Here is a 70,815-nt window from a genome sequence, read left to right as displayed (position 1 = left end):
TGGGCCGAGAGGCAAGAACTAAAACGCAGGGGAAAGCAGGGATTAGATACAATAAAATGTCGGTAGGGCCTTTTTTAAGCTGAACCTAAGTCGATCACTACATCAGGTTGAACTCTATGTTCACTTCCAAAGACATATGTCTTTTCAAATCCAGACAGCTGGTTTAGAACTTCTGTGTTGCTGTTTAGACATCAAGCTTTGGGGCTGAGGTTTTTTTATTCCCAGGTGCTTGCTGGCAGTAAAAATACACTTCACATCTGCAGTGTGTGCACGTGGCTTGGGCTGTGGATTCTGGGGCAAAAAAAATTCAGGAATCAGGGAAAGAAAGAGATGGAAAAGAGAAAGAGAAAGGGAGTGTGAAGGGAAAGGGAAAGAAAGGTGGAAGAGAGAAAGGGAAAGGAAAGGGAAGGGAAGGGAAAGGAAAAATTAGACACAGAAATAATATTAAACCCAAAAATAAAAATAAATATGATGCCGCTCCCCATCCCGTTCCCCCGTTCCCCATCCCGTTCCCCCATCCCGTTCCCCCGCTCCCCCATCCCGTTCCCCATCCCGTTCCCCGTCCCGTTCCCCGTCCCGCTCTCCCGCTCCTCGCTCACCGCCCGGGCCCGTCCGTGCCCGCCCGCCCCAACCGCTCCCGCCGATTCCAACTGGCCACGCGCAGCCCCGAGCCGCCTCCCCATTGGCCGCTGGGGCCGTCAATCACGCGGGAAACCCCGCCGCCCGCAGGCGCTGTCCCACGGCGGCCGCTGGAATGCGGCCCGGGCACATCCCCAAGGGAAAAGGAGGCACAAAATGAGGAATTGGGAAGTAAAAGGGGAAGGCTGCGCAGCGCCCGCGGCGCCCCGACAACGAGGAGCAGCCCCCACTCCTCTCCCCATCTTCGCTTTGCACCCCCGAGCCCTGCACGTTATCAGGGAGCAGCCCCAACCCTCTCCCATCATTAACTCGGAGATATTCCATGGTTTTTCCAAACTGCTGAATTTATTGTGCTGAAGAGCCGCTTCGTTCAGCACACACCGGTCCATAGAGCTGCATAGAAAAGTGCTGAGATACAATTCCAGGCTTCCCCAGCCCATCTCCAGGTGTCACCCCCAGCCCTCCCAGGGGCTCCCAGTTCCCAGGGCAGAGCAGAACCAGCACCCAGCCAGCAGCTCCTCGGTCCTGCGAGGTGTGTGGCACTTCCAGAAGTACACGATGCCTTGGAGCAAGCTGGCCAAACAATTCCACACCTAAACCCTTCAATCCCTGCAAGTCAAGGCAGACTCACAAATGCCCAAGAATTCGCACCTGCCATGGAAAAGTTAAAAGATCAACGTCTGCCTGAACTGCATTTGCAGAGTCCAATTGCACCCATTTTGCTCTGCCTCACGCTCGCAAATTGCCCGGAACGTGCTGTGTACAACAGCCTGGAAACCATGGAAAACTCCTGACACTGGTATCCCGACTCTGCCTCCTGCAGACACCCAGCTCAGGGAAAGCTTTGCAGCAAAGCACATCCCAAAGGAGCTGTTTTCCCCGAGGAAGCCCAGCAGCGGCAGCGCTGGCCCAGAGCACAAAGCAGCAGCTCTGCTGGGGAAGAGCATCCTTCAGTTCCTCTGCTGCTCACTTGACCAGAGAGCTGTTCCTAGGCCACATTCACTGCCCCACCCTGGATGAAATACCTGCACCCCCCCCTTCCAAGTGCTCACTGCTCCCTGCTGTTCACGTGACCTTTTCTACATCAAACTACCAGGAACAGTACCCAGACAAATGGAGACCTTTCAAAAAAAAAAAAAAAAAAAACCTGGGTTTGCATAAATAAGCACTGAACCTAAAAACTTTTATGTTTCCAGTATTCCAACCATGTCCAGATGGTGAGCAGGTGCTAAAAATAACAACAGAAAAGCACAAAAAGACACAAATCTTCCTTCTCGACCTTCAATATCCTCAATTCAGGAAAATCACCAAACTCAACAGCTCTATATAGAAGGGGAAAAAACCCCACGTGTACTTTGAGCTGGTGAGAAGAACAGGAACCTGCAGCAATTAAGGCTGCACAGTCCACAGCAGCGAGAGCTCAGCACACGTCCAGACAGGCAAGTCCAGCACCTAAATTAAAAAAAGAAGAAAAAGTTGATTACTTTTTTTAAAAGTTACTCTAAGTTAGTAAAACCAAACCAGCCTTTGCTCTTGATTTTGGCTCACTGATGCACACACACACACACAAGAAGCCAATGGTCACACAGGGCCCCCTTGCAGAATTCCTGATCCAAACCCTCGCCTTTCCTGCCCAGCACTGAGGGAAATCTGACAGAGGATTCATAAAGAGCCCTCGCTGAGAGCAGTCATCGCCCCAGGCCTTCAGGCTTGGCAAGATCCTGAAGTGAACGGACCCAAATTCAATTCCTAAATCTGAATCTCTGACAAGTCCTGTTAGAAAAACAGCGGACAGTCCATCAGAACACAGAATTAAAAGGCTGCACAAGGAATAACAGAAGCTTTTCCAGGAATAGCACAAGTTCCTTCTCTCCCTCACCGGTCCGGGACCGTGAGACCGAACCTTGGGCCCCAGGAGACAGGAGAGCTGTTATCAACACCCGAACCTCCCAAGCGTTGTTATTGCTCAGAGAGCTGCGCCGGCACTGAGCTACTCCCATGCGCCTGCAGGGCTCTGGGGAGGGGCAAGACGACCTCCCACTCCTGCCTGGAGAAATTTCAACGCCCTAAAAAGTCATTTCCCTTCTCTCTCTCTGAGCCACGGCCAAAGCAGCTGTGTAGAACAACCCGGGGGATTTATGGGAGGGCTGATTCTCTCAGGAAAGACCCCAGACCCTGAGGAAACAAAACCACCCCAAATTTCCAGCTGAAAACACGCTGCCTCCTGAACGGGAGCGCACAAAACTCTCTAGAGCCAGACAGGAGGTGACAGACCGGAAAAAGCCAAAAGATGTGCTCTGCTTCCATGCACTCTCTGACTGGTAATTCCACAGGAAATTCCCCACGGATCGTCAGCAGTCGCCTACAACTTGTCCTCTGCAATCATGACTGCCTTGGCTTTCTGTGGAAGCGTTTCAAACATCCAGGGAGGGTTCAGGGCCTCGGCTGGCTCGTTTATGGCTCTTCCTGACAGGCCCAGGCCAAACCCAAGCACCCCCCTCACTGCTCCAGCCCCAGGTTCAGGGAAATATTGATACGGCTTAGAAATACTCTCCTTCCCTGAAACTCAGTCCCTCCCTGCGCATCCCCGGAGAGGATTTACTCTGTCCTTTGTTCCCGACAGCACCTCTCCAGCACAAGTCCCACTTCACACAGACACTGACTAAGCAGACCTAAGGCAATGGTTCCAGCAGCAGCTGCAATCCCGAGCTCCCTGTCTCCTGCACAGCTCATCCAAGCACTCCCAGCAATCTCACCTCGGCCCAGACACCCTCTGTCCTCAGAGGGAAACACAACCCGATGGCACGCAGCTCTGGCACCACATTCCCTCTTCCCTTCTCCCTTTTTCCAGCACACCAGGCTGCTGGCAATGGCATTCCCATGGCAGTTCATCCCAGCACAGAGAAGAGGAGCCTGTGACTTACCCACACCATGGGCAGGACAAGGGGGGCCCTAGCTGGCAGGGACGGGTTCTTCTAGCACAGAGGTTTCTGAGCCCAGAAAGGAGCCTTGCTTTGGCTTCCCTGACTTATTCAGCAGCCCTCTGGAAACACGTGGCAGGGAGGGAAGCTGCTTTTCCTGACACCATTCAGCTGCCAAAACCAGTAACCCCTCCACAGTGCTCCTGCAGCCTTGCCTGGCCCTGGGGCCATAGAGCAGGAGCCTTGTGGGCATGAACCTGCCCCTGATTCATCCCCTGAGCAAAACCCGCTAGTGAAAGGTGGTGAGAGCAACCAGGGCAGGGGTGGTAAGCAAATCTGGGACCCCTTAGGAGAGGCCTGTGCCACCAGAAATGTAGAATGGTGTCTTTCAGTTGAAGGGGACATACAGTGTTCATCTAACCCAGTTGCCTCACCAAACACGCTATCTGACATACAAAATAATAAGCAGAAACCTTATTTCTGATATTTCCTCACTTCTAAGTCGCAGAACTTGCAACTAAACCTACTCCATCTGAAAATCTGCGAATGTCATTTATTAGATTATTTGTAATCGTCCTCGCTGCTGAAGGGTTAACATGGTGTCCTTACATCCTGATGCTTATCAATAATTAAGGACACAGCAGAATTCTTCACTAAAATCTACTGTAGTCTTTTCCAGAACTGATTTCTAATCCTTTCCAAGACAGCTGCACAATTTATTATTAAAAAAAAAAGTGCTGAACCATATTTCACAACTTGCCAGCTGCCTGCCAGGGCAGAGGGGTGCATGGCTCTGGCAGGGAGGGCACAGCCTCAGCACCAGCCTGCCTGGAGAACCTAGCTCTGCTCAGTGCCTCAAGCAGCAGTGCCTCAGGAAGGACCCTTTCCCAGCCCATCCAAAAGGACATAGGCACTTACTGGTCTGGCCACAGGGAGGGGGTGAGTGCTGCAACGGGGAGGCTCCTGCACAAGTTTGGAGTGGGCAAAGAAGGCACAACTGAGAAGGAATGGCCACCTCAGCCCCTCTCCTTCATTACAGCTCTGCACCTTCCCCTACCTGTAGGTCATAGGGAGAGGTGACAATGGGCACTGAGGGAATTAGTTGGCTGAGCAAGCTGGTGGGCAGAAGGTCCAAGAAGCTGACTTGCAAAAAAACCCCAAAACCTAGAACAGTTCATCGTGATTAACCACATATCAGAAATGCCTTCCTCTCTAATGGTAAAGCCACTGACACACTTCTTCTTCTCTTGCTTTGTCATTTATCTCGTAAATCAACCCATCTGCTTTCAAACCAAACGTGCCAAGTAAATATGAAGATTATTAGGAAGCCTTTTTATTTCCCTAGAGCAAATTAAACAGCTGGAGGTTACATTTTTTTTAACATTGCCAAGCTGTTACCAGGCGTAACAAAAGGCAGTTGGCTGCACACACAGCCCCGCAATGTTTCACTGGGCTGATGCAGCAAAATCAAGGAACTTGTGCCTTGCACCCAGCTGCAAATGCCAGAGACGCACCGCTGATTTTATGGCAACTGTCACACCAGGAGAGCTGATCCTCCCAGACAGTGGAAGTACACAATTAGGTCACATTAAACATCGAGAAAATGCCACAGCAGTTCCACATGCCAACTACAAGGGAGTGACACTGGAAAACAGTTCCTAGCTGGCAAGAGCCATCCCAGCATCAGTGCATAATAAACTGCTAAAAGTTTACAGATGAAGTCTGAGGGTGCAGAAGCGTGAGCAATCACCCAAACAGAGGGATTCGTAACATTTTCCCACAAGGCAGAGAAGTAAGACAGGCAAGCACCAAAGCCTGGTTTATTCCCCCTGGGAAGCCACCGCTACCTCCTGTTCACAGAAACAGAGGGGCTGGGTACAGCATTCCTTCAGGAGGGTTTCCTTTAGGGCCAGAATAACAAGATGAAGCAGTGGTGCTCACAGCAGAAGCTTCAGACTTGTGTAGGCTTTTTTTCCATGTACAACACCAAGCTCCTAGCCCTACCACAGGAGCAAAAGTGTTTGCAGTGTCCTGACCATTGCACCCACACACTACAAAGTACGTCCTTGGCCAGAGGTGGACTAGCGAGAAAAGCACAGCCCACTCTGCTTACAGAAAGCCTTTTGCATCCTGTCAGCACCACCTACGTTCAGCTTAGTCCAGTCTTGCACACCTGAAATCAAAGGTAGTTATGAAAGGCAGCTGTTGTCACAGATAACAGACATTCTGTTGCACAATTATTTGGTGCTCGCCACAAATTGCACCGAAACAACTTCTATGCCATTGCCACAACAGTGGTAATTCTTTAAAACATGAATAAAAGGGCTCTGTACAGGAGGGCAATGCTGCATGGGGAGAGAACACACCACACCATGTAAACTTCAACACTGTGAGAAGTGTCAGTCTATGTCTTTTTACTCCCATATACTCCCATGTATCTTGAAACTACTTGTGGAGTCTACTGATTACAAAAGCATGCTTAATTTTGCCTGTGATCAAAGACACAGCCATGATGCAGCAGCAAGCAGTGCACCTCAGGGAAACGTCACACAGTTTTTGGGATGGTAAGTGGGCAGCACAGCTTTCTCAGCACATGAATTAACACCTCAATTCTTTAAAAGTTTCCATTTTACCAGTTTCTTCACCAGCACTAGTTGTCGTGATCAGCAGTCCTGTTGCAATATCTCCTCTGCATGCATCCTCACAGAGCATCCCCATGGTTCACTCCCAAACACAAGAGCAAGGCTATTCTTTACACTTTTAGGTCAGCCCTTTAGCACAGGCCAAGAGCAGCAGCTCATCCCAAAAGCAGCTGTCAGAAAGGCACAGGCAGATACGCATGCAGGAAGTAACCTCCTGAGGTACTGCTGCTGCACTGCCCGTGACCAGGTCTGAGAGCAAAGCCACGCACCAGCACATGCTAAGAACCAAGCTGAGGGCTTAGAGGAAACAACCAACCTCCAAGATATTTTGAATTGTGAAACTTAAGTTAAGCTACAGCCCAGAACAAAGAAGTTATGACACCCTCATAAACCAGATTTAGTCTGCTCTGTCATGGCACAAGATTACAATGTCACACTTTCACAGAATGGTTAAAGATTGGAAAGGGACCACTGGAGGTCACCTAGTTCCCAGACATGCAAGGGTCCCCCAAAGCAGCTTATTGAGGATTGTGTCCAGATACCTTCTGAATACCTCCAAAGAGGGAGACTCCACAACTTGTCTAGGCAATCTGTTCCAGTGCTTGGGCATCCACACAGTGAAGTTCTTGCTCGTGTACATCAGTTTCTGCCCGCTGCCTTTTGTACTATCGTTGGGCAAAACCCAACCAGAGCCTGGCTCCATCCTCTTGGCACTCTCCCTTCAGATACTGATAGACTTTGATGAGGTTCCCTCTCTGTCGTCTCTTCTCGAGGCTGACCAGGGCCAGCACCCTCTGCCTTTCCTCACACATGAGATTCTCCTTAATCATCTTTGTCACTCTAAGCCGGACCCTCTCCAGAGGCTCCATGTCTCTCCTGTCCTGAGGAGCCCAGAACTGCACACAGCACTCCAGATGCGGCCTCAGCAGGGCCGAGCGAAGGCGCGGGGTCCGTCCCTCCCGGGGAGGCTCCGGCGGCCTGTGTGAGGGCCGGGCAGGAGCGGGGCGCGCCGGCCGCTCCCTCTCGCGGCCGCGGGGCCGCGCTGGGCTCGCAGCGCTGCGGCTGCCGGGCCCTCGCTCCCGGCAGGGCCCGGCCTGGGCCCCACCGCCCGTGCGGGAGCACCGGCCGCCGGACCCGCCTCCCGGGACACAGCCCCGCTCCCGCCCGACCCCGGCCCCGCTTACAGCACCTCGAGCCCTAAGTGACAGCTGGGCTTCGCAGGACCGAGCGCCATGGAAAAAGGGAATCCAGCCGAAATACGCACGCCTCACACTCCCAAGCTGTAGGGTGGGCTCTGATGAGAGCAAGAGCTCATCAAGACAGGCCCAGCCTAACCTGGGGGAGACCTGCGACAGAGGAGCTTGAATGTCCCATACCTGGGAAAGCAACAAAAAGCCTTAACCCAAAATTATTTAAGTAGTTCATATTCAGCATAAGTTTTCCTCCCTAATTCCCCATGCCCTCCCCACGACCCCAGCCAGCCTGGGTTTTGTAGAGTAATTTTAGGGCTCCGTGTTTCTGACCAGATCTCATCTACCGTGACATGTGACAGAGCCCAGTGAGTGGAAGGCTCCAGCCCACAGATCCCCAAGAAAATCTAAGATTTCCTTGCTGCTCATGCAGTTTTCTCAGACTGTTTGTCAAAAGTTATTGGTGGCTATTTTTTAAATGAAAGGAGTAGAGGGAAAATAGCTTTGAGGCATATTGGGCTAGCATATTGTTCAGACTCTGTACAGGGACAATAAAGCTTTTAGGATCTTTTGATTGACATATATAATGAAGGTAGCTGTCAAACCTTTGTGCAGCAATTTTATTTCGTATTGACAAGCTATTTCACTGGCCAGGGTTTTGCATAAAAGGAATCATTCACATTGTTGTGGTGCTGCTATTTACAGAGCCTAGAGGACAGTGGCATCACTACAATATAAAGATTAATATTCAAATTTCTTTTGAAATACATAACTCTGTATGCAACCTATCCTACGTGCACATCTTCATACAGGGAGAAAGGCATTGTTCTGCAGAGAGAAGGGGGCCTGGAGCTGCTGGGGGTTGTTGTTCATTCACTGAATCATCATGTAGCCTTTGAAAAGCCACTTAGTCACTCTGCAGTTGAATGTTTCTCTCTGGGGAGCAGAGAACAAAGCCTCAACACAAACTGCCATCACTGTTACCAGTCAGTGGCAGAGCTCACAGAGCCAGCATGGGGTCAAGGGGCTGCTCTGAGCAGCCCTCGTGTGCACAAAGCCCAGGACAGCTGTGCTCCTCCCAAAGAAGCTTCTTTCTCCTGCCAAAGCAGTGGCAGGGTCAGCTTGGGCTACCTGAGACAGCAGTTGCTGCTTGCCCACTACCTTTCTTTGATTATGAACAATAACTTGCCAAGAAATCACTAGCCTCAGAGAAAACAGGCAGAAAGCAAACGAGAGGGCAAAGCAAAACATAAAGGAGAGGGGGGAAAAAAAAATACACATAAGCAAGGATGACTCTCACACTATTTGCTATGCAGTCAAGCCCACAAGTGGGTTGTGTATCTGAAGGTGGAAATACAAAGACGTGTCCTGTTCCCTGGGGAAAGGTAAGCAACTTCTCAAATGATCTTTAGAGGCTATTATCAGTCTCGCACTAGCACTGACATACCCTGTGCCCAAAGCCACAGCATGCACACACTGTATCCATAAAAAGAGATATTCATAGCTCTGCAGCTCATAGAAGTGCTGTGCCCGTGCTCTGGTACCAGTATCATTTAAAACAAAACAAAACAAACCAAAAAAAAGTTTGAGTTGCAAGTGAGGGCATGGAAGAACTTGCACGGCAAGAATTTGGAAAGAGCATGGTAATCCAGCTTGGTCAATGGGCACACAATTTTTTAAGAGTGTACCACGTTTGTTTGTTCAGTCATTCCTATATTCATTTTCAAGTCCAGAGACAGCAGCTTCATGTCTAGCCCCAAAATAACAGCACTGTCTGAGACAAAACCAGCTTGGTCAGGGGTACCAGAGCTTTTCCCAGCCCGTTTATGTAATAAAGCATTATATACAACTGTTGGAAAACATACCAGTTTAAAAATCTTTTATCTATGACTTTAGCCAGGTTTGCTCATCTTTGCCCCAGGGGAAGGGAACTGAAGCTTCTTTCCAGGGCATTGTTTCTCTAGGTGAGGCCTGATGGGCTTAGCATTTCAACAGACTGGGAGTAGCCCCAACAAGATAAAGCCATCGATGGAACATCAACAGAACCAACAGAACCTCAGTGGCCATCTAGGAACATCTACCCCAGACTCTGCCTCCGGCAAAGACTGATAAGAAATTCAAGCAATGAAGATCTAATTAACATCAGAAGCGAAGAAATCCGGATCTAATAGGAGAGCAGATACTAGGAACTACACAACTTGAGACCAATGAACACTGACCCAATTCGTTTCTGTGAGTTTTGACTGCAAAAAAGATCTGAAAATTCTAGTAAAGATCATGTGTCATGGAATGATTCTCTGCACACCCGGGCTATGTGCGGATGAGATGATTTCTGTGGTACATCCTGGCCACAGAAGAAAGTAGTGCCTTGACTCTCTAACATTAAAAATGTTGTTGGAGGGCTTTTTGTTTTTCCTGCAGTTTCAGTGACACAACCAGGAAGCAGAACAGGAGCTATATGTCCCTGTTACTTGGGTCCTAAAATACAGAGAAAGAAGACAGGGCAGAGAGCAAAGAAGAAAAACAGAGCTTTGTCCTCATTCACATGATAGCCCTGTAAGGCTCTAACCCAAAAGATGTAACTGTATAGTGAAACATCTATGGGGGACTCTCTTGCCTGGCACAGAGGGGTTCTGCAGATAGACTTCCAGGGTGGGGAAAGAGTACCAAGTCGGCAACACAAATTACTTCAGGCCAAACTCCAATACATAACTAGAGATTCCATAGATACATCCAGCCTTAAGCCCAGGAGCAATACAGGTGGGGAGAACGGAGCCTGGGTGATTAAAACTACCTATTTAAGCAGTTCAAGGCAGCTGGAAGCAGCACTGGTGCCTCTGGGTTTCTCTGTTCATTATTTAAGGTGAACATAAAAACACAGAGTGCAGGAGCCCAAGGATGTTCCTCACTGGCTTCAAGCTGGCAGTTTGCTAAAAGCAGCGCTCCTTGGTTTCCTTGGTTTGCCGACCAGCAGTGCCACCTCCCCTCCCTGCTGCCACGGTGCTCAGCCTTCCCCAGGGTTAACAAAAGGGCACGTTACTCTGCTTCGCCAGATTTCAGCTCTGAGAATTTCATTCTGAACAGTTCAGCATCTGCTTTGGCCAAAACAGTTCCGCTATTTCCAGGAATATTATTAAAGGAAAAATATACTGCTTGGCACACGCTACCTAAATTCAGGCAACCTTTTATATGAGGATCTCTAGCTTCGGAAGGGAAATTTTGAAATCTGGCAGAGAGGTGACCTTTGTGGTAGAAATGTGTCTATCCCTATCAAAACCTACCTACCTTTGGCCAGATTACAGAGCAGGGAAATACTGCAGTTAAGGGCACGGTAACGAGTTCTGAGAACTGCAGTTACTTGCTGTTTCTGCTGTGGGCAAGAGGTCCCTGATCTCCTGCAGAGCTGCAGCTTGTGCTCACCCACTGCCTTGGCCAGTTACGGCTGCACAGGTCCTCCATGGCTGGATGACGAAATTACAGAGCCAAGGGTGAGCGGAGAGACCAGCATTCCATCTGACGCCTACATACATTCCCGTAACTTTCGGATACGGGACAGCCCCATCTGCCACACAGCCCAGGGTCAACGTCAGCATCACGAGTGCTGCGCAGGCACGAGGGCACTGCAGGAAACAAACTGCGACCAAAAAACCCAGGGCCATTACAATACATCGATGCACAGCTGGAAGAATTAATGTCAAGCAGACAACGGCATTGCAGACGTCCCCTAATAACGAAGGCTTGAATCTGCTGTCTCAGTAAAACTCTCTAAACGAGGTTTGTGTGCAGCTTATGGGGAGTTTATGAAAGAAATATAAATATAGGCCATCATTCTGCAAAGCTTCACAAACCCAAACCCTTGCATTCAGGTGCCATCTCTCGGACTTTGCTGCAAAATCAAGGCCATTCACGTTAAAAGCACAGACAAGAACATCTGCTCAAACTGATGTGTTTTAACTGTATTAGTTAATTATCCAGACAACTCTTCTTATGTCATGGAAATGCAGTTTGAACACTGGCAGATAAATGCTCTTGCATTAAAAAGGGAGAAATCAGTATTTGCTGTTGGATGTAAGCAGCCATTAGAAGAAACAGTCCCACCTTTCACCCAAGCATACCTTCTCCCCATCTTCAGCACATTATGCAGTCCTTCTGTGTATCCGTGTGTGGGATCTCAGGACTCATATCCATATACCGAGAACTGGCATGTCATCATCATCCTGGAGAATGATTTCAGTTCATTAAGTGCTGCTAGGAAAAAGATTATAATTCCTCTCACCAAAAGCCTCAACAGGCTACAAAGGAAGAGTACAAGGAAAAGTTAACTTCTTTCTTCATTATATGTATGCCCTTTCCTCATGCATAAAGCAGGAGCAACACAGAACTTCTATACATATAAAGAAGTTCTATAGATAGATAGATTATATACTTCAGTACATATATGTACGTAGATAGATATAGATCTATGTATTATTATGTACATACTTCAGGTCTGGTTAAAGCACAGCGGCGAGCAGAGGGGGTCTGTGGCGCTTTCATTCCGTGAGAGAAGAAAACCGTACCTCCTGCAGAAGGCAAACTGTCCGTGCAGACTGCAGAAGGCACTCAACAAAGTTTTGGTTTGTCACTCAAGTGCTTGGTTAATGATTCACCCTGAACAACCAGGCAAGGAAGAAGCGAGCTTGTCCTCCTTCAGTGCACTGGCTGCATTAAGAAGAAAGAGCTCAATGTGGAGCCAGTGCAAGAGAGAAACTTCCCACCTGCACTGCTGCAGGAAACTCTTCCCAGGAGTATGAACTGGGATTATGTATCACAACAGCAGGTATGGCTGGAACTATGGAACCAACCCAGCCACACACGGACCTTGTGATATATTTTTCATTAGCAGAACCCAGATCCTTTACGCAGTAGTTGCCTCCCAAATGTGGAAACTGCAAGATAAAAAGCACATTTGGGTGACTTCTTGATGGGTGACTGCAGAGCCACAGGCTCATCTCAGATCTCCCACAGACCCAGCCTTGGAGTGCCTGCAAATTCCTTTTTTCCTCTTATGCTTTTGAATGGTTAAAGGCAGCGTGGCGAGCCATTTTACAGGGGATTTCAAGAAAATGACACGCTTGATGTTTACATGTTTTTGCCCATGAGACAACTTTGATATGCCTTGTGAAACACATGCTTTCACAGAAATCTGAGGAGGAAAACGACATCACCAAGAACAGTAAAATCTTGTTCTGTTTGGAACAGACAATTTTAACAAGACTGTTTTAACGGGAATAGCATTTGGTAGATATTTTTAAATGTTGGCAGCAGGTTCTGCTAGACAAAATTTTATGATATCATTCCTTGGATAGATTGCTAATCTGCAAAAACCCATCATTTGAGACCCATTCTAACATTACAGAAGTCCCTTGATTTCCATGTACACAAGGTCAGGCCATTTATGAGTGTAAAGTGTCCCCAGTACTTAATTTTTCCAGGTGACACCCGGTGCCACTTGGCTGTTTGAAAGACAATTTGAGCCAGTACACTTCCACAAAGGACTGCACAGAATGGCCATGTTCTTCTTCCCTTCTAAGAGTTGCATAAGCAGATATAAATGTTTCTGTGTTCAATAACTAAAATTAAGATTCCCTTTGCTTGTAGCCTCCTTCGAGAATGTCACTATTCTGTTTGAGAAACCACATCCTGCTCTGCATCCTATGTGGATTCATTCTGTCAATCCAGGGAGATCAAGTTCAGCAGCCTCCCAGGACTGCTGATAATCTCCTGAAAGTCCACAGTAAACATTTCTTTACACACTGGATCAGATCTGATGAACTATACAACTTCACACCAGCCAGGAAAGTGTGTGGGACTGACTTTTTAACCAATGCAGACGTGGGGGTACACTTACAGGCCAACTATAATTTTCCCTAGAGAATGCTGAGCATATATTTTTTCCACTCAGAGCTATTGTTCCATGTTTTCCCAGGACTTCAGAGTGTGTCCAGCAGTGACTGGAACCCCCATGCAGTAAACCCACTCAGGCTTACCAGGAAGCTTCTGTGGGAGCCTCAATTTTTGGTGCAGCTCAGAAGCTGCACGTGCCCAAAGCATCCCGACGGGAACACGAAGCTTCCCTCGTGCATTTCATTTCTTTATCCGAAATATTCTTCCCACTCAGCCACAACCTAGAAAGGAAAAAAAAGGAAAAGAAGGAAGATCAATTAATTTTGACATAAGGAGTCTTGACTATCGCGGCACACTGCCAGGTGAAAAAACATCCCTGCCCCTCTAACAAATCCCCCTGATACTGTCTCCATCAAGTATCAATTATTTAAACGCTGTATTAAGGAGAGTAAAGACACAATGTTTGGAATTCTCAACAACGGCTCAGCTTGGCTACTCCAAGCACTTTCCCACCCGGGGAGCTGAGCAGTCCCAGATTTAAACACCACATTTAATACAAATCTGACAGCAATTTGATTTGATTTGGCTGCCAGCATCGGAGCTGCTTCCACACAGACACACGAGGCTGCTCCGAGCTGCCATTTCATCGGCGCCTGGGGACAGGAACAGCACCCGCACCGGCCACCTGGCTCAGCCCGGGCTCCATCCAGCACCCACCGAGAGCCGCTGCGAGCTGAAATCCTCCCGGCCCCTCCTGCCGGGGAAAGCCTGCCTCCGGCTCCGGCTGTCCCCAGCTCCCACCTCCCGGGGAAAGCCTGCCTCCGGCTCCGGCTGCCCCCAGCTCTCACCTCCCGGCAAACAGCAGCTCCATCCTTGGTGGCTGCTCCCGGCTGCGGGCAGCCGCCGCCCTTCGGGCAAGCCGATGGCTCGGGCAGCTCCGGTGCCCGCTCTTCCTCGATGCTTTTGCGTTTTCCTGCAGCTCCCCGGGCCGGAGGGAGCGGGGGGCGGCGGCGGCGCGGGGGGGGGGGGAACGAGAGCCCGGCACGGCACCGCGGGGCGCGGGGACCTCTCGTGGGAGAGGCGCGGCGCGCGCGGCACGGAGGTGTCCCCGCCGATGCCTGCTGGCCGGCGCCCACGCGCCTCCCGCCCGCCCCCGACGCCGCTGACCCCACAGCCCGCAGCAGCCCCAGGGGTGAGCGGCCAGGATGAGGAGGGGGCGGCTCCTGCCAGAGGCCGCTCTCCGAGGGTTCCCCGGGCACAGCTGTGCAGGGAGCTGCTGGTCCAGAGGGGCAATGGGGGCATCCCGAGTGTCCCTCCAGGGACAATGGTCGGAGCATCCGGCAGGAGCTGGGGAGCAGCCGGAGGCACCTGGGCACAGAGCACTGCTCCCAGAAAATGCCCAGGGAAAACCCCTCGTGCCAAGGGGCAGCACCTGAGCAGGCAGGGCAGCATGTGGGGTCCCAGGGAAACATTCCACTTTCCCCTTTCATCTTGGCAGCCCTTCCCCAGTGCCCCCCCTCAAAAAGGGGGGTTATGAGGAGAAAAGGGATTTAAACGGAGGGAAAAAAACTTCCATAATTGTCTGTGTTTAAATTGAGGGGGAATCCCCTTCCTCTGCAATTTTAAGGGCATCAGTTGAAGAAAACCCTGCCTTTTCCATGCTCTTAGGGGTATCACTTGACAGGGAATCCCCATTTTCCATTATTCTCCAGTTTAAATAGAAGGGGAAAACCTTGACAATGCTATTTTATTGATTGGAATTGAGCATAACTCCCCCATTTTCATCATCCCAAGGTTTAAATTGAGGGGAAAGCCCGGTTGTCCCTCCTTTATAAGGGTGTGAATTGAGGGAGAAATCCCCCTTTTTCCATCACTGGAGAGACCTGAAGTAAGGAAAACCCCTCTTTTTCCAGTATTTTAGGGGATTCAGAGGAGAGAACCCATTTATTGCTATGGCATCTATTTAAGTAGAGACAAACACTCCCTAGTCTCTCATTTTAAGGGGTTCGATTGAAGGAAGCTCCCCCTTTTTCAGCATTTTAAGAATTTAAATCTGTACTTCAGGGCACTTCTAGCTGGGTACTGGCACCTAATCTCTCACAAGGGAGCGAGCCCAGCACTCACAAAACCCTCCTGCTGCCAGAGAGCCCATTATTTTTTCAGTTTTATTTATAATGAATACATCCCTAATTAGAGACCCCAACAGGAGTTACACCATGTATATTATTACTATTCTTCTCCACCCTCCATAGTCCTGTGACTCAATAGCCACCAATGAACAATTACAGAACTTAACAAGGAATCATGCAACTCATGTGTCTACGCTGCCAAAACAAGAAGCTTTTTTACCCTTTCAGTGGATGCAGCTGTAGTAAAACAGAAGGCATCTACAGAGCCCTTTAGTCACCTGGAATTTAAGGCAGAGCAGCCAAACAGCTGCAGCTCCTCCCAGTGCTTTTATCCCTTCTGGTAAAATTGCCTCCTCCCTTTTCCCGGGCATTGTGGGAACGAGAGGCGGGCCCGGCCAGGGGTATATTAACCCCAGCCCTGGGTAAAAAGAGGCTCATTCTTTCTGTTGGGTTAGGTGGGGTGAGGGTGTCTTCTTATTTCCATGAAGGGGGGGGTGGTCATTCAGGTTTTCTCAGCTTTCTTTCAGCAGGTGCTTTTGGCATCTAAAGCAATAGAGGCTTTGAAGACACTGTGAAGAAGATAGCATTGAGTGCATAGTTCATGATTTTTACATCGAGTGTTCAAGGTTGTTAAGGTGCTTGGTGCTTTTTGTATTTTTTTTTTCTTTGCCTTGTTTTTCTTAGAAGCACTGCAATTTCCTGAAATTCCAGATTGTGTCAGTATTACACTCCAAATGTTTCAGCAGGTTCATTGTGCTGCAAGAGGGAGCTACCCTGGGTCAGAGATGACATCGGAGATGGAGGCTTCTGATAGGTAAGTTAAAGACTGCAAGTATGAGTGGGAGTGGGAGCAGGGTCCCAGTTAGTAGCTGACTTGTTGGGATTTGGCTTGTATGCCACTACACTGGTGGATTGATTTTGGTTTTCTTTGTCATAGCTGACTAAGAGGCCAACCTGGTGATCCCAGTGCCTTTGGAGATGGCTGAGGTGGACTCCTTTGCATCCAGTGTGGATTCACATCACCAGTCATCTGAAAGCTAAGTTGGGGGCCAGGGCCCGGAGAAGGGATGATAGCAGGATAGTGGGTTGGAAATTGCTGGGAGAGATTTAAAAAGTAGTGTAGGGGAAAGGGATGCTCTCCAAGGGCCTTCTTAGGTAAGCTAAAGGGAGTAGCCCTACTTTTGACTGCAACTGTAGGGTGTGCAGCGCAGAGCAGTTCCAGTGTGTGTTGTCTTGTCCGGTGTGTGTTCTGTGTCTTTGGCTTCCCTTGGATCAGATCTCTCTGCCTTTTACCCTTAAGGGGCTCATCATAAGCATTGGCCATCATCTCTAGCTTCTTGAACTTTCGTACTTCTCGGTAGGATGCCAATATCACTTGTTCTTTTACCAGTGGGCTTGGCCACATCTTGGAATCACATCTTGAAAGCATTGAGTCGGATCTCTTTGGAGGCCTTGTTCCCGGCTGTACTGCCATCCATCCTTTCCAGCCTTGAGCTGTAATGTCCTGGAGCTTGTAAGATTGTCAGGATATGGGAGCATTCTAAATGTGGCCTTGTCTCTCACAGCCATCTTGATCATTGTGACTGACAGTTCTTAGAACAGGTCACTGTTCCAGTCTTTTCTTCTGCTCCGTAGAGCCTCTTTCATCCACCATTGCCATACCATCAGTTATCTTTTTTGGCGTCGTCCCTGTCCTTGCCATTGTTCTTCTTGCTGAGAGCTTTTTTTATCATCCTCATGTCACACTGCTTGTAGTATAATGTGTTGTTTGAGTTTGTGTCTAGCCTGGAATTGCTCTGCTCTGTAGAGTAGTCTTGAGGGGGGGGGGGTTAGGTGGAGAAGAAAGGAGACTTTACAGGGAGCCTTTTGCTTTGCTCAGCCACCTGAGCCACGCCTCGGATGGAGTGACTGTGGCCAGTCTGTGTGGTGTTCAGTGGAGATGTGGGAGTGGTGCAGTGGTGTCTTGCAGTTTCATAGTAGTTTGTCCTAAGGCCGACTACTGTGGGATCCTAGGCAGTTTGCTTTGAGGAATGAGAACTTGGGAAAGGCTAAGCTTTCCCTGTCTGTCTGGGTAACTTTGACAAATAATTCTTTTGCAGAGGGAGAGCATGTAAACCTGATATGAATGGAGGAGACCAGAGGAGCACAGCAGCGAGGTGGGTCAGTGCCTGAAGTCCAAGCTACGGCCTGACTTTGGGCTCTATGTTTACCTCACTGTTGGGATTTTCATTTTGAAGATGCGAAGCACTTGGCACAGCAGGGTATTGGCACTGGGGGGACCATGAGCTGGATGAGTATTGATTCCAGCACAGAACTGGATGCTACTGGAGTTGTTGTATTAGTGATGAAACTATAAGTAGCCTTTGATTTTTTTTTTTTTTTTTTTGCATTTTACAGGTGGTCTGCAGCATTCAAATCGCTACTCCAACATGACAGACACCCTTGCAGAAAGAGGTCACAGTCGAGCACTTTCAGGTGGAACCTACCTCAGCAATGCAACCCTTTTGGACACTACATGGGCATGTGCCTTTCCATTTTGTTTTGCCCCTTCTCCCCTGGGAAGGTTGGTCATCATTCAGCTTTTCAGGGGTGGTGTTTCATTTTGGTTATGTTGCAGGGCTGTTCTTTGTCTTTATTTTTAGGAAGTAAACCTGGATATCAGCAGTCAAGGTCAAGTGAGTGAGGTAAGCAGTGACCAGTGGACGCAACCAGTTATTGCTCGGGTGCCAAATTCTGGGGCAGCTCAAAGCATGCATTGTCTGAGCATCCATTTGTGTGTTTTAGGTGGCCCACTTGTATTATGCCTACAGGGGCTGAACCCCCTCATGGACCAGCTGATGGAGCCAGTTTATCACCCTTGAGCTGCCAGTCCCTGTGAGCCTTCCAGAAGTATTACAGGGCTCTGCGATGAAGCCTGTACCTTTTCTGTTTGAAGGTGCCATCTGGGCAGCCTTTGGCAATGGCTGAGGAGTTGTGGCGAGTTGGGGAGGGAGGGAGGAGCGAGGGTCCCCTCAAGTTTCAGCAATGCCACATCACCTTGTCTCCCCTTAACCCAGGGATACCCTGCGACGTCGGCCTCGGAGTGCGGCCACAGAGTATGAGCCAAGGACCGGGGCGTTCTCAGGAGCCGGTGAGTAGTGGAATTGTTGGGTTTTGGCTGATGTGCTGCTGAGTTCAGGCACTGATGTTTGGTTTTCTTTATTGTAGTAGACTGAGAGAGAACAGTCATCTGAGGGCAGGAACTTCCCAGATGATGAGGTGGCCTTGTTTTGCACCTGATGAGGATTTGCATCCCTGGATATCTGAGAGCTAAGTCGAGGGCTACACCTCAGGGAGGGGGATGAGAGTGGGGTGCTGGGTCAGGACTTGGTGGGAGGGATCTTTGAATTAGCTTTGGAAATGGGGATGTCCACGAGAGGGCCCCTTAGGCCACGTAAAGGCAAAGTCTCGCTGTTGATAGCAATGCTGAGGTGTGCAGGGCAGAGCAGTCCTGGTGCGTGTTGTGTCACTTGTCTATTGTGTGTTCTGTGTCTCTATTGTGGGCATCTTGTGTCACATGTCTTTTGCCTTACCCCTTTGAGGGGCTTATCAGAAATGCTGGGCATCATCCTCAGCAGCTCCTTTGCGTTCCTTGGCCCGACGCTGGTACCCTTGAACCTTTGACTTGCAAGCTCGGACATGCATCGGAATCGCATCTCTCTTTAGCACTATTGAGTCAGACACCTTTTACAGTCTTGTTCTGAGCTGTATTGACAGCTGTGCACCGCAACGGTCCCTTATAACAGATTAGGACTTGGGAGAATGCAAGGATAGGTAGAGGATTCCAACCGTACGATTCTCGGGCATCCATCTTTGCGGTTCTTGGCATAAGTCCTTCTGTTAAGGTCTTTTTCTGCCAGAGTTCTTTGAGCCTCATCGGCCTCATCTAGGTCATGTCATTGGTAATTCTTCTTGCTGAGAGTTTCCTCTCCTTGTTGCATCCCCTTGTTTGTCATCTCCTGTGTCACAGGTGTCTGTGTGTTTGGCCTGGGGCTGCTTTGCCCTGCTACATAGTCTGGGTGTAGGTGTAATAGGATAAATCCTAGGGACTTGACATTTGTAATGTAGGGATTAGTTGGACTCAAGATGGTATTTCTAGATTAACACAAAATGTTTGGAGCTGCTAAGTTATGATGCAGTACTTTGACTTTTGTCATCACTTTCTTTCTGATGCAGATGGATTGAATCTGTGGCAGAGTGCCCCATACCAGGTGAGGTGGTTCCCACAGGAAGGTCAGTCACTGTTTGTCTTTGCAGGGCAAGTGTAAATGGTGAGTGTGTTACAGCTTTGTTCTTCATCTTTATTTGTAGGAAGTAATGCTGAAGATCAGTGGTTGAGGTCGATGGAGCGAGGTGAGCGGTGACTGGTGGCCAGAATGAGTTGTTACTGCTTGGGTATCAGTTTCTGGTGCAGCTCTAAGCATCTGTTTTTGTTTGTGCGTTTTAGGTGGTCCACTGGGAAGGTGTCCTGGCCCTGGGATGCTGGAGGCCAGGTGGGTGCAAGCTTAAGCTATAGGTGTGGTGTACTTGAGTTGGAGCGGGGAGGCTGTGGTTTCAGTGTCTCAGCATGTTTTTTTGCTTTGCTTCTCTGCAGGTGCTGCTGCTGCCCTGGGCATGCCAAGGGACAGAGGCGAGCAGGTGAGTTGGCATTTAGGTGGGGCGACTGATAGGTGAGAGGTACGTGGCAGCATGCGAAGCGTGTCCCTTTTCGCTTTGCGGGTATCGTCCGGGCCACCTCCGGAGTCGGATGGAGATTTGAGGTGAGCCTGGGCCAGTGGTGCAGAGGGAGCCCAGCCCGTGCATTTATTCTTCTGGAGGGCAATAGTCGCAGTTTCTGTTTTGTTGTCTTAGGTACTACAAGTAGGTGCAGAGCCTAAGTTTGGAAACGGCCGGTGAGCGATGAGCCTCAGCAGTTATGAGGGAGAGAGGCATTGTGCAAGGGGTCACTTCTGGGACGTGTCATCACAGTCTGAATTTTGTCATTATTCTCCATCTTTTGCAGCCGCCCAAGTGGGCTGTGGGCCATGTATTGACATCCATGGTGCTGAAGCATTCTTTTCTGTTGAGGATGGATTTCGTCTGCTGGTCTTCAGAGAGCTAAGTGTGGGGACTTTTGGTTGGGAGAAGGCAAAAACCTTTGGAATCACAGGAGGCAATTTGAAGTTAGCTGAGAGGAGAGGGCTGTAGTGGGCCAGGCCCCTTGGAGGTTAAGGGAGAGAGGGTTTCTCTTCAGCATCACTCGAGCCTTTGCCGGGCCGGGCAGTTCCAACCCATCTCCATGTTCTCGTGAGCTTTGCATCATTGGATTTTGAGTCTCGATGTCATTGTCCATCTTTTCACCCGAGGAGCCTGCCTTCGGGTCTGGCACGATTGCCATGGTCTAAAGTTTGCCTACTCTTCAGTGTAGCCATGCTTTTGAGCACTTTTGAGCATAGCAAGCACGTGGACATCTTGCATCTTGGCCATTTGTGGGTCGGTCATGTTTTGTGATGTCACTTCAGCCTTTGGCAGCAGAATCCTTCTCTAGGGATCCCTTTGTATCAGCTGGCAGTCGTTGCCTCCTTCTCTAGGCCTACTGCACTTCTTGAGCATCCTCTTACCAGCTTTGGCACTAACTTCTCATAAGGAGTTTACCTTTCACTGTCACGTACTACTGCCGTAGAGCCTTCTTTCCTTCGGCGTCATGGGCCTCTGGCTTATCTTGCACTAGCAATCTTGGGTCCATCAGGTAAAACTGCTGGGCAGTTTCAGTTTGTGTCTATGTTATGTGGTCTGTGTCTGTTGTCTTCAGTGTCATAGGGCTTTGTGATGTCTCAGTGCTTTACAGGCATCGTTATGGGCCATATTGGCAGCAGGAGCACTTGCATACTTTCCTGGATCGGGCTTATTCTGGCATCTTTCTGGTTTTGCTTTTTGAGACCAGAAGAAGTACACAAGGTGTTCCTATCCATCTTCCTTCTCAGTTTTGGTAGTATCTTTTTTTTCATGTGCCGTTCTCTTGGACTTCTGTATGAAGTATACTAGACCCTCCTCACTGCAGTAGTTTTGTAGCTTCTGTCGCCTCAAAGCATCCTGGTCTCAAAAATTTATCTTCTGAAGCGTTATCTCAAGTCTTCATGTCATCTTTGCTTATATTTGATGCACTGTGTGTCCATGTGCCACTTATGCTTGGAGCTGCCCTGCCCTGGCACATTCAGTCCTGGCTAGTTTGAACAGTTTTAGAACTCTCCTCTCCTGTCTATGGGCTTTTGGGTAGAAAGTTTATGGGCCTGGTGTGGGGATAACTCCTAGCTGTCAGCTACTTGCAGACTGCCTCATGCTGTCTTGCAGGTCCCTAAGGCAAATTTTGATCCCTATGGTCACTGATGCTACCAATTTTCCCAGGATCTACTGTTCCACATCAAGGAGCAGCAGATGGAAGAAGATGTTAAAGCATCTTCTTTAGGGGGGAGTGTTTCTAGTAAGGGCTGCAGTCAGCGTGTAAGCTGAAGAAGGGGTGTCTGAGAGTGTGTCTGTCTGTGTGTGTTGACTGGCTCTAACCTTATATGTGTGTTGTTTTTTGCCTTTCAGGTTCTTCAGTTCATTTTAAAATTTAGAATACGAAGAACCCAGCTGGTCCTGCCCATGCTGTGGGGTCAGTCAGAGGGACACAGGGTTCCTCTTCTCCTCTCTGCTGGGATGAACTGCCTAGGGAATACCATTTCTGACAGCCCAGTCCTACCTGTGTCCTTTGGAAAAGGGCAGAGGTGAAGAGGCGACTGCCAGAGTTCCTTGGGGATGATGGAGTTGTGGTGTTTGGCTGTGCCCAGAGGGGCAGGTTGGGCATTATTTGTGTGTCTGAGGACTGGGGAGCCGAGCTCTCAGTGCATTCCCAGCTCTCCCAGGGGTGGGAGCTGGTGCAGGGCTGGGCGACAGCCTCTGGTTGGCCTTGGGGCGGGCCCTGGCCCCGGCACAGACACGCTGGGGTGGTTTGGGGACGCTTGGGGAGCAATGGGAGGAGAATGAGGGATGGTGCTGGGCGGAGCGATCGGCCTGTGCTCGTGTCAGCGCAGCCGTGCAGGGCACTGGGATCTGGGTAAAACTCCAGCTCTCCTGGTGTTCAGGGATGCAAGGTCTGAGGGACTGGATTTACCTAGGGCTTTCCAGGAGCAAGGGGAAATGTGGTGCCAGAGCTGTGCCCTATCAGGTTGTGTTTCCCTTTGGGGACAGGGAGTCTCTGGGCTGAGGTGAGATTGCTGTGTGAGTGGCAGGGAACAGGGAGCTGAGAATTGCAGGCACTGATGGAATAATTGTCTTAGGTCTGTTTGGTTTGTGCTGGTGAAAACTGGGATTTGGGCTGGAGAGGTGCTCTTGGGAACAATGGATAGAGTACATTTGCTCCATGGATGTGTCAGGAAGGACAGAGAAGGGGAGTATTTATAAACTGTTCTCAGTATTTCATGCAAATTTGGGGTGGAGCAGCAATGCAGGTGGGTGGGTTTGGCCTGGGCCTGTCAGGACTAACCACAAAGAATCCAGCCAAGCCCCTGACCCCTCAAGGCATCTGTGAAACACTTCCACAGCAACCCAAGTCAGAAATCCAGTGATTAGGGAGGTAAAATTATAGGTAATTGCCTATGATCTGTGGGGAATTTCCTTTGGAATTATCAATCAAGGCAGGGCCTATCTTTCAGCTCTTTTCCTGGTGTGCAGTTTGCTCTCTGGTTTCAATGAGTTTGTGTGCTCCTGTTAACAAGCAGTGTGTTTTCACCCTGAAATTTGGGGTGATAGGCCTTCTTTAGCGTTTTTCCCACAACTGAATCATCCCTTCCATGAGTAGTCCATGTTGTTCTACACAGCTGCTTTGGCCGTGGGTCAGAGAGAGAGAAGGGAAATGACTTTTTAGGGCATTGAAATTTCTCCAGGCAGGAGTGGGAGGTCGTCTTCCCCCTCCCCAGAGCCCTGCAGGCGCATGGGAGTAGCTCAGTGCCAGCGCAGCTCTCTGAGCAATAACAACGCTTGGGAGGTTTGAGTGTTGATAGCAGCTCTCCTGTCTCCTGGTAGCAGTCCTAGGCAGAGGAGGGGAAAAAAGGAACTTGTGTTATTCATGGAAAACTTTCTGCTGTTTCTTGTGCAGTGTTTTAGATCTTTGTATGATTTACTATCCAGTGTCTGTAGGTAGAGAATGACTTATTGGAGGTAAAAATTGAGATAATCACTAATGGAAATGGTAGGGAAAACTTTTGAAGTGAACTTGAGGTGACCTGTAATGGAGAGCATGAAGATTTTGAAGTAAACTATAGCAATCAGTTGTGCACAGGTAGGGAAACCTTTGGGGGTAAAATACAAGGTCACCTCTAGGTGAGGGAATGAACACTTGTTGAGGTAAACTGAGTGAATCAGTTGTGGAAGTATTAGTAAATTCTGGGGGTGAAACTTGATGTAACCTCCATGGTAGAAAATAAATCAATCTTTTGAGGTAAAAAGGAAGTAATCAGTGTTGGAGAGGCAGGGAGATTGAGAGTAAACTTGAGTGTGTAGTCCAGAGAATGAACATACTGAAGTTAAATGGAGGTAGTAACTTGCAGACAGGGAAAAAATGTGGGGGTCAAGTCTGAGGTAATCTCTAGGGGAGACAACATTTTTGAGGTAAACTGAGGCAGTCACTAGGTGACAGGTTGGCAAAGTTTTGGGGGGTAGAAATTAAAATGACCTGTTGGGCAGAGAATGGACATACTGAGGTGAATATCAGGTAATAAGTAGTGGACAAGTAGCAACAATTTTGGAGGTGAAAGCTGGGGTGATGTGTGGCAGGGAGAGCGTACATCCTGAGGTAAAGTGAGACAGTACTGGAAAGATAGTGAAATATTTCAGGGTAAAACTTGATGAAATCTCCAGGATAGAAAGAGAATATTTATAGGTCAAAAAGAGTAAATAGTTAGTGGGCAGGTAGGGAAAATACTGGGGGTAAAACCTGAGGTTATCTCTAGGGGGAGAGAATGAACATAGTGAGGTAAAAATCAGGCAATGACTAGTGAATGTTAGGGCAATTTTGGGGGGGTAAAACTGGAGCTAATCTCCAGAGTAGTGAATGAATACTTTCTTGTAAAAAAGAAGAAATCAGAAGTGCACAGACAGGGACAGCTTGGAGGGAAGATCTGAAGCAATCCCCAGGGGAGAGAATGAACAGCATGAGGTAAACTGAGGTAGTCACTTGCAGAGACACAGTGAAAATTTTGGGGATAGACACTGAGACATTCTGGAGGACAGAGAAAATTACTTTTTGGGGTAAAAATGGGATGATGGGTAGGGCAAAGCTTGTGGGAAAAACTTGAAATAATCTGTAGGAAAGAGCATGAGCATTTTGATGGAAAAATGAGATATTTATTCTTTGCTTCCCTTTGGGATAACTTAATCTGCACCCTTCCATGAGCAATTCCTTGGCTTCTCCTGGAGAAAACCCCCATGGCAGAGGCAGTGTGCAAAGGAGCCCAGAGCTGTGCTTGGAGCAGAGAGTGCTGAGAGCTGCGTGTGCCTCTGCTGCCCCAGGCTGGCAATATCCCCATGGAACAGACTGGGCAAATGGCATTAGAGGAAGCACAATCCCTTCCTGGAAGAGGTTTTCTCCTGTGCAGATCAGGCACAGGGCAGGAAGGGAACTTTGGAGATCAGCTGCTTTCCCCCAGAAAGCATCACTCACACCAGCATGGATGACATGACCTGTGCCCACTGCTCACCATGCACCCAGCCAGAATCAAGAGCAAAGGTGGGTTTGGGTGTGAGCACTTGAAATAACTTTGAAAGAGAAGCAATCACCTTTTGCTGCTTCTTTCTTTCTTGCAGATGCTGGGATTGCCTCTGGGCACATGTGCTGAGCTCTCCCTGCAGGGAACTGTCAGCCCTGAATGCCTGTGCAATAACTGCAGCTGCCCAGGCAGGCACAGGAAACTATTCCACACATTAAATTGCCATGACCCAAGGCACTCCTGGAGAGAGAGTGTAGAGAGTTAGAGCACTGATCCTGCTCCCTGCTTTCCCAGTAGTGCATGAACATGATTTCATCCTGATCCTGAGAGCTCCAAGGACAGTAACAACTGAGGTGCCACTGATGCTGCCACTTTTCTGATGGGCCTGGCCCAGAACCATAGCCCAGCAGGGGTCTGTGGGAGCAGTTCAGTTCCCCCTCCCTTCCTGCACTCTGGGCAGTTCCAGGAGCCATCTGATCCCTTTCTGAGGTTGCCACCCCAGCCTAAGCTCCCCCCCCCCACTGGGCCATGATGGCATCTGCGTTCCCAGAGCCAGCGAACGGCTCCGGCCCTCGCACCACTGCCGCACATCAGGCCGGGCCAGGGGAGCTGAAATAAAGCCTGGAACTCTCAAGGGTAACCTGGCACCACAACCACAAACCTCCCTCAGTTGAGAGTAAAGAGGTGTCCCTGTATTTACACACGTCCAGGAACAATACTCCTCTAGAGCAGGCGTGGATTTACTTTTTTATCAGTTGAACTGGCACTGCTGCCCCCTGATGCCATTAAATTCTCCATCCCCACAATCCCTGGTTCCCCTTGGCTGTGGGGTTTTTGCTGTCCCACAGTGAGTTAGGAGGGATCTCTGGCCAGCCTTGTTGCCCAAGAGCATTCAAAATCCTAATCCTCACTTCTCTGACTACTGACTACCTTAAACACCACTCTGCGTTGTGCAAAAAAGTGCCTTGGGCCCACTGGGAACTGCACATCTCTAACAGCTGTTCTCAGTTATTCCAACTGAGTAAAATAATTATTAAGGAAAAGAGGAACCAGTTAAACCTAACAGCTTTTGCCTGATGTTTTCCTCAGGAATGAGTTAGGAGCTCAGTAGCAAGGCCTTCAGACAGGCACAGTGTCTGATATAAACTATATCTGGGCACACATAAAAAATAGGTTATATATAAATAGATAGCTATATGCCCTAATATATAATACATATTTATATTACAGAGTTATGTAAGGCATAAATATCTGCCCTACACATAACCAAAAATATTTATCACCAACTACCTCTAAATTACCCCCTGACCCCTGATGCTAGGAATGTAACATTTTTAGGGATCCTAAAATCAAACAGATGCAGGAAAATAAACCACGATTTTATGCCATTAATTCCAAGATGTTTTCCTGGATGTGTGCTGCTGCGTCTGTTTTTCTGTAAGATCTTGTGCCTTATCCCTGAAGTGCACTCAGAACTGTCAGGATCATGAAATCCATTTGGGATTTTACTGTTGCTGCAGTATCCAGTGAGATGAGTTTTTTCAAAATTATTTCTCTTGGACCGAGCACATCTCCTCAAGTTCCTTCTCCCTTTCTGCATCCTGGAAATGCAAAAAGGGAAAAGATCAATGTACAGCTCAAGTGAAACAAATAAAAAGCATCATTTCCCTTCTTTCTCTCCAACCCCAAATCAGTTTTTAAGCATATCATGGAATCCTGGAATGGTTTGGGTTGGAAGGAGTCTTGAAGCTCATCCAGTTCCACTCGCTTCCACTGGGCCAGGCTGCTCCAAGCCCCGTCCAAGCGTGAGTCTGAAAAACCCCAAACAAGTCCCAGATCTAGACAGCCCACTGGAAGAAAACCCAAAATTAATTAGAGCAGCAGAGCCTGGCTTCAGTCTGGCACTTCTCCTTGACAGCACGCAGAGCTGAACGGAGTGGTCAGGGCACACTCGAGGGCAAACTGGGAGAAATCACGGCGGGGTCTGCCCTGGGATGGAGACCCAGCGCCGCGACCGAGCGCCGTCCCGCTCGCCCCCCCTCCGGCCCCAGGGTGGGTCGGTCCCCGCAGCGCGCGCCCCTTCGGCCGGGCTCGCCCACTCTCCGTGAAGAGGGGCGGGAGAGGGGGCTAAGCAGAAGCTGCGGAGACAGGATCCCCTCATGCCGCTTCTCACCGTTGAAGTCCCCGGTGTCGGCCACCACCGTGGTGTGGTGCTTGAGCTGGTCCAGCGCCGACTCCACCTTCTGCCGCTTCACGGGGGACACCGACACGTCCGCGGCTCCGGGGGACTCGCGCGCCCAGGAGGGACGGTACGTGCCCGAAGGGCACCGGCCCGCGCGCTCCCGCCGCCCGCCGCCAATCCCAGCCTGGCTGGGCGGCAGCGGCCAATCAGGAGCGCGGACAGGAGACGGACGAGGCCGCGGGAGGGAGAGCGATTCTGATTGGCTGGTTCGTGAGGGCCGGGCGGGGGTTCGCCTTGGCGACCGTGACGCCGCCATCGTCCCCGACGGAGCGTATCGGGGGAGTCTCCTGGCCCCGAGATCTCTCGGGCCCGGAACCTCCTGTCCCCGGAGTCTCCGTGTCGCCAGAACCCCCGGCAGTCTTCCCCGCGGCCGGTACGGCGCCCGACCCGCCCCTGAGCCACCCGTCCCTCGTGGCCGCGCGGGGCCCGGGCGCGGCCGGTGCCGCAAGGTGGCGGCGGGCAGCCCCTGAGGGAGGCGGCCGTGAGGGAAGGCTCGGGGCCGCGTCGGTGGTGCCCCGCTGCAGGAGCTGAGCGCTCTGGGCTCCCTTCCCCGCCGTTGTGGCAAGGTTCGAAATGGTTTATCGAGTGCAGCTCCAGGCGCTGAGAGAGCCCTCGGCCCAGTAAGGCAGGTGTTTTGGGCTCGTGGTTCGCCTGAACTTTATTTAGGCTGTAAAAGAGGTGATCTTGTTAGTGTGGGCCCACTTGGAAATTGTACTCTCCAAAACATCTACAGAAGGAATTACCAGTTATTTCAGCTGGGTTATTTAATTGTTAAGGAAAAGAGAAGACAAACTTTTGCTTCTGGAAACAGGATGGCTCTTGGCTGGAAATGTTGGAGAATCCGTGTAACAGGCTCCTAGTCATGGGGTTATGCTGTTCCCTCTTTCTGTATGGTTCCACTTGGGACAGCTGCCACAGTCGTTCCCCTTCCAGAGAGGCAAGAATGTGCTTTTGTGCAGCCTTCTCATGCTTTGCCCCTATTCTTAAGACACAGCTATCCAGGCCGTAACATCCTTCCTGTTGAATGTCAGTCCCCAAACCCAAAAGGAAATGTGTGGTTTCAGACATTCTGCTGAGTTTCTGAGACTCTCAGTGACAAAGCATTATGAAAACCCAGTGAAAGAGACGGAGATGGAGTTATAACTTAACTATTTTAATAAATCTTGTACAGTGCATGGTTATATCATTGTCTCCTTCGCTCAGTTACATCAATGTACAGTACTTTATAGCAGTGTCTGCAGGCAGTACAAACAGAGCAGATGCACAGCTCAGTCGCGTGGAAATTTGTAAAAGTGGCCTCTGCAATAAGGTCTACTGAGCTATTTGTTTTAGGAAGTGCTCCTGTGGCTCCCGGCTTTACAGAGCTGTCATGTACACTCCTGTTAAAATCCCAGATAACCGTAATTCCCTGTGATTTGCTTTCCTCTACACCCCAGGACTAGAAGATGGTGTGTTTCCTAGCTCAACATTCGTTTTTATTTTCATTTTAGAAACTTTTTCACCTCCCGTGCTTGCCATCCTGCCTCCCATCTCCACCCTAATCCGGAGCCAGGGCTTCTCAGGAGGATTGTCCTCTTCATCCCTCCCTGACAAGGTGAGTGCCCTTCTCAGATCCTAGCAGGGCTGTGACTAAACCCAGGATCCTCCCCTGCCTGCACCCTAATTCTGCTGGTGAGAGCAGTGTCCTGTTTCAAATGAAGAAAACAGATTATCCATTGGAGACGCTTAAGAATGAAGCCAAAACTAAGGTGCACTGGTGTTCTCAGTTTTAGACATGAGCTCCCCAGATGCTGTTTTAAAGCTTTTTCCATTAAATGTGCAATGACAGGCACAAATTTGGACCAAGACTCAGCATGTGCTGAGAGAGAAAACCCAGCTGTCCCTGGGCTGTGGGCAGCTCTGGAGCTCTGTGTGCTTCACTGCTTTGCAATCAGATTGGTCTGTCAGTCAAACAGAGCTAGAAATGCAATGTGCCAAACTTGCTGTGGACAGGAACTACGCTGCTTGCTTGAGTTTTGAAATGGTGAGTAAATTTTGGAAGCATAATCACTTAATTCTGCTTCTAGGGAGAGGGATTTTCCTCACCCCTATTTACAGATTGCTATATACAAATGCACATAACTTTATGAAGGAAAACGGGAAGTAAAGAGCAACACCCTGTGCTAAATTAGAGGGGTTTTTTTCTTGTGGCCATTTAATTTGTGTTAAACCTGCCTTTCCCAGTGTGCTTTGGGGTTTCAGCTATTTGGGAATCATTTCAGCTGACTTTTTGCAGTGAAAATGTGAAGATGGGGACAAGTGACCAACACCCTGGGAAGGGCTGTGGGTGTGCCTGGGTCGGGAGCAAACGGTCAGGGCTTATCTTCTCCTGGTTTGAGGCCCGGTTTGGCAACACCACCACAACATTCCAGTGCAGGATCCGTGCCCCAGGGAAGGGCTGCACAGCTGCCCCCAGCCCCAGCCTCTGCATCAGCAGCGGTGGGCGGGTGGAACTCACCTATTTCCAGATTCAAATCCCTTTGTTTGTCACTCCTGCTCATTTCTAGGCACTGAAAGCTCATTTCAGCTGTTCAGAGATAGCACTAGCTGGTCCATGGATTTAAGGAAGCAGCCAGACTTTGGGAATGTGTGTTGCCATTCTAGCCTTGTCCAACGAGGGGGCACAGGGGGACAGGACAAGGACAGGCAGTTGTCACCGGCCCTGTGCTCGTGGGCTGCAGGGGACACCTGCACTGAGGAGGAAATGGAAATGGAAATAGAAAGGGTTAGGTTGCCCAGAGAGGTCATGACTCACCATTCCTGGAAGTGTCCGAGGCCAGGTTGGACAAGATTTGGAACAACTTGGGCTTGTGACAGGCATTCCTGCCCATGGCAGGGGGGTGGAATGGGATGAGCTTTAATGTCCTTTCCTTAAACCCAAACCATTGCAGGGTTCTAAAGCCTTATTCCTCTGGTCCAGGCTCCAAGCCTTGAGGCTGGCCTCTCTTGTGCTGTGTGCCACGCCTGCTCTGCCAGGGGAGAGTGGGGAGCAGGGGACAGCCCTCGGAGAAAAGCTTTGGGGGTCTTTTTTTGCTTGAAGCCAGCCCTTGTACATCCAGCCCCGTGTGAATCCTGCTCTGATCGCATGCACGGAAAATTTCAGTATAAAATATATAGTTATAAAAAAAATACTTCATGCAAAATTAAAACACCTTTCCCAGTGGGACATGGTCTTATTGTCAACCCTTCCCAACAGTGTTCAAGGAATTGTCACTCTGATGGCAGCTGGACCCCAAGGGGAGCTCTGCTGCATCTGGCCTGGGCCAGGAATCATTGCTTTCATTCCCTTTTTTTCTGCACTACTTAGGGCTAAGAGCTGAAATAAAGCAGAGAGACTTTAATTTGCAGAATCAATCCTTTCCTGGCGGCGCTTCGTGATTTCTTGGAGCTCCGACTCCCCTCTGCTTTTCTGGAATGGAAACAAAACAGGCAGTTTGGATTTGAACTTCAAGCTGCAGTTAAGTGACAGTATTTAATTAATGCTGTAAAAGTAGAGCTAGTTTCAAAGAGATAAGTGATATCAGTAAAAAGCAGATTAATTAGTGGAAACAGGGGGATCTTACAGATTTGCTCAAAAGACACTTCGGAATTTTTACGTGTGTTTTATTGCTGGTGTAGGTTTGGTTGCATTTTTTTTCCCCACAATTGTATTTTTTAAAATGCCTGTTTAATGAGCTATCTGACGCTGCTGGTACAGCCCCCATTCCAGCAGGAATTATCCAGAAAAATGCTTACCTCCAGCTGGTTTTTCTCCACTGTGATCTTGCTGTAGACTCTGTTTCCCTCATCACCGCACACCTTCTTCAGCTCCTCTCTGTTGAGGGAGAAGAGCTGAGCTCCGGTGAGGATGCCCAGGTGTTCCACGGTCCTGGGGAGACACAAAGTAGGGAGGTGACGATTGTGCTGCACGTGGCCTCGTGCCAGAGGTGAGGAGTTGGAGATGGGAGGCCAGGAGCTGCAGTGGGACCATATCACGGGGCCCTAGGGCTGTTCCAAGGTGGCAGCTGCAATTCCAGTAGCATTTCAGGCCTTGGATTTAGTTAGTTAACTGTTTATCTCCAAGAAAATATTTATACCAGAGAAAGGGAGTGACTTTGGGCTCTGAACATTCTGGTTATAGAGCCTGGATTGAACAGGGTTGAAATCTAATTTGCAACACAGGCTCTGTAAGTAAATCCAAGTGGCTTGTCCCAGGTGAGATGGTGCCGGTGGCCTCCCCTGCTCCTTCTCCAGGGAAGGACGAGCATTGCACGTGGCAATAGGGCAAATCTTACTCTTTGCTGAATGACTTGGCCTCCAGCCAGGCTTTGACTTCTTCAGTGCTGGATTCAAAGGTGAGGGGCACGAAAACTTGCTGAGGCTTTTCCACTTTGAAATTCCTGTGGGGAGGCTGAATTTTATTGTTTGTGATCTTCTTTAGCAGCTCGTCGTTCAGCTCATCCGTTTGGTGAATAAGTTCTGTAGAAACAAGTAGGGAATGAAAGCAAGTCTTCAGTCAAAAATGCCATTAAATGTTTGTGGGGAAACTGTAAGGCAAATGGGGATGTGGCTCAACATTCTTATTTAAATTCAGCCCAGAAAAGTGATTCCCATTTTCCTGTGCCCCTGTGTTGCCATTTATTTTGCTCCCATCACCCCTTGGCTGTTGCCTGATGTGGAAGCACAGTTCTGTGAGAATCTACAATTGGAGGTTTGCAATTGAGACCTTTTCAGTCCTCTCTGCTGCTTCTAGTCACTAATTTGCTGATCGCAGAGCTCCAGGTTTTGCTCCGCAACAGAACAGAAGCGGCAGGAAGCACAAACTGGGAATGAGCAACACACTCATGATGGGATGAGCTTGAAGGTCCCTTCCAGCCCAGGGCATCCTGTGCTTCTGTGAAAACTCCAGTGACTCTTCATCCAGTATCGCTTTCCCCATGAAACTCCTGAAGACTGTGGAGAATAACTCAGTGATATGAACAGATTTGTGTCCTTGTATGGTGGGGCTTCCTGTCGTCCCAGAAGGGCTCCTGCTTCCAGGAGTGGACAGGGTGGGATAAGGGGTGAGGTGAGCAGGGCCCCTGATCTCTCTCCTGCTCTGTGAGCCCCACAGCATGTGCAGGGTGAGGGAGTGATGCGGATCTCCTGTTTGGCCGGGAATTCTGTGGAACCACATGAAGGAAGCGGCCAGGCGGGCACTGTGTGTGTGCCGGGAGATGAGCAAAAGGAAGTGAGAGAAAGGGATTGGCCTGAGCTGTTCCTTAGACACACTTAAACATTTTGGAAGAGAAAGGAAACTCTCTCCTTGGGAGGAGGAGGAGGAAGTTAGAACTGGAGGAAGGAGGCATGGGGTGATCACTTATTGCCCTGCTCGGCCCGGGCCGCCCGAGAGCCCCGGCGGTGTCACAAGCCCCAGGGCTGCTCTCTTGGCTCTTGTCCTGCCTGGAATGGCCTCCAGACACAGTGCTGCTGCATTGCTGTGATCAGTAAAAGGTGCAGGGGAGCCCCTTGGGCAGGTCTGGTCCCCCGAGCGCCCAAACCCAGGGGAGCCCAGAGTGGGACACACACGTGCGTTCTTTGGCGTCCTGTGCAGAGTGGCGCGACAACATCTCAGTGCCCCACTTATCCCCGGCGTAGCTGGCAGGCAGCTTGTGGGTTGGGCTGGATGGGCCATAGCCCCTGGGGCTCAGGTCTCCTTTGTAGCTCTGGTTAGACTGGTTAGAAAGGGAAAGAAAAGTAAGAATTTTTTTTGGTCGTTTTTAATTTTCTTAAGCTTTCTGCCTCACACCCACGGAGGGACAAACTGCCGTGTTCTCCTTGTGCTGATGTGGGGCTGGGGAGACCTCAGGTGGAGCTGCATGGAAGAAGTTAATTTCTGGGAATGAAGAACCCAAAGCAAAGTCTGAAGTTTGCGCAAGGGAATTCCTAGTTGTGCCAAACGTGTTCGATCTCATTGGAAGGCAGAGCCTCACTGCTCCGTAGCTGGGATGTGAAGCGGGACCACTGCCAAGGGCCTGGAGCGGACTGGAAAGTTTTTTGACGTTTTGATTAAACTAGCAGGGATTTATCCAGAAGCCTGCTGGGCCGCCTTAGGCTTTGCCCAAACGCTGCAATACCAAAATGGGGAAGCAATTCCATGCTTCCCTAGGGTGTTTAGAACACTCCAGCTCCACATTTCTGCAGTGCAAGTTGCAGTATTCAGTTAATTCTCACTTAGATGGTGTTTCCATCTGCCTCCACTCCAGTAACGTGTTCCTGGTGCTGAACTGAACTGGCTGAGGGAAGTGTCCATCTTTAATTTAACCCCCAAGAAAAATCTTGATGTGGAAAAATATGGAAAGCAGGAGGCTGGTGCACAAATAGGAAGGATAGGCCTTATTTGGGAAGACGATCGTAGCAAAATGTGAATTTTATCATAGGAGACTCAGGAATCTCCTGGCTTTGTCTACTTCTGAAGGTCTGTCCTGATTGGTGCATAGTATCCTAAGAAATCAGGGAGGTCTAATGCCAACATTATTCCCAGAGGCAGATTGTGCCCTGCAGCTGATACCAGTCAGGTATTACCTGACTACAGACCTGTTTGAGCTCTTCCAGTTTCACCACATCCAGGATATTGTACGGAACATAACCGGCCTGCCCACTCCGGTTGAGCAACTTCCACCACTGCTTATTATCTTCCAACACCTGAGAGAGGGACAAAAATAAATCTGCTGTGGGAAAATGGGATTTCAGGCATAAACAACCAGGATATAGCGGGGCCGAACCATCCAAAAGGTGAAGTTGCCAGAAGGACATCACTGAGGCCAGGAGCTCTAATCAGATCTGTTGCTCTCAGATGCAATCCAGGACTGAAACTTTTCCTGGAAAGCATCAGAATGTATCGTAAGGATGAACAGGAGAGCACCTCTGCGTGCTGAAGAACTCATAGTTCCTACATAATGTCCCTGTTTCTCCAGACCTTTTTTTCCTAATGACTGAGTTTCTGATGTCTTTTTGCATTAAAATAAATAATTAAATAAATAAAAAGCCACATTTTGCAGAGAAACCTTTTCCTCAGGTCACAGATCAGTGTCAGCCCAAGTCACGTCCCACCTTGTCCAGCTGCCAACAGTGCTGCAGTAAGAGAAAGGTTATGAGAAAGGTGCTTTTCAGAGAAAACAAATCCTCGTGGAGGAGGAAGTGGTGATAAGGAACCGACCCAGCGGGGGATGAGCAGGGCTCTAGAGCGAGTTGTTGTCCTCCCTCCTCACTGTGGTTAAAATGGGACCGATGTCTTTGAGCTGAGGAAATGACACGACACAGCACAGGCAGCCTGCTCCAGCTTTGGGTTTGAGCAAAGCTTTGTGTCACTGCTGAGATACCACCAGGGAAAATAGAGTTGGTGCTTGTTGCTATCCCGAGCTCTCTCCTGCCCCTGGGGGACACACCTTTTCCAGGAGCGGTCACGTACCTCCAGGATTTCATCCTTCAGCACCGAGAGCTCATTGGCGTTTCGCGCGGTGAAATCGTAGCGGATTTTGGCAAATCTCTTGGGCACAGCCACCCCCTGGGCCTCGAAATTCCTGCAGAAGAGAAGTGGCCTGAAGTTCATTAACCTGAGCTAGACTGTTGGAAGGACTCTGTGTGGAAGCTGGAATTGTATTAGAGGATCATCATAAACTAAAAATATATGTGACAATGTGGCCAGATTGCAATGAATCTAAAGACAGGACAGGGTTGGCTCGAGCTCACAGAGCTGCTGCCTCCAGTGTAAACTAACCGCCTCGTGAAAGCAAATGGTTTTTCACAGACATTATTCGAATAAAAGGGGAAAGGGGAAAAAAAACCCAACCAAGAAAAAAGGAAGGTTCCCATTAGCAAAAAAAGCCTACATGAAAAAGTGAGGTTGTGAGCTATGGCCGAAGGGCCGAGTTTGGTGCTGATTCTCAATCAATTCAGCAAATGACAGTGCATTGATGCAACTGTTTTTTTAGTCAAATTTAGTCCTGATTCTTCACAGTAATTTGCCTCAAGAAAATGAGCCCCATATCCTTTGGTGAGTTCCCTGTTGGCTGAGGCCCAGACCTTCAGGCCGTGACTTCTCAACATACTTGCAGTGAGACTGGCTCCCTCTTAATTGCTTCTTTTTGAAGTATGGTTTGTCACTATCATCCTGCTGAAGATGAACAGGGCTGGTGTCTCATCTTCATATATTCTTCCCCCTCCTCCCCTCTCCTTCTTTTCCCCTTTTTCACCTCTAAATAAATTTCTTCAAGGCGATTTAACCCTGGGATAGTCTAATGCACTTTAGTCCTTCGTGGTCCACCCTCAGATAGATGTGTTGGCACAGAAGAAGTAAGGGTGTTCTCTTAGGATCTGATACTGTAATAAAGGGAAGAGAAAGATGAAACAGGCATTTCATGTTTGTCTGTTTTCTCTCCATGTCATTTCGTGAACATGTACTCACACTTGGCCAAGGGTAGTGCATTCAGACACTGAATATGAGTGTTGAAGAGGGGACTGAGAAGGAAGAAGCTTAGTGTTCTGCAATAGGAATTATGCTTTGGGGATTTTACGAATTGTTTCCCTCTTTTTCACCATCATGCTCTTCTTGCACACTTCCTTGTCTTTTGCTATTGAGCGAAAGTCTGGAGGCTCAGAAAGCCCAAGTTTCATCTGAGAAAGATTTCCTGTGTCAGAGAGAACGGAAGGGATTCTGTTTCCATCCTTTCATGCCAGGAAGGATGAACTGCCTGTATCAGGAGGTGCCGAATTGGTTCTGGGTGCTGCTGTAGCTCACAGAATTGCAAGACCCAGTGCTGCAGGAGTTCAAATAACAGACCGGTGGAAAGGCTCAGGGGCCACAAGCTGTGCTGCATCTCTCATGGACTTGCAAGGAACCTCTCCTTTGGTGTCTGTGCAAGTGCTGGCTGATGTGGGCACTAGGATTGCTCTTTTAATCAGGCAGCTCCAGTACCTTTCAGAAAAGAATTTTCATGGCACATCATGAGCCATTAATCTCTTGACTAACCATAACATTTCCTTACTCCTTGGTTTTACAGCATTACTCAAACACTGACATTTGTCATTTCACCAGCCATCTCCCTTGACCTCTAGCATCAGGCACTTGCAGGGGGAAGGATCTGGTCTCACAAATATTTTCATACTCTGATCTCTGTGATTTATTAACCATGAAGTTTTGCCTTCAGAACTCAAGATGCCATTTCAAATAATTTCATGTGCAAAAGTCGAGTTATTGGGCAAAAGGGATCCTTGATAGCTGGGTACAAAGGACAGCAGGACTGCTGTTGCTGTTTTCTTTTCAACTACTGTGCTTGCTGTGTGACCTTGAGGAAATAGGTTCACTGCAGCTTTATGGTTCCGTTTTTGCATAGGGAAAATAAGGGCAGTGATAATTGCTTTCAGTTGTAAAACACTTCAAGATTTATGGAATATGAATGATTCTTACTAAGTGAAAAGTGTTGCAAAGCTGGCTTAGTTGCACACTGTGCTAACAAAATCCCGTATCAGCCTATTGACCCCAGCCTGAAACACTCATTAAAGTTTATAGGACATTTTGGTGGATGAGTTGAGGCAGTTGTTCTGCTGGAAATATCATACTGAAAGCACTTTTAAATCCATCATCCGCTTTGACTTTTTTCTCTATTAAAACTAAACACAACTGCTTGCTCTTTCCAGTTTTCTTAGTTTAGTTTTTGATGGGTAAGTACTCACTGTTAACTCAGCTTGTACCCCCATGGCATCTGAGACATTACAGTTCATTCTAGTCACAGCATAAACACACAATAGCTGTTGTACTGAGACAAAAAGAGTTATAAAACATGTAAGATATCCAATGGACTGGTATTAACTATCAAGTTGCATGGTCACTTTTGAATGTCAAATGTTCTTTTTATGGATACTGCATTAATTTAATTTGTGCTTAAACGTTAGCTAGGCTAGACATTGGTGTCTGAAAAGTTTACATATTTTTCCAATGTCAAAATGTGTAAATTTAGTATTAAAGAAACAAAACATATTTACTTGTACTAGAGGAAAAATACTTTCGTAGCAAAGAAATTAACTGAGGTGCTCTTTAGAAATAGGTCTGGCTTGCTTACAGAATTGTTGCTTATGCAGTAAAGCAGATCTACAGATGTTTTCTTTTTTTCTTCCAGATAAAACTTGGATTGTTTGAAAAGTGGGGAGATATTTCACCATAGTACAAAAGAAGATACAGAAGAGGAGAGCAGAATGAGAGCTCTGCAAGTGCCACATGCCTGCAGCCTGCTGTCTTTAGCAATGCTGTTCCTTCCAGTCACTGGAACGTCAAAACAAAATATCCCAAGACTGAAGCTTTCCTATAAAGGTAAACTTTTCAGTAGTTTTTCTGATTCTGGCACTTTGGTTTCGATGTGATACTGCCAGCAGTTCTTTTTGTATTACTAACCAGGAAATACATAATAGAAGCCTTAAAGATGGATGAATTCTGCCTCGGGGCAGTATTAAAATCTGGGTTTTTTGTTGTGTCGGGGCACATGTTTCTGAAGTATAAATGTCTTTTAAAAGTATTATTTCTGTTTGCTCCAAGAGGATGTTAACAGACTATACATAAATTAGAGGGGAGTGGTCCTTGAAAGGCTCTGAGGTGCATTGGAGACATTCCTGTGTGGCTGGTGCGGATGATGTGACACATGGAGGACATTCACACCTTCCTACAGCATCAGAGAAAGTTGAGAGAGCTGACTCAAGTGTTTCAAGGGGACTGACATTTATTTTTGTAATAATTCTTTTTCTATCACTAAGTGGGTATGTTAAACTCTTCATATGTGGTTTTCTTTCTCCTTGCCTCTTTGGATCACAAAAGCATGATTCTCTGCAGAATTTCTTAGTCTTGTGTGTAGTTCTTGTTAAGAATGGTACCGTCTGAGGGATTTCAACACAGACATATTTATGTATTAATGGCCAATTTTTTAAAGAAGGTGGATTTCTTTTTGCTTTGCATGTACAGTACACCTCCACAGGCACAGAGATGTGTCACTGACACTTCCTTCTTTAGTGAAAACAAATGCTCTCCAGTTAGTTATGTTTCAGCTATGTCAGCCCCTTGCCCTTAGGGGAGCTATTTCTGCTCTGTTTTTCAAACTTATGTCTTCCTATGCATTGCAGAGTTACACTCAGGATGGTGTGATGGGACAGGCTGTAGAGCCTTCATCGGGGCTTATGATATGTTTATCATGAGTTTAACACCCAGAGAAATGTATTGAGTAAGCAGAATGACATGCTATTTATTTACAAGCTTCTCTTTTGCTAGATTTGCATGCCACTGTGCATGCTATTCCACTGTGTATATAAATGTGTTTGGATGTGTTTGTGCGAGAGAGACAGAGGAAGCAAGATCAAGGGATCTTGACAACATTTTTATAAATTCAGGGAACAGTTGCACTCCCTGAAGCCAGTGCATACAGAAACTGAAAGAGCTGACATGAGTTATGAAAGTTAGCAGTAAAACCCTCCTGACATACAGCCGGCCTTCTCACAGCTAGGCCTTTTGAGCTAATTCCCAAAAGCAGCATATACCATATGGCCATGGCATTTACTGTGGATTTGACACTCACGATTAGTGAATTCCTCTCAACTTCAAAAGCAGATAGCCTTTGGCAAAATCCTGATGGATGCCTTTGGCAGGTAAAGAGGGGGAGAAAGAAAAATTAGTGAGGTCAACACAGGGGAAAAAAAATGGCTGAAATCTTAGTTTAAAATAGTGGCAGAGACCTGCTGGGAACAGTTGGGAAAATGCCTGAGCTCGTTTAAAAAGACAGTGAGCAGATGATTGATATTTAGGCCCTGACCCAAACTTTTCTTAGCAACTTTATAAACCTTTCAGTTTGGCTTGAGGGATACCGTTTCCTGTCCAAACTTATTCACCTATATCCCTGTAGGGGGGGAAAATCAACAACAGATACAGATGCAAAACAGCACATAAATCTTAGTTTTGAGAGCTGTGATGGAACTGAAAAGTCAGAAGAAAGAGAATTACCAGAATTTATTGTGCCTTGTCTTACTTTCTTGGGGGGTTGGAAGGTGTATATTTTTCCACATGGAACAAGAAATAATTTAATGCTGTTTTTTCACATTTATGTATTGTAAATGATTCCAGTATGGCTTATCATAATTAAACTATATTTTGCGTGTTGACAACAGAATATCAGATGTACTGAATATTTAATATAGTTGTGAGAATTAAGTCCACCTTCCTCCCCCCAAATCTTTCAGACAAAACAATTCCAAGGTTTCTGAGAATAAGATGTAGGAGAAATGAACTGTTTTGCCAGTTCTCATAAAATTGTTAGTCATGTCACTGACAAGTCCTGGCATCTCTGTTCTTTGGAATTCATACTTGAACTCTCATGAAGAGGAGAATACAGGGCTCTTTTCCTTCTTTATGGAAAACAGATGAGAACTGGCCACATCAGGCAGTTCCAAAAACCTGGTCACATGTGTCTTTGAAGGGAAGGTTTCATCTCCTTTCAGGTGCAATGTGCTTATGGCATAGCTCCATCTTCCCAGAAGAGCTGAGCATTTGCTGGGGCAGGAGAGCTGGAAGTAAGCGGGACTTTGCTCTGCAGTTACTGAATCTTCCAGTTGCATCAATCAGTGGTGGATGGAGGAAGAGGGGGAGGGTAGGGTGGTTAAAGATGTGTCTATAACTGCAGGAGTGCTTCAATAAACCACAGCATGTCAAAGCTCCTTTGTGTTCAAACAGCAATTGAAATTTTAGACCTTCTCTGAATGGCAGTTATAGGTTTCCTTCTTCTCAAGGTTGTCATCTTAACGAATGGGAATCTGTGCAGGAAATGTTAAGATATTCCAGTGAGTGATGTTGGGATCAATGTAAAGTCATACAATGGATTTCCTTTATTGTTTGTCCCAGTCTAAAGATGTGTTCTAAAAAATTGTGCATGTATAAAACTAAAACTACACACAAATCAATTAAAATATGTTGTAGTACAGAATCAAAGTCATATATTTTCCACCTGTGTTAACCGAATACACTATGATCTTTAATCACATATCTCATCCTTTCACATTTTCCCTGATCCATTAGTTGAAAAATTCTCTTATTCACTCAGACTTAACGTTTAGATACTCGTTCATGTCATTACTATCCCAGAAATTGTCACTCCTCTTGTGATGTTTTTAGGGTGCTCTCACTGCATATACCTTACTTATTCTGTGTATCTTAGATACTTCTACAAGATTGAGGTGCTTTTACTATTACAGCTTTAATATTAGGAGAAGGTAACAAACTGTCTTCTAATAGAAGATTATGATCTTTAGAAAACCAGGGGATGATTTTGAGTAATATTCCATATTTTGACTCTCTTTGCCCAGTACTGCTTTCAGTCTAAGACCAACAGTGTGTATTTATCACTCATTTTCATGTAGCTGGAGATAACCTGTGACCTTCATCCAAACTGCAGAACTCCACAAGCACAGAAGTGATATTCAGCTTCCCTAAGCAGCACGTCCTTGTTGTCTGCTGCCTCATTTAACATCCTCATTCCAACCTCTAGAGCAGATGCAGAAGGTTTTCATATACCAGTCTAATTCATTAATGTCATTTTCAGGACAGCATCAGTTCTGTTACTAAAGAATGGAAGGCTCAGTGTCCTAATTCATGTATGTTTAATTCATACAGTGTAGACAGTCTTGTTTCTGTTTGATCTTCTGAGTAATAATTTTTCCTAATTCATTGGGAGGTCCTTCCATAAATATCGTGTGTGTGTCTTTTTAGATTTTACTTCATAGGGAGAAGTAAAGAATAGCCAGACCAGAAGGTTGATTGCCTTCTGAGAAAAAGAAGAAAAAAAAGCAAATTTTTCTCAATTTGTGGCTATCCTAAAATTTTCCTGCCGAAAGAGAGAATCCTAATTGCAAATTTAACCCTATTGATTTGATTTACTTGGCTGCTTTTCATGGACATTTTAGTAAGTGTAGTCTGTGTTCTCAGTGAATGCATTTATATTACAAAAGTGTGCACCCTAGTTTCTTGGCTGGGGGGCATGCCCTAGCCCAGATTTGGACATTGTCACCAGTGACATCCACAAACATCTATCATTCCCGTGTGGGAATGTGGCCATTCCCCAGAGCAAGCCATGCTTACTGTGACAGCGGTGACTTGGTCAGAGGACCAGGAATCCTGCATTGTGACACAGTACAGAGGAATAAGCAGGACTGAAGGCAACGTTTGGCTTTTAAAGCAGGATTTACTTAGCACTGTTAAAAACGACTATGGTAGTAATTTACATCTAATAAACAAAAGCATTATTCTCAGCTGATTTGTTTTTCTCCATATAGAATGAATTAAGATGCAGTCTCATTCTCACTGAAGTCATGGCAAGAGTTTTTCCACTGAAGTAAATTGAAGCAAGATCAAATTCACGCTCTTCACTTTTTTCATCTTACCTAAGTAAACTAAAGACAGGTAGTTCTTTCTCCTCTGCTGAAGGATGACAGTGCTAAATCATCAGCTCCACATGGAAATTAGCCATGTTTAAGGATTGTTTAGTTTCACGCAGTGTTTTGCGCACAGGATTTTCTTCCCCCAGAGTGATCCATTCTTAAAACATGGTGAAAAAGCAAACAGAGAACATTTTGGTGCCAGGAATTCTTTTGAAAATTTGACTGGGTGAGTGCATTTCCTTAATGTTCAAAAATTATCCTTTGACCATGCTATTTAACAGTGTCAAGCATTCTGTTCTCTATATTGTTTTTGCTTTAAACCTGTTTCATTTTAGAACTGATGAGATGCTTAACTGTTGCATCAGAGCAGTTAGTTTGTTCAGTTTCAGTACAGCTGGCTTATTTCCATGTCATGCATCATTTAATTATACATATAAAACATAGTTAAAATTGTACAGCTCCATGAGCCTCACTTAAACTGTCTGTGGCACTGCAGTAATCCCAGTACCCTGACGGGGTGTTGCACAGCTGTGACTGGTTGGAATGTGGTAAACTGGTGATGTGTAAGAGAGCCTGGAAGTGAGCTTGCATTTTGCAGCTGTGCTTGCTCTACTGGAAGAGGAAGTTAAACCAGAAAAAAACTGCTCTTGTGGCAATATCAGCATCTGTAAATCTGAATGCTTAATGAAAATCAAGGAAAATGTGCTGAGTGAGGAAGTGGTGCTTTTCCCTTGTTTGTCATTTAATTAATTTTTGGTGGTTTGTTATTTCTCAGAAAAATCTATCTCAGATTCCTCTGTGGAAAAACATGAAGTGTTTATGTGAGAGTGAAGATCCTAGTATTGGATGATTGTCTAGATATGCAAAAGACTTTGCCTGTTTTGTCTCAAAAATGCTTTCTGGAGGCAGTGATCATTGACACTTAAAATGTACCCTAGCTTGAAGATGGATGGGCACTGCTGTCCATGTGTATATGCTGTCGACTGAGTATAAACTTGAAGGCATCTATTACATCTTAGTAATGGGAAAAGCAGCAAATTTCTTACAGACATTTTTTTCCTTTTTTAAGCTAGTGAACTTGAAGGTCAGATTCAACTATATGTTGCATTTTCTGTCATATAATTATCATATCTATAATGTCCTGAAGAGCAGCCTCCAGTCAGTGACATCAACAGTTTACACAGCAGTTGAACTAAGAATAACCTTGGAGAACTGACCCATGTCAACCTCTTATGAGTGTAAACTGTAGTTCACAACAGTTTCTGTTTTTTCATGATCACAGAAGGGCCTCAGTTGGATAAAAGAAGAATTGTGTTCAAAAAATACAAAACTATTCTGCTGAATGTTCACTTTACTGTATCTCAGAAGAGGAGAGGAAACAAAACTGAAAGAGTAATACTTAACAAAGTATTTTTGCTCCCTTATAAAAAGAAGGACAGGACAACATCAAAAACAGCTTCCCTAGAAGAATGCAGGGAAGATACATGATAAGTGGCATCAGCTTGGAAGAGGGATCAAAACTCTTTCTTTGATTGCTTTTACTAATGACATCTGTTTAAGCAAATCCAATTCAGAGCAGTTTCAGGAATCCCAAACTTGTTCTCTTTCTGAGCACTATTTGGAGGGCATGATCTGCCTGACATCAGTGTCTGTCTAGCAGTGGACATCTGTGGTCACTATGCAGGTGCTCGATTCACATCCTGTTTCCTTTTCCTCCCTCCCCATTTCTGCAGTTCCATTTGTAGGTGAGTTCCCCAAAGAAGAGCTGAGGAACATAAGGGATGACTCTTCCATACTCACAGTCCTTTGGAGATAAATACACAGAGATAGCAGAAAGAGTCAGAATTTCCTTTAATAAACCAGTGCAGTATCAGACAAGTCAGAGAGATTGGTTAACTCTGTTTAAGGCAGACAATTTTGAAGATGGTGGGAGTGACAGATGTACATCTTTGCTACAAATTTGAAAAATGAGACATTCTACTTTCTGAACAAAATCCTGGCTATCCCAGAATTTTGCACTGTGTTGAACCATAGAGTTTTAAGAGCTGAGAGGTTGTTGAAGACACCAAAATTTTGTAATTAACTTACTGGGCCTCTTTAAGGAGGGTGTTACGTCTTCCTGTGCATCATTCAAGCAGCCTGGATTTCTTTCAGAAAGATTTCTCACTAAATCTGTAACAAAACATTAGCCTATATGACATCCTGCCCCAAAAGTAATAAATATAAATATTATTAATAAAAAATGTCCCCCTCCAAGATTAAATAAAAGCTTACACCTATATACCAAGAGCATCCACGGATCATGTCACACAAATTTATATTTGACAAGGGTTTGTGTGGGAGGGCACTTGTGCCTGCTTTGTACAGGGAAGCTCTGGGGTTCCCAGGTTCACGACTGATGGGTCTGCACTTTGTGTCTGTTGAGGCTCTGGGTGCCCAGGGCCATGAGCAGTTCCCGGGCTGGGGATGGCGGGTGGGGCTGGCCTGTGATGCGCTCTGGGGCCTGTGACAGCACAGGGGCCGTGTCACAATGGGGGCAGCTATAAAAGGCCCCATTGGTTGACGCTGCCCCCAGTAGAGCCTGGGCAAGCGGTGAGTGCCCACAGGCGGTGGGGAGGCAGGGCTGGGGGAGGGCTGGGGCAGAAGCGCTGGCACCCGGGGCATGTGTTCTGTCCCTGCGTCCAGGGCCCAGCCCCTGGTGGGAGCGCCTTGCTCAGGCTCGGTGCTTGCTGGGGCAGCGGTGCAGGCCTTGCCTCCTGCCAGCTGCTGGGGGCCCTCTCCTTCCTGCTGCCACATCCCCGTGGCTCCTGCCCTGCACTGGCTGCCTCCATTCTGGCCCTACTGAACCCCTTCTGTGTGTCCTCTTGCAGACCATGGCTTTATTGTCATTGCTCTTCGTGCTCATGCAAAGCCTGATCCAGTACCCCCAGCCAGCTGGGGATGGGCTGGATGAGGCCACGCACCGGCGAATGCAGGAGCGTGAGGAGCTGCTCGACCGCGAGATGGCTCGGCTGCTGCAGGAGCTGGAGCAAGGGCCCCCAGAGCAGCAGGACGAGGGCTGGGGAGCCCTGCTCTTTGGTGCCCTGCAGCAGTGGCCATTCTGGGCTCTTGCTGGACTCCTGCTCCTCTTGGGCCTGTGGTTTAGCTGCAGGAGGAGTCCTGAAGCCAGCAAAACCAACAGCAGCGGCAAGGACCAGACCTCCTGCAAGACCTTGGGAGAGGAGAAGGAAAAAGAAAAGGAAGAAGACAATTTGGATTCCGAGAGAGATGGAGAAAACATTGATGTGACTGTGGAGGCAGATGACAGTGGCAGCGGAAATGAAGGAGAAGGCAGTCCTGTGGCTGCAAATGAAGGAGACGACAATGATGCCAATGAACGAGATGAAGATGTGAAGTTGAAGAAAGACAGTGATGTTAAAAGTGATGATGGCCATGATGCAAGGAAAGATGAAGGCTGGAGTGATGGGAATATGCCAGGAGACAATACTGCTGAAGGAAATGAAGAAGAACCTGGCAATGTTACTGGAGGTGTGGAAGACCTAGATGAAGCAAATGAAGGAGAAAACAAGGATGTGAAGGTGGAGCCAGACAAGGATGCTGGAAAGGAAGAAGAAGGAGATGGAAATGAAGAAAAAACCGATGATGCGTATATGAAAGCAGGCAACGATGACGTACGTGAAGGTGAAGATGGAAAGGAAGAAAAAGTGGATGTGAAAGTGCAGGAAAGCAGTGATGCCAGTGAACAAAGAAGCAGTGATTGGACAGGACAAGAAGACAGCCGTGATGGTGAGAATGCAGTAGACCATTGTGGTTTTGCTGCAACTGAGGAAGAAAAGAAGGACATTGGAAATGAAGAAAGCAATCTTGGAGACAAAGATGAGAAAGCCAGTGCTGCCGATAGGAAGGGAGAAAAGAATGAAAATGGAAATGGAGAGGAACATGGCAATGCTGCTTCAACTGAAGAAGGTGTTGATAAGATAAATGAAGGAGAAAGCAGCAATATGAAGCTGAAGGAAGACAGTCATTCCAGTGAACACAGAGCCACTGATTGGAATGGGAAGGATCAGGAAAACAGGGATGCGAATGTGAAAGGCGAGAAGAATGAAGATGGAAAGGAAGAAGAAGGTGGAAATGTGGCTGCCAGTGAAAAAGAAGGCAGTGGTGCTGGCAAGGACAAAGGCAGCAGTGGTGGAATTGAAGAGGAAGAAGACGCCTGTGACGTTGGGAATAAGCGAGGGATCCTTTTAGTGGATCGCATACAGTGTCCTGTCGAGGACGTGGAGAGAGGTCGCTCAGTGGCAGCTGAGCTGATGGAGAGCTTCACGCGTGTCTTTATTGACAGCGTGAGCAATAGTTTCTACCCGGTGCCTCAAGAAGCCATCGGGGTGGGCAGTGCCTTTGAGGGTTGGAGTCCCCGTGAGCAGGATGTGGTGTACCGCGTGCTGGTCCCACTGAATCCCCCACCGGGACACGCCTTCCACCTGGAGCTGAACAGTGCAGGGCAGATGGCAGCAAGGACCTTCTGCGTCCGTGTGGAGCTGGTGTGCACGTGCGAGAGGGAGCAGCTGGGCGAGAAGCTGTTGTGCTTCCTGCACCACTCGCAGGAGGAGCTGCGGCGGAAGCAGAAGCCCAGCCTCCTAGAGACACTCTGCACCGGCTCCTGCCTGGACGTGGAGAAAACCTCCCACTGGTTCTACCAGCTGGTGAGATGCTCGTGGCTGCATTTGCCTCAGTCGTACTCATGGCACTTGGTGTTTCAGCCCTGCAGCCGGTCCTGCCAATTCCGGCTGAGCAAAGGCAAGAAGAGCCTGATGGTGGAGATGCTGTTTGGGGTGCGCCACGGGGACTCCGACATCTTTGTGGTCAGCCAGCCCACAGAGGCCCAGAAAGGCGGCTCCAGCATCTTTGTGAGCAGCCAGCCCGCCGAGGCCGACTCCATCGCAAGCACAGTGTGGCCTGAGACGTACACTGTGGCAGAGGCAAAATTCTTCCAGCACGTCGCCAGGCAGGTGCCGTGTGAGAGCTTGCACCTGAAATGCCTGCAGCTCTTCACCTGCATCCTGAGGGGCACAGGTTTTTCCAGCTCGACCTGGAAGACTGTGGTCATGCACGTGCTGACCACCGTACCGCTGTCCCAGTGGCGCAGGAGGGAATTTGCGCAGCGGCTGTGGGACATCATGGCATACCTGCGCCGCTGCCTGCAGTTGAAACGCCTGGAGCACTTTGTCCTGGGCAACCAGAGGCTTCCTGAGGAGATCAGCTTGCCGCCGGCAATGCGAACGGTCGAGCCGCTCAACCTCTTTGAGCACCTGGCCCGAGATCCGGCCGCCCACGCAGAGGCGATGCGAGCTTACGGTCAGCTGCGATTCCGCCTCTGGATGCTGCTCTCCAACCACTGAGAGGAATTCCCTGCACAGAGCTGTGCTGGGGGGGCTCCCACCCGATGGCAGCCACGTGAGCACTGCATAATTCTTGCTTTTTTCACTGGCAATCCTGAAGCTGCTTTCCTGTTCCTGCGGAAGGAAGATGCTGCGGCACATTAATTCATTGTGCAGACACACATCTCTGTGTGGCCTTGCCCTTCACCTTTCAGTTTACCACGGTGCTGTTGCAATGTTCCTGCGTCTACGAGGCAGAAACTGGCTCCACCTGCACATCCTTACAGAAGACTATGAACTGACAGAGGTTGCTTGGCATACCTCCAAGTCCAAAAAAGAGCCTGTTAGGGACTTAATGTAATTCTTCAGTAAGCTGTACTTATTGTAGTTTTTTAAGGATGTAGTTTTTCTTAGTATATGAAAGTACAACAGGTAGTTTTAAGTCACACTACCATGGAAGAATAGGTAGTCCAAGTTTTCATAATGGGAACTGGATATATTATCCATGCTTCAAGAGGCCCTTTAGTATTGTCAGTGTGTAAACTATTTTGTAAACTTACCCTTAGTTTAGGCAATTAAACTACACTGCTGTAGTTGCTTGGCTGCTTTTCAGTAATATCCAGATATTTATGTTAGGAAAAACAATAAAAGGAGAGAAGTTTCTCAAATTGCCTGAAAAGTGTCCTTCTTTATATTTAATCCAATGGTTCTTAGAGAACGTCCATCCATTGCAGCTACCTGAAAAAATGACAGAGTGACTCAAGCGGTGATTGTGTCCAGCAGTCACATCTCGGTATTGCACTTCTGCAACTCACTAGAGCAGGGGATTAATTTTGTCTCATGAATGCAACCAGAAGTCATGATGGTTGAAACAGCTAAAATATTAATTAATCCTCCCAGTGCTGCTTCAAACCTGCCCCTCCTCATTCAGAGCATGGGAAAGAAAGCTGCTGTGGCCCACGTCAGAGAGGGAAGGCCTCTGAAGGGACAGGAACAAGCAGCTCCATGTGAGGAGAGCAGGCAGGAACCTCCTAGAGGAGGATCGCTGCCAACAGCAGAACTCGCTGTTCCACTGAGAGGGAACTGTGCTCGCTGGGGTCCCTGCCTTTTGCTTCCTCTGCTGGGCAGGCACTGCTCCCACCACAGCCCCTTTGGCCCAGCTTGTGGAAGGAGGAGAACACCCTCCCTGCTCCCTTCTCCCCAAACACACACACCCACTTTGTTCCCCTCTCCTCTGCCCCCAGCTGCAGAGACCTGCCCTTTCCCTTGCTCCAGCGCTCATCAGCCCCTTCCACAAGGACATGTGCTCTCAGTGGGTAGGACTTGATCTCTGTGTGCCATTGAGCCTTACGGCCTGACCGCACAGCTTGTGTGGCCTCTGGAGCGATGCTTGGAGTCAGGGAGAAGCACGGCCCCCATGGCTTCTTGCTGCACAATGCACCCAGGGCTAGATTGGCCAGGGCCAAAACTATTGCAGGTGGTTAAACTGTGGGTGTGGCTGTGAGTTTTGGTGCAAGTGTGCTGTGTGTCTGAGGAGCATGCTGGGAGAGGGGAAGGGCAGAACCTACAGCTGTCCAGTGTTGCCACTGAAATACTGCTGTGCAGCTCAGGTGCTGATTTTAACTGGTCAGTAGTATGCAACCCCACTAGGATGGAAATTGAAAACAGTGCTCCATAAGAGCAAGCATAGCCAAATGATCTGGATGTCTTTCTGGCACTGAGCTGTTCTTTCAGGCCTTGAAAACAGGGGCAGCTCTGATAAAGTAACTGAGCAGCTGGTTGGTATTAACTCTCCTTTGCACTGTCAATTCACCTTCTTTGGGAATAGCTCACCCTGCTCTGTGTCTCTCCTAAGCCTGTCAGTATCGATGTGAATGTGCTTTTCACACCCATGCCATCTGGCACTGGTATTACACCAGAGTTCTTCTGCCACTGCAGTTCAAGGTCTTTCAATTTTTGCATGAAAGTCTTGTCTCCTATGTTATGGACACTGCACTCCTTAGGAAGCTGACAAATACATTTGAACATAGTGGGAAAAATGTTGAAGTGGAAGCGTTGCGAAGATGTGTGGCCAATTTCACAACATCTTTCCTGTGGAACTGCTGCAGGCTGAATGGAGCAAGTCCTGCTGTCAGATGTGCATTTGGAGAAAGCAGGTTTGAATAAAATAAGTCACAGCCAGAGAACTGTCAGCGCTTATCAATAGTGTCAAGATACGAGTTTCTGTAGCCAATTGTCCTTTGGATTTACTGAAGAAAATCCCTTACTGGTTTAAATCCTGGACACTGAAATCCACAAGAAAATTCCCATTTGCTCCAAAGCGAAGTCCCTTTCCCTTTCTTCCTGCTTCCTTCATCAGTGAAGCACAAACTGAGTTAGAATTTAAAACTGTGTTGTTCTCTGTACAGCCCCTACCAGAGAGGATGAGCAGAAGTATCAGGACAACCTGGTGGTGTCTTCTCTGGCCTTAAACATCTGGGCTGTAAGATGTAGCGAAGTCATTTATCTTGCCTCAGCGTTGCCGTGTTCATGTCCAGAGAATGGCCTGTTGTCAGAAGCCTTTCTGAAGACGCAGTTACTTGAAAATTGCAGGTGCAGGTGCTTGCAGCTACTCTAACCTTTTGTGCATCCTTCTGAGGGAAGCATAGTCTGAAATGAAGAAGTGGCAGTATTTTGAAGGCAAGTGCAATTAGAAGGAGGGTAATTTGTTTGGAAAGGTGGGGATAGCACTGCCTATAATTTCACAAAGCATACTTTGAGAAAGGAAGAGCTGTGTGCCTTAAGGTGCTAATCATGATCAGCATGTTCCATTCTGAACACCTGGACATGCTTGCAAAATACAGGACATGTCTCCATCCAGGCTGGAAAGAAGGAGCCCACTGCTGCAGGGTGGAGTGGGTTCCTTTGTGCAAGTCAGCACAAGTCCCAAAGCCTTGAGGTGGACTGGAAGGTAGAGAGCTTCTAGACACAAGCTATTGCCACAGAGTGTTTGGTTGGTGTTGCCTGTTCCTAAGAGTGTGGACTAATCTCCACTCTTCATTCCCCGTGTCTGTTTCCTTCCTAAGGAAGATTCACGCCTTTCTGGTTGCAGGTCATGTGCTTATGCAGCTAAAGGTAGCTGGGAGGCTGCTGAGCTGAGCTGAGCTGGTAGGCTAAGTGGAGCAGTAAAAGTCTTTCCCAGTCAGTGAGTTGACCTCAGGTCCTTCAAATAATGCAGTCCAAGAAGATTTTGCCAGTATTTCCACTGGAAGCCTACCACGGGTCTCTTGCTTTTTCTGTGTTTGACTGGCTGGTAGATTGGGAGGGACAAGGGGGTGTGAAATGCTTGACCAGGGCATGAATGAAATGACTTTTTTCTTTAGTTGGTCCTAGGCATCTCAACCTGAAGTTCTAAGGAGAGAGAGTGGGAGTAGCAGAGTTTGTTTAAAGCTGCCTTTTCTCCAGGGTCAGCAAATTAAGAGGCTCTTTACTACTCTGCGTCTGGTAGTGTGAGCTTTCTGAATAGCTTTAGCTACAGGTGAGTTTATGAAACACCTTCCTTAGAGTAGGGCGGAGGTTTTCTCTTATCTGCTTGATTCTCAGGTGACTGGAGGTCAGAAGAAATTTTCCCTCTTATTCTGCATCTTAGTTACTCATGTGGATTAGGAGAGCACTGTGAAGGGACTGGAAGGTAGTGATCAGTAGAGATCTAAAAAGAGGAGGATGAGATGCGCTGCTGAAACAGAGTAGCCTGTGAAATTCCTGACTCTCTCCTCTTTCTTTGTGATGATGCCTGTGAATGACTGATCAGTGGCTGCTGTGATCCTGTCTTCCTCTTCTTCCCTCCCTGCTGGGTAGCACTTGGGACACGGAGCTGTTCAATGGCGACCTCATCTAGATGGCAGAAATTACAAGGCATTGATTGTTATTATATAGGATGGTTCAGAAAACTGTTTTCTGAGTGCACCCAGCTCTTGTGTCATGGCTGGAGAAGAGAAGGGTGATTAATCAGACATTGTGTGTTTTGTCAGCCCTCAGCTGATAAAGAGTATTTCAGAGATCACCCAAGAGGAATTGGAGTAGCCCAAGGGAGCAAAAAGGGAGCTCCTGCTGTGCTGTGCTGTGATCGGCATCAGAGCAACCCTTCCCAATAAACAGCACCATCGTATCCAGTAGCAAGGATCTCCAGTCAGAAAAAAGCAATGGAGGAGGTTTGTATTGAGGATGGTGTCTAAATGCAGACACGTCTACATCCCTATACAAAATAGAGTTCCTCTCGGAACGGCAAGAGAGAAGCCAGTTGCTGCAAGTGTCAGGAGGAGCACATTAGAGTGGAGCGAGCCAAGCTTCAGGAGTTCTGTGGTTTCAGGACTTTTCTTTTTCCTTTTCCAAACTTGTATTTCTTGTTACAGTGGCTTGTCCATTTTTCAGCCGGGCTATTGATCAGCCACATCTAGCGTAAGAAGTAGTTTGGATGGGCCTGAGTATTTTTATCCTGCTTTGCAAAGCATAAGTTGGTTATGTGTGATCTTTTGTCAGTCAATAGACAGATCTTTGAAAGTGCTCCTAATTCTTTCCCTGCTCCACACTGCATCTCTACCACCTGATGTTCCTACCAGAATCAGTGATGGGGTGAATGAGAAGAAGAGTTATTTTGCTGATATAATTTGATTTAAGGTACTTGCCTGTGGATTTGAACTCTTGTAGTAAAGCTTATAAATCCTTTAGATTAGAACAGAAAAGCATGGAAAAACAGTCTGGCTTGAGGGTTTTTTTCCCAGACTCGAACTGGCATCAGCAAAGTGGATGGTCAGCTGAAAACTTTGAGTCAAATCCCTGTAAAGTGATGTGTCAAATCACGGCAGAGGATTCGTGTGGAGTTTGAGAAGAGTTTGGTTGCGCTCCGAGATGTGACAGTTTCCAAGGTGTGAGCTCATGTAAACAAGGAAGCAGATGGGGCTTCTAAACTCTGAACTAAAAGTACTTTGATGAAGGTTTTGTACCACGGAGTAACCGGTGATGGGAAATGAGTGTCAGGGCTGTTAGAAGGTGGAAGAGCCATCTTTCCCTTGGGGAAAAACCAAAGGCAAAGGGGTGGCCTTGTTTGTTCTGGCTTTGGAAGTGACCTTCCCAAGACTTCTGAAGAAAGGGGACGGGTTTTCCCCCATTTTCTAGAATTCTGTCTCATTAAGAAGAGTTGTCTGAACCCAGCGCCCTGTCGGTTCCCTGGGGGAGAGGTGGGCAGGACTGAAATACACTGTTCTATTCAGCCCCTAAACAGTGGGTTTGCCTTTGGTTTTGTCTAAAGCCAAGGGGGAGCTGCTGTCTCCAGTGAAACAAAGCTCCTTCCTCAGCTAAAATGTTTTCCAGCAGCGCTGGGAGGTCGGGCTGCTCTTCCCCGGCCCTGTGTTTCCAACGGGGTGAGGTTTGTGTGTGCCCTTCCCTTAGGGCAGATTCCTCCTGTAGGCAGATTCCTCCTGTAGGCAGATTCCTCCTGTAGGCAGCTTCTGTCTGTGCAAGCTGGGGTGACTTTGGGATGGATGGAGAGATCCTCAAGGGAGTCCAGAGGAGGCCAGGAAGGGCCAGGAAGTGCTCCAAGAGCTAGAGCATTACACAGACGGGCTGGGAGGGCTGGGAATGTTCAGCCTGGAGAAGAGAAGGCTCTGGAGAGCCCTTAGAGCCCTTTCCAGTGCCTAAAGGTGCCCCAAGAGAGCTGGAGAGGGACTTGAAGAGCCTGGCGTGAAAGGACAAGGAGGAATGGCTTCCCGCTGCCAGAGGGTGGGTTTAGATGGGATATTGGGAAGAAATCCTTCCCTGTGAAGGTGCTGAGGCCCTGGCACAGGTTGCCCAGAGAAGCTGTGGCTGCCCCTGGATCCCTGGCAGTGTCCAAGGCCAGGCTGGACAGAGCTTGAAGCAACCTGGGATAGTGAAAGGTGTCTCTGGCCATGGCAGGGGGTTGGAACGGGATAATCTTTAAGGTCCCTTCCCACCCAATCCCTTCTGTGATTCCATGATTCCAGCGTCTCTACACACATGGAGAGCCAAAGCGCAGTGCAGCATCTTTGGCACCTGATCCTTAAGGTCACTTTGCTGGGCTGATGTTGGGAAACAAGACCTATGGATGGACTGATGAAGTCAGTCAATATTTTTGCCTCCTGCGGTGGAAAACACCTGCGATTCCTTTCCTTGCAGAGCTGCTGGGGGTTAAACAGCAGACAGTGCTTATGGGAATAACCCCTCAGCTGATCTTTGTCTTCCCTTGGTGGTTATTAACAGTGGCAGGGAGTTGTCTCCAGGATGCCCAAATGTCCCAGTGTCACTGTACGTGTCCGTGTGCGTTCATGAGGTTCCGAGGTGGGAGCCAAAGCTCCGGGCGTGCGGATCCATCACCTATTTCCATGTGGAGTGATGTTCTGTTTGAAGGCATCCCCGACCTGTGTCTGCTCAGCCGTCTGGCCACGCTTGAGTGAGGAGTTCCAGTAAGGATATCCATTGGCTGAGGAGAGCTGGAAAGGCAGACATGGAGTCAGTGTTACCAGGAAAGGGGAAAGCTGATCGGAGAAAAGGAGAGGGATAGTGGTAGATGAGTCATGGTCTGGCAGATTTTGGTCAAGGTGTTCTCCAGGGAAGCCTGTGTCCCTGGAGCTCAGTTACGCTGTAGGGTGCTGTTGCCTTGGATTGGGAGAGGCTCATTATTGCTGCCCTTTTCCAGCCTCATTTGCTTTCTGTATTTAACTGGGGCAACCAGATCCAACTGAGTTTTGAGCCAACTACTTGTTGCATGCCACCACTACCCCTGCAGCTCCATTTCTCCGGAAAAGGGGGAGGGAGAGTGAAGAGACAGGGACACAGGACTAACCTTCCTCTTGCAAGTGTCCAATGTCTGTTTCCCAGGGAGCTCCACGGAAGATTTCTGTGGGCGGTTCCCAGCCGTTGCGGAATTTGGGGATGTAGGTGGGGACATTCGTGTCTCGGGGCCACTCGGCTCTAGGACAGAAAGTGGGAATATGAGGTGACATCCACGAAGAATGTGTCTTTCAGGGCATCCCCTGAAAGAAGAAGCAGGAGCATCAGGGAATCCAAGCATCCCGTCTGCGTGGGGAGCCTGGGGAGATGGCAGCTCTGTCCTTACCTGGATCTGGTCCATGTCTCCCCCAGGGAATCCCAGAGGTTTATCTCTTTGGGTGTCAGGTGTCCTCTCAGGAAATCGGTGGTGTCTTTAGAAAGCAGTGGGCTGAGGACAGATGGGGCCAGCTTGGGGCCACCGCAGCTGTTGATGATCTGAGTCACACACAAACCACACAAAGAGGAGAGAACTTGCAGGAAACGGTCAAAATGTCAAACCAGGGACACACAGATGAGCAGGAATCGAAGACAAAGCTGATCCTTGGATCAGCACAGTCACTGCAAGAAACATCAACCTAAGTCTTTGAAGGAGACTGGACAGTTCAAGGGAACATGAGATTTTTTTGGATTGGAGTCAAAGGAAGAGCTGATCTACAAATGAGCTGTTGTTACAGACGAGTGAAGTGTCAGAAGCTGACACTTCAAAAAATGGAAAGTATCTTGCTATTCCTTTGTGGCTCTATTTCCAAGTTGGGATTTCTGCTTCCAAGCATTTTCAGTGCAAATACTGAGCCGTATTTGCCTGAAGGTGAGACCAGACAGATTCCCAGTGGGGACTCCAGCTGGCTGCCCCTTTTGTTCACAGTAATGCCTTATTGACCCGGTGGAAGGATTCATATTTGCTGGGGTTCCTGTATTTACTTCAAGCTTCAAACCGGATCAGAGGCCAGGAACAACCGGCATCGCTTCTGGAAGTTCCTGAGAAAGCTGTGGCCAGGTGTGAGCAGTTTTCCAACCCTGTTGCACAATCTATCTACTTGTAAGTGTGAACTAGAAATAAAAGGAGTTCCCAGTGAGACCTGGGAATAAGATTTACCAGTTCCAGCGGCCCGAAGAGGAAATGCACCAACTCCGAAGCACGGGGGTTTTGGATGTGCTTCCTTAGTTTGGCCTGAAAAGAGAACGTAAACACAGTTTAACCCTAACCTGAGTGTGCCTTCTCTTTTCTGTCACATGGGGCTAGTGTTGTGGACTGATGAGAAGAGTAAGGGATGGAGGAGTAGGAATCATTCATTTTTATTTTGTGTCCATTTCTAATTCCCAATGAATTTCAGGAGGGGGGGAATACCCTCTCTGTTAAATCAGTGCCTTTAAAGCTAATTTGAACAGACACAGAAGACCTTGGCTTATTTTGAAAGTCCTAGTGAGGAAGGGCCAGGATTGTTGGTGCTTCTGCCTCTTGCAGGGTTGAGAATCCCACTAGTTCCATGGATGAAAACAACAGGATAGGTGTTCTGAGGGTCCCCTGGCAAACTGCTGACAAGGGAAAGTCTCCACCAAGGTCTTGCCTGGGGCACCTGGAGCTGCCCTGGCCACTGAAAGGCTCCAAATCCAGTGGTATTTGAGGTGAGCTGTGGCAGAATGGAGGAGCAAACACTTGGGATTGATTTACTGCAAGAACTGGGTTTCAGTAACAGCAATCAGCTGAGCTGTGGTGAGAAACCTCTCCAGTTTGTGCTCCCATTCAGCTCCTTCTCCTGTCCTGGACTCCTGGTGCTGTTGCCATGGGAGACAGGCTCCCTGCTCCTACAGAAATGCAAAGCATTTGAAATGCCGGAGATGAAACATTAATGTGGAGTGGGAAACAACTGCTGGCAGCAGGGTGACCCAATGAACGGGCACTTCCCAGGGACTCGGCAGCCCCATGGTGAGGAACGTGGCAGGACCCCACCACAGTGTCCCAGCTCTGCTGCGTGCTCCACCCTGGGCTCTTGCCAGGAGATCAGCTGCTCCTTCTGATTCTGAGCAGGCACAAATTAGCCATATTTGCTTCTCAAAGAAAAGGCTGGAGCTTGGTATCCTGCTTTAAGGTTGTTTACAGTCTCTTGGTTTTCCTTATTAATAACTGCCCAGGAAGGAGCTTGTAGGATGTGTTCGCTGGACAAGTTTGGTCACAACTGACAGAATTCCTGCTGCAGTGGTGAGGCAGGGACTGAGCCTGGTTCACTGTCCCCAGAGCTCGGGTAGTACAGGACAGTCAGGCCAGTAAAGCCCCTGCTCAGGGCTGGGAACGAGATCCTGGCCAGCTTTCCCTCTCTGCCCCTCTCTGCAGTCCTGCTGGCCTATGTCATGCCCTGGGGCCACTCTGCCGTTGCTCAAATGGCCAAAATCCACTCATCCAGGAGTGGGAAAGGGAGGGAGGGCACAGGAATTCATCTTAGGTGGTGAGGCCTGGAAATTTTCAAGGCAACAAATTGATCCTCCTCCTCCTCCTCCTCCCCCTCCTCCAGCAGCTCTTCCTCCTCCTCCGACTTCGACTCGGATCCGAGCTCCTCCAACAGCAGCAGCAGCAGCAGCAGCAGCAGCAGCAGCTCTGAGGATGAGCCCCCGAAGAAGAAGAAGAAGAAATAGCTGGGGAGCTGCAGGACTGGTGTGGAGTGGGGGACAAGCCCCTCCCAGGGGCTGGAGCACACGGCTGCCAAACATTCAATGGTCAACATTTCTACTGCTCACACTTTCCAAGTGTTTTGCCTAGTTGTTCCTAGGACATGGAAGGTATTAAATGGCTTCCTGAGACGTACTGAGAGAGTATTTTTGTGCTTTATCCTTTTATGGAAGATTTTACTTTTTTAGTTCCAAGAAAAATTAAAAAAAAATCTATCATCAGATTCGTTTCCATGAGCTGAAGTCCAGTAACCTGGATGCTTACATGCTGGAAAGCAAAAGCTTTTTATTGCAGGTTATGTTGTGCATCGTGTGCTGTTCCTCTGTTAATGACAGCTTCACTTCCATTGAGAAAATCCTCTCCAACTGTTAAAAGCAGAAGTTTTTCAGCGCTGCTGTGGAGCTGTGGCATTGTTGAAGCTGAATGCACAACGTGTCCCACACAGAGCCTCCCATCTCATCAGCTGGTGCCAAATGGATTCTGTGCTGCTGAGCTTGTGTTCCAATGGCTTTTCCTGATGCTTCCAGGTCCAGTCTTAAGTGCACCATCCAGCTGAGCTGTGTTGGTTTGTTACTGATCAATGGAGTGCTTGTCCTGCCCACAGGCTCTGGGCTTTTCACTCCCCTGTGGCCTTGGCTCGTGCGTTGGAAGTGTTTGCTGAGACACAGAGTGTTGGTGGTGGGAAGCAGCAGCTCAGTGACTTGGGGCTGCTGCTGCTTTAGGAGTTTCATCTTTGTGCCTTTTTTTTGTCAATTCGGTGTGCCCCAGTGAGACAAGGGCTGCAGTGGGTGTTCTGCAGAGCTCCAGCTCAATATTGCCACGCAGCAAAAGCAGAGAAATAATAACAGCCACAACTGGGCACTGTTCTCACTGGATGCTCAGTAAAAAAGAGACTCCTTGAAATAAAGGGCTCAAAGGAAAGTGTTTCCCTTTGCATGTGTGAAATGCAGGATTGCCGAGTGACAGTCTGCAGAAATTCAGTCATTCTTTGTTTGTGGGAACTGCCCTGGAGAAGGAAGTGAATGCAAAAGCCCCACAAGCCCTACAAAAGCAGATGCAGACAGGCTGCAGAGCAGGGATTGCTGGATGCAGAGTGGGAATTCGTTGTTCTTCTGGGGGATTGAAGCAGTTGCCATTAGGATTTTATTTGGTGATGCAGTCTCCTGAATTTCTTCTTGTCGGAGTGCCCTTTGTGGGGAGGGGGCATCACTTGTGGAAGAATTCTCAAGTATCTTGGTTTAGGTAGAATACAGTAACTAAAGTATTTTTAATAATTTTTATGGAAAAAGTAGTGCGTAGACTTCCTTTGGAATAAACTGTACTTCTTTAAATGTTTGCAAATCCCTGTGTTGTGCGTGTGTGTCTGTGAGCACTCCTGTGTTTTACAGAACACGCTGCAGACTGTAAATAAAACTACCAGAAAGGTGTTGAAGTCTTGTGGACTGAATGTACCATTTAATGGGAAAGGGAATAAATTATTAAGCAGCAGTTGCTAAGTGGATGCTTCCTGCAAATATCTGAAATCTTTGTGGTGTTTGTGTGCAGGTTTCAGCTGGAGTTGCCCTGGCATTGCCTCCCAGAGGGGCAGGATTGCTCCCCAGGAAGTTCTCCAGCCAGAAGTCCCTCTGGATCCGGATTATTTTTAAAAAAAAGTTTAGTTTGTCTTGGCTTTTTCTTTTTTTCCTGCCCTTTCTGGTTTGTCTCTCCCTGTTCTTCTTTTACAGAGGAACCCCTCCCCAGCCCGGCCAGAGCCGCAGCCTCCTTCATGTGCCGCTGCCTCACTCGCTGCTGCTGGTGCTGGCTCAGGAATGTGCTCAAAGCCCGGCTAAGCAGGAATTGTTCCGGGCCTGCTCTGTTGAATCGCTGCCGCCGCGAGCAAAGCTGCCCCTGCTCCTTGAGGGGAGCGCTCGCTGCAGCCCGGCAGGAAAAGAGCCCAGGAAAAGCCGCGCCCTTTGCAGGAGAAGCGCTGGGAGCAGAGGGGAGAGCGGGAAAAGGCAGCGAGAGCAGCTGGGCGGGCGGGGCGGCATCAGCGCTGATCCCTCCGCGGGCAGGAGCGCATCACAAATAGTCCCTCCGGCGGATCACTCCGCGGGCGGGCGCCATCACCGCTAATACAAGTATTTATAAATTCAAAAGAACTCATTAACACAGAAGAAAGCAAGTATGCTTCATGCTGGGTGGGAAACATAGGGTCTAAGGGATAAGAATTTTAAAGTTGTTGATTTTTTTTTTTTTTTTTTTATTTTATGAGAGAACTACATATCCCATGGCACCCACAGAGTTCAGGACGGGTAGAGAGGATGAAACAAACTTTAAAGAGAACCTTAACTGAATTAATAATTGAAACTCAAATGTCATGGGGTAGGTAGTTCTCTCATAAAATTAAAAAAAATTAATATAAAATAAACAACTTTAAAATTCTTATTTTATTATTATTCCATGTTCTTCTCCCCCTCCTGGATGAGGAATAGGGGTCGGTATTTGCGGCTGTGCACTGTAAGGAAATAAACGAGGAGTGGCTGAACCTGCCATCGCAGGTGGCTGTGATCTGGCCACTGGAGGAGAGGGTGCAGTGGATCTGGGTAGGGTACTGCCAGCATGCGGGATGGGTGAGGGGTGGGGACCCAGTGCTGCAACCTCTGGAGGCAGATAATCTGCACGTTCTCTGAGTCGGAAATAAAGGTGACGAACAAAGTCATCCGAAAGCTGAAAGCGACGGTGGAAAAATGAGGGATCAGATGCCTGTTGTGGATTTCGAAGCTGTGAAGAAGGCATATGAGAAGTTGGAGTTGTATTGGTTGTTGTAAAAAAAGGAGATGAAGCTTGGGAAGATAGAGGAATGCTTTCTGAAGCTGTGCTGGTCACTATATCCTTCTCACTGAAGTGTTGAGCAGGCATTTGAGGATGAAAAAGTCCCATAAAATCAGCTGAATGTCCCTGAGAAGTTCGAGAAGAATGTGCATGAAATGGAATGTCTCGATGCGAGACGTCACTATTAATAACACGTGCTTGGTCCTGTTGTGATGGAAGAGGTGTCCACGTATAGTTGAGAAAGTCCTCTTTCTGTTCTGGAGATAAAATCGTATTTGTTTCGCTGAAATGGCACGGGAAACATGGTTCAGCATCGTGTGATTGTTGTGATAATCCTCTGAGTGGTGTTATCAGAGTGATGATAGGGGGTACATGCCGTGGTGACACGGCAGCTGTTGAAATGTCTCTGCTGTGTGTCCACGGCTGTGGCTGCGGTGCAGACGGAGGCTGTGTGGACACAGAGCTGGTAGGAGGTGTAGCTGCCGAAAGCTCCTAGGATGGAACTGCAGTAGCCGAACGAATTGCACTGCTGGCTGGAGGTGCTGTGCTTATCGGTCGTATCGGCGTGGCAGCTGAAGCGTCCGTGTGTGGCTGTAGGTGCCGGGCGGGCGGCCGGGACCGTGGGCGGGACCGGGCTGGCCTGGGAAGCGCTGGTGCCGGGCAGCGGGGCCGGGGCTGGGCTGGCAGCGGGGGCGGGGCTGGGCTGGAAGCGGGGCCGGGGCTGGGCTGGCAGCGGGGCCGTGGCTGGGCTGGCAGCGGGGCCGGGGCTGGGTTGGAAGCGGGGCCGGGGCTGGGCTGGCAGCGGGGCCGTGGCTGGGCTGGAAGCGGGGCCGGGGCTGGGCTGGCAGCGGGGCCGGGGCTGGGTTGGAAGCGGGGCCGGGGCTGGGCTGGCAGCGGGGCCGTGGCTGGGCTGGAAGCGGGGCCGGGGCTGGGTTGGAAGCGGGGCCGGGGCTGGGCTGGCAGCGGGGCCGTGGCTGGGCTGGAAGCGGGGCCGGGGCTGGGCTGGCAGCGGGGCCGTGGCTGGGTTGGAAGCGGGGCCGGGGCTGGGCTGGCAGCGGGGCCGTGGCTGGGCTGGAAGCGGGGCCGGGGCTGGGCTGGCAGCGGGGCCGGGGCTGGGCTGGCAGCGGGGCCGGGGCTGGGCTGGAAGCGGGGCCGGGGCTGGGCTGGAAGCGGGGGCGGGTCTGGGCTGGCAGCGGGGCCGGGGCGGGGCTGGAAGCGGGGCCGGGGCTGGGCTGGAAGCGGGAGCGGGGCTGGGCTGGAAGCGGGGCCGGGGCTGGGCTGGCAGCGGGGGCGGGGCTGGCAGCGGGGCCGTGGCTGGGCTGGAAGCGGGTGCGGGGCGGGGCTGGCAGCGGGGCCGGGGCTGGGCTGGAAGTGGGGCCGGGGCTGGGTTGGAAGCGGGAGCGGGGCGGGGCTGGAAGCGGGGCCGTGGCTGGGCTGGCAGCGGGGCCGGGGCTGGGCTGGAAGCGGGGCCGGGGCTGGGCTGGCAGCGGGGCCGGGGCTGGGCTGGAAGCGGGGCCGGGGCTGGGCTGGCAGCGGGGCCGGGGCTGACGTCCCGGGCAGGGCCGGGGCCGGGCCAGGAGCGGCTCGAGCCGCGAGCGGCGTTGCCGGGGTAACCGGCACTGAGGAGGGGCGGCCGATGCCGCGCCGCGCAGGCGTGGAAGCGAGGGCTCCCGAAGGCGGAAGTAAGGCCGGGATGGAAGCGGCGGGAGTGATGACGTCAGCAGCAGGCGCCGCCGTTCAAACGCGGAAGCGGCCGCGAACCCGGGCCGCGTGGGGATAGCGGGAGGGCCCGATGGAAGCTCCGGGACCGCCCCTGGCCGCGCGCATGGCTCATCTGATGGGAGGACCCCAGGCTCGGGAGGTAGGGACCTGCCTCTGCCTTGCGCCGTAACAGATGGATCGGGCGAGATGGAAACCGAGAAATATTCTCGGCACTCTCGGTTCCTACACTCAGGTGTATTCCTAGTTCCTGACATTCCTTTAAAACTACCGAATTCTTCTCTCAGGTCCCTGGCAAATGGGGCTTTGCAGCCTGGGGGAGTTCTTGCAAAACGGAGTCTAGTGAAGCGCTCTGCAGGAGTGGTTGTGCACCTGAGCGGTCATTAATTGTCTCCTCTAATGAGGGAAACGTGATTAAACTCCCGGTGCTGTGCTGCTGTTGTGTGTCGGCCTCGAGGTGTGAGACAGTCCCTGTGTCACACTGGAGTTGCTTAGTGGCTGGACTGGGACTGGGACAGGTCTTGTTGGTCAGGAACAAAAGGGAAAATTTATCTTTTGGCTTGCTTAATATCTTGGCTTTATTAATGTATCAATGTCAATTGTTGTCATTTGCTGCCTCCTGCACAGTGTGTGTGCAGCTCTGTGTGAGAGCAGACTCTCCCCTGTTGGGGAGTGAGACAATCCTGGAATATCCTGAGCTGGAAGGGGCCCACAGGGATCACCCAGTCCCACCCCCGTCCCTGCCCAGAGCCCCCAACAGCCCCAGCCTGGGCATCCCTGGCAGCGCTGTCCAAACGCTCCTGGAGCTCTGGCAGCCTCGGGGCCGTGCCCATTCCCTGGGGAGCCTGGGCAGTGCCCAGCAGCCTCTGGGGGAAGAGCCTTTCCCTGATCTCAGCGTGAGCCTGCCCTGGCCCAGCTCCAGCTGCTCCCTGGGTCCTGTCTGTGTCCCAGGGAGCGGAGATCAGAGCTGTAGCCCCCGATGTGTTCTGACCTCACACTTCTCTACCAGAACAAACCCAGTGCCCTCAGCAGCTCTTTCATGGTCCTTCCACACCCTTCCCCATCCCCATGTCCCTTCTTTGGATGCTGTCAGCTTTGTATCTTTTGTATACTGTGGCGCCCAAAAGTGCCCCCAGGACTCCAGTACAGTTTAACAGCAATGAAAGAAAACAGTGGATTTCAACTTTGATCTCAAAAGCTGTCTCAGGCCCCTGATACTGCCTCGAAATGTCTTTGCAGTTCTTGCTTTATGACTTGTGTCAAACACGGAGAGAGTGAGACTGAGCCCCTGGGGTCAGGTTCTGTGTGAGAAGCCACACAGCAAGCCAGAAATCTTTGCTCCAGATCACCAGAAATTTACAGTATTGAGGGCGGAAATACTGAGAGTTGAGTCTTGGGAGCTGAGCCAGGAAAGCAGCACCTCTGCCATGGGCAGATTTGGCACGTGGAGAGAGCTCGAGCAGCTTGCAAGAGGTCCCAGCAATGTGTGTGTGGAACTGGGAGGAGCATGAGTTGCAGTGTCGTGTTTGGAGTCCCCCTGGGTGAGGATGTAGGAATAGACTGGAGTTTTTGGTGACTGAGGTTTCTTTTCTGTGGCAATAATTGTTCTTGGCCACATCATTTTGGTTTGTTACTCGCCTGTGGTTTGTTCTACAGGCCTGTTTCCTTTCTCTCCTACTATGGTGTCTCAGTTATCTTCAGCAGAGGCTCAGCAATAACTAAACTTGAGCTTAGATACTTAAACTTCAGTTCAGAGTAGATACGCAGAAGAAATCCTTCCCTGTGAGGGTGGGCAGGCCCTGGCACAGGGTGCCCAGAGCAGCTGTGGCTGCCCCTGGATCCCTGGCAGTGTCCAAGGCCAGGCTGGACACTGGGGCTTGGAGCAGCCTGGGACAGTGGAAGGTGTCCCTGCCCTTGGCAGGGGTGGCACTGGATGGGCTTTAAGGTCCCTTCCCACCAAGGCCTCGTCTTCCTTTGCCTTCAGTGTCTGCCTCAGAGTTTGTACCCAAACCAAAGTGAGGTTGGTGTCACCTTCTCTAAACTGGGAGAACAGATCACTCCAAGCTGTGGGGAGATGGAGAGGCTGTAGGATGGAGAGGGTGCAGCCCTGCAGACGCTGAGCTGTGGGGTTGCTGCTTTCAACAGCCTCGTTGTTGCTGCGGACACAGCTCAAGGTGGGTCTGAGAGAGACAAACTCTGCTTTTGGGGGTTTGTGTTGATGAGGAGGGGAGGGGAGGTCGCTGCTCTGCTTCTTGTAACTGCTGTGGCAGAGCCAGGAGCCCAAGGCAGGACAAGGGCAAAGCAAACCTCTCCGAGCTCTTGGGTTCTCTTCATTCCCAGATATTCTGATTCCTGCCCAAGTCCAAGTTCATTGTGCTGTGCAGGATGCGAGTTTAATCAGGTTTTAGTGCTGGTTTAGCTGAGTGTTTCTAGGGCTTGAGGATGAAGCCAAATGCTCTGCACTGAAAAAGTGATGGATGTTCAGCACAAGATTCTCTTCAGGAACTGGCACGAAAAGTGGTTGCGGAAGCTGAGGGAGGAGCAATTCACAGCTTGGCTGGAAGAGGGAGAAGTGCTCACTGCTGGTCTGTCACTTCATCCTCATGAGTGAGTCTGGGAGCTCCCGAGATCGGCCAGGCTGCAATTTCAGATAGTTTAGATGGGCTGGCCTTGAAAAAATCATATTTTGGTGCCTGGAGCAAAAGCTGAAGGTGGCAGGAAGTGGCAGCAGTGGCAGGGAACTGAAGTGACACCACCCTGAGCTCAGAACTAATTTTGGTTGTGACCTTGAGCAGTCCCTGGGCCACACCAGAGCTTTTTGTGTCACCTGCTTTGGGAGGTTCTTCCTTGCCCGTGGAGAAGTTGGGTCTGGCACAGGTCTGCTGTGGAGCACCTGTGCCACCACCTTTAAAGAGCCACCCTGGAGGTGTCAGTGAGCCCCTCAGTGCCTGCCCAGCCTAGAGCAGGGCTGGGAGGCCAGGGGGCTCAGGGAGTGCTCATTCCTGGTGGTGTTGGAGCTCTGAGCCCAGCCCTGAGCTGGGTTTGTGGCTCTGAGGGCATGGGGAGTGTCTGGAGCAGGCCTGGCCTGGGCAGAGTAGGAACTCCTGGAGTAACTCCTGAGTAAGCCACACCTTCCACGCGAGAGGGAGGCACTCCCAGAGTCAGGCGCTGTCTCCTCAGAGGTGCTTTGGGGTTTAATTCTGTTCTCACAGTGACTCCTCTCACCTGGGAGCTCTGTGGTTACCTCCAGAGGGTCTGAGGCCTTAGGGATGTAAATATGGACAGGAGGGGTTGGAATCTGCCTATCAGGGAATCTTCCCCTTGCCCAGAGAAGAGTGTGCAGAACTCTTCTGTGTGATGATAATGTTTTCATACTTTAGGTGTGAAAATAAAAAATGGGAGAAATCTCGTTTTTCTGGCAGCACGCAAAGAACTTTCTTCTGTGTCACCGCTAAAACTCTGTGAGGGGATGAATACCTGGGAATCTGAAAGAGACATAGCTGGAAAGCATCAATATGAATGGATTTTTCTGCTTCTTTTTGCACTTGAAAGAAAGGTGAAAGTTACAGGCTGAGTCAAGCTTTTACCCTTTATTTCAATCAATTCAGTTATTGCTAAATATGGCTACACACAGGTAGCCCAGGTGACAGAGCTGCCTCCAGCTGCTCCTTGGCCCCAGTGTCCCACACGGGATGCTTGAGTTATCCACTGAGAGCCCCCTTGAGACTGGAGCACAGGTAAATCTGCCTGTCTGAAGGGCAGGATTGTGTCCTAAGTCCCTCCTCATTCCTTCCTTTCCTCAGGCCCCACCATTGTGGCTTGGGTGGCAGTGGCACATTGGAAAGGCCTGGGGGTGCCAGCTGGGGGTGAGAGCTCGGGGTGCCAGCCCAGGCTCCACCAGCACTTGGCCCACACTGGGGCACAGATTGAGAGATGAACTCTTGGAAGCTTGTCCTGAGGAGGATGAGTGGTACCTGCTGGCGAAATTCGGTGCTTTTGCAGAGCTGTGATAAACCCCAAAGTCTTAGACTGCCAACCTACAGCCTCTGCACCGTCACATTCCCCAGTTGCATTTTGTATTGGAATTTTACCTGCTCCCACCTGCGTCCTCCTGCTGGCAGTGCCAGCAGCCTATGTGCTGCCTCTCCTGAGAGCAAGTTCCTGCCTGTTTCCTCTCCCAGCCCCAGCTCTTGCTTCCCTCTGGCAGAGGCAGCTTTAGGTACAATATCCTGATGTTTCTGGGAGTGGGTTTTGGAATAAACCTACACACGGGATGTTCATGGGTTGCTGCTATGGATTCTGTGAAAGGTGATCAGGAAAAGCAAGTTCAGAGTTACTCAGGGGATCCTCTGATTCCTGCCCATCTCACGGAGCTGCTCAGGGTGAAACTACTACTCCCATGCTTTTTATTTTGCTCCTCTTAGTGCTGGTTTTTCCCCAGGTAAGTCAGTGCTGGAGCAGCCCTTGTGGGTTTATCTGTGATGAGCAGTGGTTGTGTCTGCACACGGAGATAGCAGATTCCAGCTGTAGTGTGCAAACGTCGGTGCTTTGTGCCTTAGTGCACAGCCACATTTGTCAGCTGACAGGGCTGATGCGATGAGAAAACCTCGCACTCTCCAATAACCTGAGCACAGGCACTTCCTGCGTTGTTACATTTAACCAAAGCTCTGATAAAAAATACTACATTAATTTTTCTAATGGAGACCAGATTCCGCATTATCATAATTTACGTTTTTGCATAGTCTTTGATTGACTCTGGTGGGAAGGGAGGTGAATCAGTATCTTGTACTTTAGGGAAAGATCTAGGGGAGAATTGAACTGTACTTCCTTGGAATTCACATCACCCGCCCTGTCATAGGTTAGCAAGCATAGTCCCGGAAGGGATGTCCTTGCTGAGGGGTGCTTACAGTTTCCTCTGGGAACTGATAGAACCTATCAGCGGCCAGTTTGAATATGGACAATTCTCTAAGCCACTTAAAGTTGTGAACACCTCTGTGATCCACATTTAAGAATAGGCAAACTCCCCTCCAAGCTCTCTCTCGTTTCCGGCGCTGGCACAGGTGGCTGCAGGCCCCGTGTGGGGGCCAGCGGGCCCGGCCAGGCCCTGCTTGGGCCAGGCCGGGCCGGGCCACGGCCATCCTGGAGCCATGGACCTGTTCCAGCCGTGGAACCCCCCCCCACTGCCTTGCCATGGGCAGCCGGAGCGGCTCGGCTCTCCCCCCTCTCCACTGCGATAAGAAAAATTCAACATTCCAGCTGCAAAACTGCAAGGCCGAGGTGAGATTAACCCTTTTTATTGCTGTGAAGAGCTGAAACCTGAGGGAGGAGAGGAGATACTTAAAGCTGAAATTCTGTTGTGAAGCTATGATATATCAGAGTATCCTGTTGTAATTCCATGAAGATATGGGGGGTGGAGTGTTCAACTCGTAAGCAAAAGCACCTGCGCCGAGATAGGCAGATGCTGATGCAGCTGTAATTTCATGAGAAGTTTGGACAGGGAGAGATGAACCAGATGAGGACTTTTGCTCCAAACGGGAAAGGAGAAAACCTCAGTCCCTAGAGATGAACCAGATGAGGACTTTTGCTCCAAACGGGAAAGGAGAAAACCTCAGTACCTAGAGATGATCCCAGAGATAGTCTTAACGATGAAGATGATGAAGACCCTTTGCTCCCAGGGAAGGAGAAGGGCCTCTGTTTTTGTTTCTGAATGGCTCAACCTTAAAATTGTACCCCAAGAAACTTCAAGAGGGGACCCTCGAAAGCAGTTGCGGGAAAAGCTGCAAGTCGGGGGGAAAGGACTCACACGCAGGCAGAGAGACTCCTCTTCCTAAATGGACTGAACAATATTTGGAAGTGGGCGGCTGTCTCGTTGTGATAATGTTTTCATAGCATGAGCAAGAAGAGACTTCTCTTTCTAAATGGACTGAACAAGGTTATTATGGAAGTGGTAAACAGACTGAACATCTTAAGGGTTGTCTTTTTACATTGTCAGTGGGAGAAGGGAGGAAGGTGGGGGGAGGAGGAGAGTTCTGAAGGTGGTATAATTTTTTTTTCTTTTCTCCCTTCTTTTAGGTCTGTTAATAAACTTCTTTATATTCTTTCAAGTTTGGTGCCTGCTTTGCATTTCTCCTAATTCTTATCTCACAGCAGATAAACAGTAATGAGTATTTTGGACCAAACCACTACACGCCCTTAGTCGGAGATGTTGATCTTGAGAACAACAAGCAGAGAACAGCCCAGGAAGGGCTGAACGTGACAAAACAGTGCAGAGCATAAAGAAATCCTCTTTGCTGTGTTCATCATTCTGTCTTCATCTTGGATTGTTTCCACCCTTCTCCTCCACCTGGAAGTCACAAGCATCCTGCAGTGGCAGGTACTCTGGGTTCTTCTGCCAGGAGTAGTCTAAGAACAGCTTTTGCTGGGAGCAGCTCTGACCTTGCTGAAATCACTGCTGAAACCTCCCCTGACTCTTGCAGTGCCAGAATTTCACGGTGCCAGTGGTGAGGCAGGGACTGAGCCTGGTTCACTGTCCCCAGAGCTCGGGTAGTACAGGACAGTCAGGCCAGTAAAGCCCCTGCTCAGGGCTGGGAACGAGATCCTGGCCGGCTTTCCCTCTCTGCCCCTCTCTGCAGTCCTGCTGGGCTATGTCATGCTACTATGTTACAGCATTGTTCCATGTCTTTTTTTTTTTTTGGAAGTAATGCCGGATATTGGCAGTCAGGGGCGATGGAGCGAGGTGAGCAGTGACCGGTGGACAGAATGAGTTGTTACGGCCTCGGTCTCAATTTTTGGTGCAGCTCTAAGCATCCGTTGTTGTTTGTGTGTTTTAGGTGGTCCACTTGCAGGATGTCCTGGCCCTGGATGCTGGAGGGTGCAAGCCTAAGGTATAGGTGTGGTGTACTTCAGTCGGAGCAGGGAGGCTGTGGTTTCACAGTCTCTCAGCATGTTTTGTGTGTTTTTGCTTTGCTTCTCTGCAGGTGCTGCTGCTGCCCTGGGCGTGCCAAGGGACAGAGGCGAGCAGGTGAGTTGGCATTTAGGTGGGGTGGCTGATAGGCCAGCGGTCTATGGCAGCGTGCTGAGCGTGTCCCTTTTCATTGTGCAGGTTTGTCCTGGCCACCTCCAGAGTCAGATCAGGATTTGAGGTGAGCCGGGGCAGTGGTGTGGAGTAGCCCGGGGATGCTCTTCTGGAGGGCAACAGTGACGTTTTCTGTTTTGTTGTCTTAGGTACCGTGAGCAGGTGTGGAGCTGAAGTTTGGAGAGAGCAGGTAAGCGCTGAGCCTCGGCAGTTTCGAGGGAGGGGGCCTTGCGGAAGGGGTCTCTTTTGGCGTGTGTTGTCAGAGGCTGAATTTTCTCCTTGTTCTCCATCTTTCACAGCTGCCAAAGCGGACCATGGGGAACGTGTTGACATCTGAGGTGCTGATGCATTTTTTCTGCCAAGGATGGATTTTGTCCGTTTGTCTTCAGAAAGCTAAGTGTTGGGAGCGGTGGTTGGGAGAAGGGAAAGGCCTTTGGAGTTCCAGGAGGCAATTGGAAGTTAGCTTAGAGGAGAGGGCTGTTGTGGGAGGGCCCCTTGGAAGTAAAGGGAGAGGGTTTCTCCTCAGCATCACCCGAGCCTTTGCTGGGCAGGGCAGTTCCCACCCATCTCTATCATCGGCCTTTGAGTCTCGACATCATCGTGGATCTTTTTGCCCGAGGAGCTCGCCTTCGGGTCTGGCACGATCGCCACGGTCTCCATTTCACCTACTCGCTGGTATAGCTGCCCGCGGGCACCTTGGCCACTTGCTGGTTGGTCACGTTTTGCAACGTCACTTCAGCCTTTGGTGGCAGAGTCCTTCCCTAGGGATCCCTTTGTATCACCTGGCAGTCATTGCCTCCTTCTCTAGGCCTGCTGAGCTTCTCAAGCATCCTCTGAGCTGCTTTGGCACTGGCTTCTTGGAAGGAGTTACGTTTCAGTTTCACTATCGCGTGCTGTTGCCATAGAGCCTTCTTTCCTTCGGCATCGCCAGCTTCTGGCTCATCTTGCTCTAGGAATCTTGTGCCCGTTGCTGGGCAGGTTCAGCTCGTGTCTGTGTTATGTCATTTGTGTCTGTGTTCTGTAGTTTGTGTCCATCCTCTCCTGTGTCACAGGGCTTTGTTACGTCTCGGTGCTTTATCGGCCTCGTTCTGGGCCGTAGCGGCAGCGGGGATCTCTGCTCGCGTCCTTTCCCGGATCGGGCTCATTCCGGCATCTTTACAGTTTTGCTTTTGGAGAGCAGAAGAAGTACACAAGATGTTTTCATCCATCTTCCTTCTCACGTTTGGTAATATCTTTTTTTCATGGGCCATGGACTTCTCTGGACCCTCCTCACTGTGGTAGTTCCGTAGGTTCCATTGCCTCAAAGCATATCGGGTCTAGAATTTATCTTCTGGAGAGTTATCTCAAGTCCTCGTGTCATCTTTGCTTCTATTTGGTGTGCTTACACTTGAAGCTGCCCTGCCCTGGCACGTAGAGTCGTGGCTGGGTTGAACAGTTGTAAAACTTTGTGGTTCATCTCTTGTCTGTGGGGTTTTGTGTAGAAAACTTACGGGCCTGGTGTATGGGGATAACTCCGAGCTGTCAGCTACTTGTAGACTGCTTCATGTTGTCTTGCAGGTCCCCAAGGCCGATTCCGATCCCTGCAGTCACCGATGCTACCGCTTTTCCCAGAATCTGCCCTTCCACGTCAGGGAGCAGCAGTTGGAAGATGCGTTGAAGCGTCTTCATCAGTGGAGTGTTGTGAGTAAGGGCTGCAGTCAGTGTGTAAGCTGAAGAAGGGGTGTCTGTCTGTGAGAGTGTGTGTCTGTCTGTGTCTGCGTGTGTCAGTCTGTGAGAGCGTGTGTGTTGACTGGTTCTAACCTTGTGTGTGTGATTTTTGCCTTTCAGTTTTTTCAACTGATTTTTAACTTTATAATAAGAAAACAGCCAGCTGTGAGGTTTTTTTTCTCCCCCATCTGGGTTTTGTTTTTCCTTGGTCCCGTCCTGTCTGTGAGGCGATGTTCATTGCCAAGGTTTGGGTGCAGCTAAACAAAGAGCCTCCCTAACAGGGTGAAGAGTACACAGTGGAGGTTAGGAATACAGGGAAAAGGTGCACCAGCCCTTACACCACCCCTAACAGCACCATTTTCCCCCCACCAGCAGCACAATGCAGCAACCCTGGAACCCTCAGTGCAGCACAGCTCAGTAAGCCTGGTGCTGGGATAACCCTGGAACCCTCAGAGGAGGCCAAGCCCCACACCAAAAAGGTGGGGATGACATCTGCAGGCTGGAGAGTGACAGGTACGAGTTGGGGGCTGGGGCGTGTAGAGCAGGAGTGAGGGGTTCCAGGCAGCAAGAGCAGTGCAGGGTATAAAGTAGAGGGGGTTAAAGGTTAGGGGATAAAGGGACCAAAGTCAGGGCAAAGATTGGGGGGTCAGGGAATCAAAGGTCAAAGTCCAGGGGTCAAAGGTCAAGGTGGTCAATGTCAAAGCACAGAGGTCACATGTAGAAGGTTGGGGCAAAGGTCACAGGGCTCAGGGGGGTCAA

At 49.2% G+C, this 70,815-nt stretch overlaps 1 pseudogene across 1 annotated transcript; it reads right to left on the bottom strand.

Annotated features, from left to right (window-relative positions):
- Positions 1–30,789: 30,789 nt before the first annotated feature.
- LOC309572693 (epidermal growth factor receptor kinase substrate 8-like protein 2) lies at positions 30,790–69,494 on the bottom strand (annotated as a pseudogene). Its single transcript has 11 exons — positions 69,423–69,494; positions 55,176–55,250; positions 54,366–54,514; positions 54,094–54,220; positions 53,624–53,739; positions 34,882–34,993; positions 33,996–34,115; positions 32,998–33,145; positions 31,727–31,910; positions 31,188–31,320; positions 30,790–30,861 (listed from the first exon to the last, which is right to left on the bottom strand). The product of its transcript is annotated as an epidermal growth factor receptor kinase substrate 8-like protein 2 (transcript).
- Positions 69,495–70,815: the final 1,321 nt, after the last annotated feature.

Source organism: Coloeus monedula, assembly GCF_965178545.1.
Source record: "Coloeus monedula genome assembly, chromosome: 4".
Taxonomy (NCBI): domain Eukaryota; kingdom Metazoa; phylum Chordata; class Aves; order Passeriformes; family Corvidae; genus Coloeus; species Coloeus monedula.
This window is presented reverse-complemented; position numbering and strand designations above follow the sequence as displayed.